The sequence below is a fragment of the Bombyx mori genome, chromosome 8, assembly GCF_030269925.1.
Source record: "Bombyx mori chromosome 8, ASM3026992v2".
In the NCBI taxonomy this organism is placed as follows: Eukaryota; Metazoa; Arthropoda; class Insecta; order Lepidoptera; family Bombycidae; genus Bombyx; species Bombyx mori.
The window spans coordinates 6,437,760-6,508,492 of NC_085114.1; the positions used below are offsets into that span (position 1 = coordinate 6,437,760).

At 38.7% G+C, this 70,733-nt stretch overlaps 7 protein-coding genes across 11 annotated transcripts; 4 read left to right on the forward strand and 3 right to left on the reverse strand.

The window, feature by feature from the left end:
* Positions 1-249: 249 nt before the first annotated feature.
* Positions 250-31,839, forward strand: LOC101742174 (uncharacterized). The gene is made up of 18 exons (XM_062669579.1): positions 250-427; positions 16,972-17,132; positions 17,274-17,405; positions 17,505-17,684; positions 17,962-18,333; positions 18,434-19,442; positions 19,517-19,650; positions 19,937-20,095; positions 20,174-20,352; positions 20,426-20,558; positions 20,634-20,748; positions 23,521-23,592; positions 23,671-23,798; positions 25,310-25,510; positions 26,241-26,445; positions 27,520-27,671; positions 29,027-29,236; positions 31,405-31,839. Exons 1-18 carry the CDS (start codon positions 397-399, stop codon positions 31,582-31,584), a joined length of 3,753 nt encoding a protein of 1,250 aa, XP_062525563.1. The 5' UTR covers positions 250-396; the 3' UTR covers positions 31,585-31,839.
* Positions 20,783-22,419, forward strand: LOC134199245 (arginine kinase). The gene has a single exon (XM_062669698.1). It carries the CDS (start codon positions 20,841-20,843, stop codon positions 22,203-22,205), a length of 1,365 nt encoding a protein of 454 aa, XP_062525682.1. The 5' UTR covers positions 20,783-20,840; the 3' UTR covers positions 22,206-22,419.
* LOC101741596 (uncharacterized) lies at positions 31,827-34,653 on the reverse strand. The gene is made up of 4 exons (XM_004932016.5): positions 33,701-34,653; positions 32,944-33,193; positions 32,252-32,398; positions 31,827-32,071 (listed from the first exon to the last, which is right to left on the reverse strand). The coding sequence occupies exons 1-4, from the start codon at positions 34,235-34,237 to the stop codon at positions 32,010-32,012; spliced, it is 996 nt and encodes a 331-aa protein (XP_004932073.2). The 5' UTR covers positions 34,238-34,653; the 3' UTR covers positions 31,827-32,009.
* Positions 34,654-36,721: 2,068 nt separating this feature from the next.
* Positions 36,722-43,241, reverse strand: LOC101742315 (proteasome activator complex subunit 3). 2 transcript variants are annotated; one of them, XM_038012530.2, is made up of 6 exons: positions 42,890-43,184; positions 42,686-42,722; positions 42,438-42,575; positions 40,365-40,586; positions 39,389-39,604; positions 36,722-37,759 (listed from the first exon to the last, which is right to left on the reverse strand). In XM_038012530.2, exons 2-6 carry the CDS (start codon positions 42,692-42,694, stop codon positions 37,616-37,618), a joined length of 729 nt encoding a protein of 242 aa, XP_037868458.1. In that variant the 5' UTR covers positions 42,695-42,722; positions 42,890-43,184; the 3' UTR covers positions 36,722-37,615. The 2 variants fall into 2 exon arrangements, with proteins under 2 accessions (XP_037868458.1, XP_037868457.1); XM_038012529.2 differs by lacking the exon at positions 42,686-42,722 and having other exon boundaries at positions 42,890-43,241.
* A 2,179-nt stretch (positions 43,242-45,420) lies between these two features.
* On the forward strand, positions 45,421-47,771 carry LOC101741737 (histidine protein methyltransferase 1 homolog). Of its 2 annotated transcripts, none has more exons than XM_062669699.1 (4): positions 45,421-45,641; positions 46,164-46,394; positions 46,689-46,855; positions 47,006-47,771. In XM_062669699.1, exons 1-4 carry the CDS (start codon positions 45,548-45,550, stop codon positions 47,396-47,398), a joined length of 885 nt encoding a protein of 294 aa, XP_062525683.1. In that variant the 5' UTR covers positions 45,421-45,547; the 3' UTR covers positions 47,399-47,771. The 2 variants fall into 2 exon arrangements, with proteins under 2 accessions (XP_062525683.1, XP_004932074.2); XM_004932017.5 differs by lacking the exon at positions 45,421-45,641 and adding an exon at positions 45,855-46,039.
* Pnpo (pyridoxine 5'-phosphate oxidase) lies at positions 47,762-49,620 on the reverse strand. Of its 2 annotated transcripts, none has more exons than XM_038012255.2 (5): positions 49,555-49,620; positions 49,097-49,253; positions 48,707-48,806; positions 48,128-48,387; positions 47,762-48,050 (listed from the first exon to the last, which is right to left on the reverse strand). In XM_038012255.2, exons 2-5 carry the CDS (start codon positions 49,249-49,251, stop codon positions 47,885-47,887), a joined length of 681 nt encoding a protein of 226 aa, XP_037868183.1. In that variant the 5' UTR covers positions 49,252-49,253; positions 49,555-49,620; the 3' UTR covers positions 47,762-47,884. The 2 variants fall into 2 exon arrangements, with proteins under 2 accessions (XP_037868183.1, NP_001037442.1); NM_001043977.1 differs by lacking the exon at positions 49,555-49,620 and adding an exon at positions 49,340-49,457 and having other exon boundaries at positions 47,864-48,050.
* An 8,604-nt stretch (positions 49,621-58,224) lies between these two features.
* LOC778523 (signal recognition particle receptor beta subunit) lies at positions 58,225-62,402 on the forward strand. Of its 2 annotated transcripts, NM_001098347.1 has the most exon segments (8): positions 58,507-58,713; positions 59,371-59,537; positions 60,362-60,501; positions 61,078-61,209; positions 61,584-61,782; positions 61,785-61,806; positions 61,809-61,878; positions 61,881-62,169. In NM_001098347.1, coding segments are annotated over 8 exon segments (834 nt in total). In that variant the 5' UTR covers positions 58,507-58,610; the 3' UTR covers positions 61,882-62,169.
* Positions 62,403-70,733: the final 8,331 nt, after the last annotated feature.

A 70,733-nucleotide genomic window follows, 5' to 3' on the forward strand; every position in this document is an offset into this window, starting at 1 on the left:
GGCTGGTACTTTTCTTGGTTTTTTTAAATTGTAGGTTTTCTTAAATTATAACTATACTATAAATATAAATTGTAACTATACTTGAGACCTTAGAACTTATTCTCAAGGTGGGTGGCGCATTTACGTTGTTTATGTCTATGGACTCCAGTAACCACTGAACACCAGGTGGGCTGTGAGCTCGTCCAACCATCGAAGCAATAAAAAAAAAATTGTAGGTGTTGTTATTAGGAAGGTCGTACACCACTGCACTACGTGGCGGTGTGTCGTGACGAGGCAGGAGCGGCGGCGCTCCTAGAGGGCGCGGGGGCGGCGCGGGGCGCGAGGGACGCGGCTGGTCGCACGCCCGCTGCTTACCGCGGAGCCCGCACTCTACTCACGCTGCCCACCGTGGACGACATGGCGCGGGAAACCGCAAAGAATCCACCAGGTCAGTCCGCATAAGTTTTCGATTTTTAAATATTATTCTATTTTCGTATTTTAAGGTCTCTTTTTTTGAGGTAATCTTTAAAATAATTATATGCAAAAAATAAAGATCTACAAAAATAAATAGAAGATGTAAGTTTAAAAAAAAATCCTCTAATTGATTGCTATAATTGAACTACAATAATACACTTGGCAGAAACACAATTAAGTTTTGTTTTTATTACAATACATACATGAATGCGCTCACGGCAGGTACTCCTGGTAAGTGGTTACCCGAGATATCACAACGATAATGCTTCTCCACACAGTGAGATATGAGTTCGAAATCTCATTTTATTGCACAATGGCTGTCGCTTTTTTCAAACTGGACTTAATGACCGGCATGAAAATAGCCAGGAACATGGTTCACCTGACTACCACTGCAATATTCGAAAACTTATTCAGTGTGGAACCATTGGTCATCAAGTAGCTATGAAGATTTTAAAGGCCATCTTCATCTCTAATCAAAGGATACTTAAGTAATATTAAATTACTACAAAAATAAAGGCACCTCAATATTGAAAAAAAAATCGTTTAAATTATATTTATTGAAATTTCTATTAAGTCGATGATTTTGTTGTTTTACAATAAAGCGAGATTCTGTGAAATCTACATGATAGATTCATTTATATTGATATATGATTTATAGCACGTGTGAGAGGCAGATTATGTGGAAATAATGCATTTTTGCCTTTTTGTTGGTCTATGCTATACCAACAAAAAAATATACATATATATGGATATACCAACAAACCCGTACAACGAGTTCTTCAGACGAGGCTTGTGGAGAGTACTTAACGGTAGGCAGCGGCTTTGCTCTGCCCCTGGCATTGTTGAAGTCCATGAGCGACGGTAACCTCTCACCATCAGATGGGCCGTATGCGCGTCTGCCCACACGGGAAATAATACAAATATTTTAGTTATTACACGAATCGAATAGTTTTGTATGTTGTTTTCTAAAAAGAAAACTTAACTTTAAAGTTAAATTCATGAAGAAATGTAATGTAAAATGAAAGCAAATAATGGTACTTCTATGCATCTTTTCAATGAATAAAATTCAAAAACAAATACCACGTATCATTGATCCCAAAAATATTTGAATAATTTAAATGCTGAAATGGAAAATACGTAATAATCTATCGTGATGATACGTAATGATGTACTTACATCGTTTACTTCAACATAGATAAAGGAAAATTGTAGAAAATGATATGTACTACGAGCTTTATTATTATTTATTCACGAAGTTCAAAGCCGATTCAGTTCGATACTTGCGTACTCGAAATAAAAGATTTTCATAAGTTAGGCATTTTCACAATTCAAGAATGTTCGCGCCACTAAGTATCCATTGTGCAATATTCTCTTGAAAAAAAAACATATCTTAACTCATAGGAGTTAGCGGCTTGGCTCTGCCCCTGGCATTGCTGAAGTCCATGGGCGACGGTAACCACTCACCATCAGGTGGGCCGTATGCTCGTCTGCCTACAAGGGCAATAAAAAATATAATAATTACCAAAGAGGACGATTTCATATCGGAACTTCAATGCACATGAAAGAAAACTTCGTACTGAAAACAGAGAGAGAATAAGGAATACAGTAAGAGAATTAGGATATACCCAAGTATTACTGGTGAACTAATCTCTATTAACCAGTGATATGATGATAAAATAAATGAGAATGTGGCTTCATCTCCATTAGTTCTTCGTCAATTTTAAAGACGGTCTTAATTAATTTCCTTCAATACTTTATTAACGTAGTCCTCAAAGATGATTTTTAACAAATATTTTAAATCTAAATATAATTTAATAATTTGTCGACGCCTGCTTCCATAGTTGAAAAACACCAGTCAGGGTGATTTTCAATACGAAATTTAATCTATACTTTTTTTTATTTTATTTTAAACGGTATATATTTTATTTATTGTATGTATAATTTTTTATTAACAAAAAGTCAAATCAAAATAACTTAACATAACTCAACCCACACAGTAATCTATACTTAATATTATAAAGAGGAAAGATTTGTTTGTTTGTTTGTTTGTTTCGAATAGGCTCCGAAACTACTGGACCGATTTGAAAAATTATTTTTCCATTAGAAGCCGACATTGTCCCTGATGAACATAGGCTACTTTTTTTAATTATTATTTTTTGGTTTCATGTGTGTTTTAATGTTTCCGAAGCGAAGCGAGGGCGGGTCGCTAGTCATTAAATATAGCAATCAGCGATCTTTAGTGGTAGACAGTGGTTTGGCAGAGGTACCCCTTTTTTTTTTTTTTTTTTTTTTTTTTTCCACAGGAGAAAATCGCCGGATCCCCACCCGCACGGCAGGTGGGGTATGTGGGAGTCGAACCTCACTAAAAACTCCTGCCGCTCACAGCCGGCGCCCTACCCCGGACCGGGTGGGAACCCAGTCGGAGTTATTGAGACGGCGGGACAGGGTTTACGCAGAGCACATTACATCCATCCCGCCGTCCCCCAGACGCCGGACCGGCGGCCGCCAGCAACATGACCGCCGGTTCCCTCGGTCGACGGGCCAAGAGCCCGATTGATAGCGCCGCGCTACACCTTCCCCCGGAGCGGTCGGGGGAACGCGACCTACCACGCCGCCCCACGCCTAAGCTCCTCCCCGCACAAAGCGGGTGGAGCCCGAAGCTCTTAGGGGGCCGGGTTACGGACGAGACCCCGGTCCCGACCCCCTGCTCGGCGGCGGCGGGTTTCTGCGTAGTGAGGAGAGCTTTGCCTCACTCGCCCCGCCGCCTCCTTCTGCGAGATGGTGCACTCGCAGAAGTCGAGCATAGCCTTCCAGGACTCGTCACCGCCAAGCATCGACGCCACGACGCCAGGCAGCGACAAGTCCGGTCCTATCTTTGCGACCAGGACACGGCGCTGCACCTCCCAAGCGGGGCAGACAGCGAGCGTATGCTCCGCCGTGTCCAGGTCGTGTCCACAATGGTGGCACCTCGTCGTCGGCTCAGCTCCTATCCGGTGCAGATACTTTCCGAAGCATCCGTGCCCAGTCAGCACCTGCACCAGACGGAAGGTGAGGCGTCCTCGGCCACGATTCACCCAGTCATCAAAGACTGGGTAAACCGCCTCAACGGTCCGTAGACCCCACGTGGGGTTGGCCAACCGCCTCGACCACGATTCGAGCACGGACCGCCGAGAATGGGCCTTCCGCGCCCGCAGCTCACTTTTGGAGGGACGCACCACGCCCAGAGCACGAAGCTCGCTGCGCCACCGATAGTCGGCAGCGAGCGACTCCGCCTCCAGCTCCCATGGCGGCGTCCCCGCCAACACACACGCCGCCTCGAAGGAGACGGTGCGATATCCACGGATGACCCTGATAGCAACGGTGCGCTGCGGCCGGCGCAGGAACCGAGCCATAGCGGCCCGGTTGCGTGGCTCAGCCCATACAGGCGCACCGTACAGGGCCATCGATCGCACCACCCCTGCGTAGAGGCGGCGCACAGCCTGATCCGGCCCCCCGATATTCGGGAGCAGTCGGCTCAAAGAACCGGCTGTCCTCATCAATCGGGGGACCAGCTCCGCAAAGTGAGCACGAAAAGCCCACCGGCTGTCCAACACGAGGCCGAGGTACCTCAACTGCACCCCGACCCCTATTCGGACGCCTCCAACCACGATGTGGGCGTCGACAGGTGGCGCTCTCCGTGGCCCGTGAAACCACAAGGCCTCGGATTTACTGAGCGCCACGTCGAGGCCCAGTCTCCTTATCCTCCCGACAACGAGGGCCACCCCCGCTGTGGCGAGACGGGCAGACTCTCTATAATCATCCCCCCGGGCCACGACCAACGTGTCGTCCGCGTAACAAATAACGCGGAGGCCCGGGAGGAGGGCACCCCTCAGCACCCAGTCGTACCCGATGTTCCACAAGAGGGGTCCGAGAACCGACCCCTGCGGAACACCCCGCACGACCGGAAAACGGTGAAGGGTCCCACCGTACCCGGTACATTCGACCGACCTGGCCTCCAAATAGGAGCCAACCAGCCGGCGGAGGTAGAGGGGCACTCCATGCCTCTCCAGTGCCCCCCCTATCACGGACCAGGGCAGGGTGTTAAATGCGTTGGCGATGTCAAGAGACACCGCCAGCGCCACCCCACCCCGTGAGACAGCCTCGTCCGAGAGGGCCCGCACCCGAAGTATTGCATCCACGGTCGAACGGCCCTCCCGGAAGCCGAACTGCTCCGCCGACAGGTCAGGTCCAACCCCGACCAGGTGCTGAACGATGCGGGCAGCCAGAATACGCTCCAGCAATTTTCCCGCCTCGTCCAGCAGTACGATAGGACGATACCCGGCGGCTGTATCCACCGGGCGCCCCTCCTTCCGCAACAACACAAGTCTGCCCGTCCGCCAGAGCAACGGGAACCGTCCCGACTCCAGGCAACTATTAAATAGCTCCAGGAGCCGGTCCCCTAGGGCATCGAGGGCCAAGGCCAGCACCCGGCCATGGACTCCGTCCGGGCCGGGGGCCGTGTCCTTTGCAGTCATCCTTACAACCGCCACACGGAGCTCTGCCCCAGTAATACGGGGCACCTCAGCAGGGGCTTCACCGTCGATGGCGTCCGACGGCTCACCCATAGCGGGGGGAACAAAACCCTCCCGCTCCTGCGGGAACAACGCCGAAACGATGTCCCGCAGCTGTTGAGGCTGGAGTCGCTCAGTCATAGGGGGGGCCCACGGGCGCAGCTTGCCGCGCACTAACCTGTACGGGCTCCCCCATGGATCCGCTTCGAGCGCCTCCAAGAGTCTCTCCATGTTCTGCTCCTTGGCCCGCCTGATGGCCAGCCGCAGGGCGTCCTTCGCAGCGCGATATTCGCCGTGCAGCCGGGTTTCCTCCTCCGCAAACGCGACGGGGTCGTCGCGCCGCAGGTGGCGGCGACGGCGGTGTCTAGCGCATTGGCGGCTCGCCCGAATGGAGACCGCGCGCAGTCTCGCAATTTCAGGCGACCACCAGGGAGACTGCCGCCGTCCGCAATGCCGAGAGCCGACCCGGGGCATCGAGGCATCGCATATGCGGTGCATCGCGCCGCGGAACCATTCGGCCTCGGCCTCCACGTCGAAAGGGTGTGGGCGCGTGGGCGTCCACGCCGCCACCATAGAGGCCTCCACCAGGAGCTCCTTCTTCAGGAGCTTCAATGCCCACCTAGGGAATGACCGGGATGCACTCCGCGGGGGGTTAACCCCGCGAGCGCCTGCGGCTGGTGTTGGCGTGGGAGCGGAAAGATCGAACCGGATATACCGGTGATCTGACAACGATTCCGCCCCCACCACCACGCCCCAGCCGAGGATGCGCTGTGCGACGGACGAGCTCGCGAACGTCAAGTCCACAATAGACTCTCCTGTCCACCGCACGCATGTCGCGACTGAGCCCCTGTTAACGATACAGAGATCGGCCGCGACCGCCCACTCCTCCAACAGCCTACCACGAGCGTCCGTAGATGGGGAACCCCAAGAGACAGACTTCGCATTGAAGTCCCCCGCCAGTATCACGGAACGGGGAGAGAGGTGACGAGCGATCACCTCTAGCCCGTCCAGGAACCGCTCGAACTCGACGGTAGGCCGATTCGGAGAGAAGTACACCCCGATCACGACGGTATTTTCTAATTGTACCGCGACGATCCCGGGACCCCTGGTCACCATCGCCAGGGGGGGAATCATCGCGGATCTTCTTATATGTATGGCCGCCAAGCCATCAACGTCCCCAAACCAGCAGTCGTCTGCTGGGGGAACGAAGTACGGCTCGGCGACCACAGCCACGTCAATTGACCACTCCGCCATAGTCTGGAGCAGCATGTCCTGAGCTCCGGCGGAGTGGTTCAAGTTTCCTTGGAGGAAGCGATAGGTGTGATCCATTAAGACTGGACCACATCCATCGCCCCCTCCCTTACTCCATTGTCCCCGCTATCGGGCGCGAACGCCTCAGCGGGGGCCAAAGTGCCGGCCGGTGCTCCCCCGGCCGACAGCTTCTTTTGGCGCCGCTTAGCTTGGCGGCGCCAATTTCTGATTGCGTTTTTGCCGGCTGGGGGGCATGCCTTGCCCCCGGTCCGGTGGTCAGCCCTGCGTCCGGCCGCCGCACACAATAAGCAATGCGGCGCAGCCGAGCACACGGCCGCCTTGTGTCCAGGCTGACCACAGCGGAAACACAGTCCGCTGCGGTCAACCGCACTTACGCACCTGGCGAGGCAGTGCCCAGTGCTGAAGCACTTTAGGCACCGCCAGGCGCGTGGTTCTAGCAGGCGCACGTGGGCTGCTATCCAGCCCACGCGCAACCTACCCGGATCCCCCAAAGGTCTCCCGGGCGGAGGAGCAGCCAGGGCGACGGCCGCCTCCACCGGGCAACGTACCCACACGGAGCTGGCCCCGCTATAACCGGGACGCAGCTCGCCTACGGTTATATTCTGCAGGGCACAGTTGCCTTGGGAAGCGACGGCCGCCACCACCTCATCCCTGGTGGTGCATTCGTCCAGGCCGGTCACTTTCAATTCGGCCATCTTGACCGGCCTATGCACCCGCACCTCCTCTTCAGGCAGGACCGCGCGGAGCCTTGCGGCCAGACGCTCTGCGATGCCGGGACTATCGGCACCGGAACACTCTAGCAGTTTGGCCCCATTGGCTGTCTGCCTAGAGCGGAGACCCTCCCCCGCCCCGATCTCATTCAGATCGACTGCCGCGCGCGCCCGAGCAATGACATCTCCGTATGTCATGCCCTTGGCTTTGGCAGCCGGCAGCAGCGTTAGGACCACTGCCGCCGACCGCGGCGCGCGCGGTGGCTTCTTTGTTTTCTTGTTTTTCTTTTTGGCGGCTACAGGCGCTCGACCCTGTTGGGGAGCAGCCTGAGCCGCCGTGGCCGCCGGCGCTTCACCCACTTGTGGAGCTGCCAGTGGGACCTTCTTGGCACCCCGCCGGGCCACCACGTTCCACCCCTCGTCCATGTTGGATGGGGGCGGAGGCAGCGGACGGGGCTGGGGTGCTTGCGATGGGCGTTTCGCGTTGGCGCCGCCCCCCCGCTTTGTTCTATCCCGTCCCGGGCCCAACCTAGTGGCTGGAGTCCGTACGGGGGCGGGGTGGGCGGCTGGAGCACCCAACACTGCTGCATGTGCCGGTCGCCGTGCGTCAGCCGGGGCAATGAGTTGCGCCTCGAGGGCCGCCAGCCTGCCGTCCAGCCTTTCCAATACAACCTGGACGGTGCGAGTGATGACCTCGTCCAGGCTGAAGTTTCCAGCCAGCTCCCGTGGCCCCACGAGTGCCTGCTGCCTCTTGGTAGCGGTCATCTCCCTAGTGCGCGGCGATGGGAGACGTGGACGCTGCTCTGCCGCGCGCGGTGGTGGCAGCACAGGCCAACTGTCGCCAGTCAGCGCTGGGGAACGGCGGCTCCGAGGGGCCCCAGTGATACACGACGTCGCAATCGGTACAGGAGCCGGAGGAGTCCGCAACCCAGTGGCCCGGGGTACCGCAGGTGACGCCGTCGCTGTCGCTGTCCTCTTCGAAGCAGCAGCCTCATCATCAGGCTGCTGTTGGGCTTGAAGTAGTACTCGAAGCCTCGAATTTTCCGCCATCAGCTGTACCACCTGGTCATTGGCGGAAGCAACCGAAGGCAGAACCTTCGAGACCTGCGAGACCACCTCTCGCAGTTTACGGCCAGCGGCTTTGGTCTTAGTGCCGTTGGCCGCATATGATTTGACGGTCCTCATGGCCCTGTCTATGACCAAGGCAGGGTCCTGAAGGCCGCCTTCTTCCTCCTCTGTCGTTCGCCCGTCCAGTGAGGCGACAGACATCGACGCCGATGACTGCGCCGGTGACGGTGCGCCCCTCCTCCGGGCGGGTCTTCCTTTCGGGGGTGGCATCTCCTCCGCAGCAGAGGCCGCATCGGAGACTACCAGTACCTTCTCCGGCGGGGCATCTGCGCCAGAGGATGACGTTGGCTCCCCTCCCCCCTCGCGTGAGGAAACTCGCTGGGTCTTCCTTTTCCGCCTTATCTTTTTGGCGGTTGTCTCTTTCGAGCCAGCCGCCTCGCTGTCACTGACGAGCCCAGAGTGCGTCAAGTCAGCGCTGGCGTGTCTCTGTTCGACGGGTTTTCCGCTGCCCGTCATACAGCCCCCTTCGTCATGGCAAGCTTTGCCCCCCCCAGAATACGCGGGGCTGCATGCTTCCACCAAGGTGGAAGCACGGAGGGATTCTCCACCTAAGGTGGTACCCTCCTGGGGTAAATTTTTTACAAACTTTGCCATCATTAATTTTTTCCTTTGATATTTAACCAGGGGTCGGTCCCCTGGGACGGCCCTCACGACTGGACTCCCTCCAGCCACTCATCCCATCACCGGGCACGTCACAGGCTTAGGATTAGGGCATTTTTTATAGAGGTTCGCATCCTCGCGGCCCCTGCTAGGCAGCGACCCCCGTCCCCTACTCGGTAGGGATTACGGTATGCTTCTTCGAAGCCACGCCGGTAAACCGGTACCCCCCTCTGGAGGGCCTTCCCCTTTAGCTGCCAAGAGGCAGCCGGGGACATGGCAACCAGCGACCGGAAGGGAGTGCCCTCCGGTTCACTTCTCATCCACGTGGGGTCTACCATTACTGACAGACCCACACGTCTGACCACGGCGTGACCACGCCGGCGTGCCGGTACCCTCCTCTGGAGGGCCTTCCCCTTTAACAACCAAAGGGCTGCCGGGGACATGGCCTAGCATCCAAGAGGTCTCCAGAAGGGAGCCCTCTCCCGCTTCACGCACCCTTTGTCCAGCAAAGGTGGGAAAAGGGAACGCTGTGTGCAGTCTTCTTTGTTCACGGCACCCCTGTGCAGACAACGCTGCTCCACGGTATCGGGGTGCACGCTTAAGCCCCACCGCCGCGACAAGGCGAGACCACGTTCGGTGGGGAGAGGTACCCCTGGCATTGTTAAGGTCCATAAGCGCCGACTTACCAGATGGGCCATATGCCTGTCAGCCTCAAATAAAAAAAGGTTATTCTGTATAGGACGCTTTGTAAGGTATAGTATATTTATAAGGGTAAGGGTATATTTGTAAGGGTATGCAAACGTCGAATAACGGCGGCAAAAAAAACGAATATTTGATATTTTAAATACATCCATCAAGCGGGTTTTACACCTTTGTAAGATTCTGCTAGACGAATATGTAACTACTGTACAGCTACTACGTACGTATTTTACAGGTGTATAGTCCCTAAATAATAATTATATAACTTCACCTATCTGGCCAGTCAGTCATCAGTCATGACTGACGTGACCACGAAAATTGTAAGGTATTCGAAATGTCGGAAATAATATAATAACCATAATAAACGCGAGATTAAATCTTAAAAATATGTTAATAAAATACAAATTAATTTAAATCATTGTCTGTAAATCTGATCATGATAACATTCTTATTTTTATGGAATACAAAAATTTTTCATTCAAGTATTCAGTCAAACATTCTGAAGCATGTTAAAATACTTCATTAAATCTTAAAAATATGTTAACTAAAATACAAATTAATTTAAATCATTGTCTGTAAATCTGATTAAGATAAAGTTCTTATTTTTATGGAATACAAAAATTTTTCATTAAAGTATTCAGTCAAACATTCTGAAGCATGTTAAAATACTCCGAGAAATACTTCATTCTAATATATCACAAATTAAATAATGCAAAACTTATACATATTACTAGTTTCATAAACGCCCTCAAAATATAGTTAACGAGATTTGAAACTATAATGACACAATATCGATTCGTTAAAGTATACAAAAAGCTATCGATTTTTCTAGAAGTTACAACCATGACAGTTCACCATTGGTTGACGTGTTTGTGTAATAATCAACGTGTCATACAATAGTTGTACAATTGTGATCCGTGTTGACCGAATGATATCACTTAATGCAGCAATTATATTTTATAGTCTAATGGGTAGCCTCTAAAAAGCTTTTATTTTTAAAGTCGTATGTAACTAGAATGATACAAGTAAAAAGTTCTATCATGTCAAGTATTTTATTATATACCTTTCTTAATTTTGTTTTCTTGCATTACTTACTTCAATATTTCGTAATTATTATCTCTACGAAATAATTTACGTAGTAGTTCGATATTATTAATTACACCTATAAAAAATCTTGAAGTGGATGGCTAGCTATTAATTACACAAACTAATGCCAATACATATATACTTGCTGGCTTAATAGGGTACCTTCCGTTATAAGAATAATAAAACACAAACTCTTTTCCTAAAATCGATTTTCGAATTCATTCAATTTTCCTGGCTTAAACTTCAGAATCTGAACATACAGCTTTATTTACGCTGAGTTTTTAACTGCTTCACTTTTTAAATGCCGGCACTTAAATAAGACTAGCACGTAAGACAATCCAGTATTTTGAGTTAAGTGTTTAATATAAAATTGAACCTTGAAAGACAAATATTCAAATAATGTATAGTTTATTCTAAAATGCAATATAACTGGTGCTTTCTTAATTTTACGAAAATTTTCCGCCGCAGCAAATGACCGAGTACCTTTAATTGAAGGTACTTTTACTGTATCAGGGTGTACTTAACACAACTTTTTCATGAATTTATTCGTTCTAACGCGGAAAATGGGTCGTCACCCCGTAATTAATATCGTAACAACAATCCTTTTATTTAATACAAAAATAAACCATTCGGAAATATTGATATAGATAGAATGGATTTTAGTTTAATGTTAAATTTATTAAATATTAAAAATGATGTTAAGTTAAGATTCCTCTCTAAATAGATTTAGCTTCGACCATACATTATACTTGAACTTTCTCCTGCCGTAGCTGTTAACTGACTTACCCCGCAATTGTCCACTCTGATTAAAAGACCTTGAATTTCATTAGCGTGATGATAAAGGCTTGGCTTTCATTCGACTTCGGTATTGCGTGGTCATGAATATTTATTTCATGGAAGCCTTTCTATTTCTGACGCCCCGCCCTGCCATAACGAACGGTTTATTCTTAACTCGCCGGCGATGACGCTACAGCTTTATAGCCTTCGAGAAAAAAATGCGTAAAATTTTACGACCCGAGCTTTTCTTTAAATAATCAATCTTAGGTAATTAAATAATTAATATCAGCTTAATCGAATTACATAAGTGTCAGACTTTGTAGATCATTGACCAATTCATTTGGGTTGGTTTTTACGGATGTTCCGTTATAACTGCTAAACCATGCATCCGATTGACTTGAAACTTGGTGTCCATATAGAAAATACATGTACTTAATGGATAGGCTAATATTTATATGAGTGTTGGACTCCCTACATCAGTTGCGGGGGCGTTAATGATGAGAATCTTTGTGGAGGAGAAAAACAATAATGTTAATTTTAAATGCCCAGCGAAGCGGACGGGCACAGCTAGTCATTTAATAAACATAAAATTATTGACACGTGAGCTTTATCGAATTGAAGTTATATCTTAGCCTAATTTAACTGTTCATAAGATAACCACTTCGCTGTGAATATCGCTAATTGTCTGAAAAGCATCGCTTCTTTGGAGCTACTGGCGGGCTCTCGTAAGATAGCACTAAATCAGAAACCTTTCTGGAGCAATAATAACAACCGTACTAAGGCTCATCACAACCGTATTGGAAATGAATAGAAGACAAATATAAGCATTCATTTTAATTAATAAAGATAAATTGATACATTTTTGTACATATCGTCTTTTCGCATTAAAAGTGTAGTGTATTAAGTAAAATTCCCAAAAATATTCGAAATTGAGTTAATATGCGGAATCATTTGGTATCACCACTATTCTTCTCTTAAATACTGTCAAAACAGCGTAGTTTTGTTTTAGATTTTTTTTAGTTTACCTATATTTTGACTACTATTAACAAATTTAATACATAATTTTATCTTACTTTAAAAGACATATAATGTAACTGGTAAAAACAAAAAAATAAATGTTGTAAGGATGATTAATATTAAAAATAGCATATTTTAAACCTTTAAAACACTCTCCTGTAAAATTTAGTAAGTTTTGAGATTATACAGTTTTAATGCGAGAAGACGATATGTACGTGTAGAAGAAGCTAGACTAGGTCACTAGGTCTGTAATGAAAATTGTCATTTTACAATTTTCATCAACGACTAAAAAACAGATGGCATAAAATCCTTATCTTCACAGTAACACTTGGAAATTCGGTAATGATACTTATCGCATGGATCGGATTTGTTTTCGGCCTGTTCCATTGGTTATTATTATGCTAATCTCGTTTCAAACTTACCAGTCAACACGCAAACTTGTTGATTTACCCTTTTAGTTCACTGTCTTTATTAAAGATTCCTTATTTTGCGTCTTGAACCCGATAATCGAACATTTCATTTATATTTTAATTGATTTTTTATGTATTGTATTTTTGCATGTGCACTTAAGTTTTATGCATTTTAAAACTTTACGTTCACAAACCAACTTACTTACATAAGAATCTTAATTTGAAAAGCATTTCTTCGTGTCAGAAATAAAATATTATTCTTATGCCAAGAGTGCGTTAAGTTGAAAAATTAAAGTCATAATACCAGACTAAATTATGTACATATATACACCTATGTGTAGACAGATTTTGATTTCATGTATTTGTGAATAAATTTTCTTTTAGACAATTTAGATTTTTTATAAAAAATAATTTGTAATTCTACTTAGAACCATTCATGTAAAATGAATGCGAGCTTACTGCTAACTTCAGGAATTAGAGGTAATTAAGTTAATTAATTTAAAATTAATTTGATTTCTGTTGCATCATCCATTTTATATTTAGAATAAAACAACATTATGGAGGTAATTATTTGTGTCAAAATATTATGTCATATACATTCCACGAGCTTCATCATCTTAGCGATTCCATGATGTTTCTCAAACTTTCTAAGCAGATCTTTATCAAACGAAATATGAGATTTTGAATCTGGAACTTAATTATTTAACGGTCAACAGCTTTCTGGTAGTGGTACTGATAACAAGATTAGCACTTACGTGTTTGATTATATATTCATTGATTGTATATGTTTCTGCAACATCTCTACAGCATGATTCGATATTGGTAGATATCACCATCTATGGGGTGAAATATAGATTAATTCTCTTAACGATAACAATTCTCTAGGTCTCTACCTAAACCGATCTTAGTATATAGATAACATTGAAGGACACGTTATTATAGGTCGAGGATAACCACGAGCAGGTGTACAATATCGATCGACCGCAAAGTAATTAAATATTAAAACATGTCAATACTTAAAGCGTATAGAATGACAAAATTTGAATACACATGTAACTATACATAGTTAACCTTAGCGATGCTCGTTATCTTTAACTTATTTTTAAATTTTATAAGCAATTGTCAAATCGAACGGCAAGGTCTTCGATCATGGTCGAGTGCAAAATTAACATCTCCATTAATCACTATCCAAGCTAAGATTCTTTCCTTTTTTATCGTAGATACCCAAACACTTCCTAGATGGCCAGACTGACAGTCAAGAAGATATAAACGGCCACAAGATAATGTAGGAACATATTTACTCCAACGGCGATTCTAAGCCGAAACAATATGTCTTGTTTGTCACAAGCTATTTTTGAAATCTAGGAAGAAAAGCTGAATAAATAAAAAAAATATGTATAATAATTTAATTATTTTCAGTAGGCAGCAACGTTTCCGGCACATGGTTGTCGTAAATGTAACACCAAATGAAAATGTGAAACTTAATTAAGCCAAACGAAAACTCCGTGTATCTGGAATCGAGGGCATTCGATATTCAATTACCAATCTACTGACAGCCCTTCACCACCCAAATCGATTGATGGAAATCAATGGGGTTGATCGGTAACACGCCAGAACTAAAACTGAACACAATGATATTACCTTCTTTCAAAGTCCCTAATGAGTTTTTTAACTATAATTTATTTTTTACTTTTTAATCAAGTCTTTATAAAGGTAACTACTACGTAAGACTTTTCACATACATAAAGGGCATTAACTTATAGGGGCACAATCTTATGTATTCAAAGAACTGATTAGAAAAAAAATAAATGGAAAATAACACTTTGTTTTCTAACTCTGTTACTGTGTGTAAAATATGGTTACATTTCCCGTATCTGTTAAGTACTGTTAAGAACCCGCATAGAAATTATCCGTAAAAACAGCAGTTCTAAAAGGCATGTAAATTTAGATACATGGATGATATGTTCATGTCTGCGCGATGTTAAAAATCGCCGACAAATAATTAACACAATTTAAATTTTTATTGTATTCACGGTCCAAGCAGTATTGCGTCGCAAGAGACCGCACTTGATCCCAGATTTGAAACGGCTGACGATACATACATACTATTATGTAGGTACATTTAATTTATTTAAAGTAACGTAAACTTTAGTCGTATTTCCGATGGTTGCTCAAGATGTCTGCTCCGCGAATCTGGTGGCAGTGTTGACCGCGGGAACCCACCTACTCTGCCCGGGTTATGACCCCGGGTGGAGATAGGACGTTGGGTGAGAGTGCAAAGGGAGTCGTTTTGGGGTAGGGCCCTAAATCATCCATAAGCACTAGACTCTGCAGATCGTCAAGTCCCACATACCCTGCGAGCTCCCTGGGCAAGGACATCTCGTACGACGTTGGGCCCCTGCCCAATAAAAAAGGGTTGACACTTTGCTAGCATTGCTTATACAACTATATCTGTAACAATCACATGTGTCAATTTAATATACTGAAAACTATAATGAAAACGATGCTATGTCTAACATTTAATTACTTAAATTGGGGTGAATGACGGTTATAGCTTGTTATTATATATTATTTCGATTTAAACACACATTTACGCGTCTAGTCTAGTATTACGTTTATGATATGTAGGTTTGAGTTTTTGATATCATTCTAAAAGAGAAAATCAATCATAAATTTTCTTTTGTTGCAAATCGTGAAAGAGTTTATTAAGTACGGATATAAAATTATGACCCGATATTATATTAATATACTGCACAGCAATAATACAGACCTAATTAATCAGATAATAGGAGTAATTCCTTCTAGTTTCAAGGTATGGACGGTCGATACAAATAATCCTATTGAAATTTCGACCTCATGTCTCAAGACTTTATTCATTTTTTTATTCAACTTAGTGGTTATTGGATTTCCGAAGAACTCCAACCACATTGGTTGATTGACACGATTGTGTGATTTCGGGGACTTTGGGGCGACATTCTTTGCCCGTGCATGACCTACCTAACTAGGCATTGGTTTAACTTTGTTAATTTTACCCGAATTGTTCTGATCTATGCTGTCCAATTGATAAGAAAGCACGTGACGATAGCAGTGTCGCTAAGATGTGAAGCTTTAAGATTCTACCTAGACTCATCTTAAGTGTTTGATGTTTTGCTGCGACATTTACTGGACAGATATAGCTTAGTAAGAGGGATCTTCGGTCTCTATGTTCTGTCTAAATACCGAATTTTGTTGCAAGTTGCAAAAAATATATAAATATAAATATAAAAAAATAAATATCATAAATGATAATAATACAATTACAAAAAATGCTTTCTGAAAAATTAAAATGAAATTATAGTTGTTATATTATGTTAATGGGCACTAGAAATACATAACTGGAAACCATAATCATTAGTAACATAAAAGACGGAAATTAACTATTCAACGATACGTAACTGGCCCTTACAAAACAGTTAATGGATTCAACCCAGGATAATTGTCTTGAACTTTCTCATCGATCCTTATAAGCGGTATTAACATTAAAATATTATAAATCGTGTACTACTACTGCTAAAAACATACTTAGCTCCCACTGTAAATTATTTCAATCAACGACCAAGGATAATCTTGAATAATAAACCATATACATTGAATAATAAACCATTTACTGGTGGTAGGACCTCTTGTGAGTCCGCACGGGTTGGTACCACCGCCCTGCCTATTTCTGCCGTGAAGCAGCAATGCGTTTCTGTTTGAAGGGTGGGGCAGCCGTTGTAACTATACTGAGACCTTAGAACTTATATCTCAAGGTGGGTGGCGCGTTTACGTTGTAGATGTCTATGGGCTCCAGTTACCACTTAACATCAAGTGGGCTTTGAGCTCGTCCACCCATCTAAGCAATAAAAAACAAAAAATATATATAGGTACATTAAAACACACAACTGGCATTAGCGTATTCTAAAGCAGCACGGGTAAGTACCTCCATCCTGCCTATTTCTATTGCGAAGAAGTCACTCGTTTCAGTTACTTTCAAGGGTAGAATATCCGTTCTACAATACGATTAATACTTTTGTTCAATGGGCTTCAGTAACTACTTAACAGATGAGCCATGAGCTTATCTACCCACAATCGTGCATTAAATAAAAAGGAACGATAGAGAACAAAAAAATGCAACATTGCAATGAAACAAGCAATGAAAACAGTTTATTACGAAACTAACTAAAATCTTTGCTTTAATTTTCGTATGTCGCCTTTGGGTTTGTTATTAAAAATCGCTCCTTAATTGTCCAGGATTGGTGATAAAACGCCATAACATTCGAATATGGTGTCACGACTGCGACATGGCGCGGCTACAACGCGTGGTCTGGGAGGGTCATGGCACAAGACTACTCAGTGAGGTCTCCAGTCAACCAATCGTCAAACGTTTTTTGGAGGCAGTCCCATATATCATGGTCTGATTTTAGTTATGGTCACGATAACTGACTTTGCACTCAAACATAATAAATTTAAAAAAAAATATTATGATATGCATTAACAATTTGATTACGGCTTAAGTTTGCACAGTTTATTATTGTTTAGGAAATTCATTTCAGAACACAATACGTGATGTTCACAACGCTGTTGTTAAAAACGATTTAGAAGGGCTAATGAAGCACTCGGGTGACCCAGTACCGCCACAAATCCTTTCCAGTCGCGATGGTAACAATATGACCGTGATGCACAAGGTAAAATAAAGCTACATCATGTTGAAAGTAATACGTTGTTGAAAGTAAAGTGTTACTAATTTAATTACGTCTTTAATTATTACGCATCTACACCATTAGGCTGCAGGCTTGGGCCACAGCAGCATATTAAAATACATAGCGGAAAGGTATCCTCAAGGGATTAACGATGTAGACAGCGATGGTCGAACTCCGTTGCATTATGCTGCGGCCATGAGAGATGAGCAGCACACATACAACACTCTTGTTGGACTGGGTGCAGATGAAGGAGCTTTGGATAATGTAAGACTTTTCTATGAATTTATAGGATTTCAAGTTATTTCTTTTATCTACATATTTCAGCTGCTAGTAGTTCATCGTACTAGTTCGTATCTAGCTGAGAACATGACAAATCACATCGTTATATAGCCTCATTCTCGTAAAATAGGTTTGTTTCCCAAAGTCGATGGTATATTGAATATCTGATTTCACTACGAATTCTGTAAATGAAAGGTTAGTAGAAACTAAAAATAACACATTACATTTACAAAAAATATAATTATATTGGAATGAATTTCAGAAAAATAAAACTCCCGGATATTACATTAATAGACCACAAGAAATAGACAAAAATATACTTAAAACTTTGCCCGATGCCCCAAGAACTGCATCCAGTGCTTATCCGTCATCTTGGGATTGGAAATTGCTTAACAATGACGTCATAGCAGAACTAAATAAAAAGTCAAGGAGGAGAAATTTAAAAGCTTCAACTGAAAACTTATCATCTAAAAACAATTCTAATACTCTATCTGAAACTACAGAAACTCGCGCTGGTATCATGAAAACAAGTAGCACGCATGAATTAATTAAAGATTTACCTGAACTTGATGAGGGTAACAAATTAATCGTTAACGAGACCGATAGCCAGCCAGAGAAGTTAGAAAACAATAATGTGAGCATGTCCTGCGTAATATCTTCTCACAACATGTTGTTAAATTTGATTTGCATTGCTTTTTGGAAACATTTGCATGAATTTAATTTTCTTATTTTAGGAAACAGAAGATCAACAGAACATTGAAGAAAACAATGAACAAAATACTGAGGAAACTCAAGCTGTAACTGACAACGTTGACGATGACCAAACAACAGAGCATCAAGAGAAAGAGAATGATTCGATAGAAAATACTGCAGATCTGAATGAAGAAGAGGTGCTCCAAGCGAAACAAGACATTCATACAATAACAGAAAAAGTTGTTGAAAACATAGAAGAAAACGTTGAACGGACTACAGACGGTGATGCAGAGGATCAGCACAAAGAAGATAATGATGATGCAAATGAACTTAATAAAGATGAAAAAGATGATAGCACTGAACATCCTATAAAGAATATCAATTCTGAAAACAGCACAGAAAATATTAAAGCAGAAGAAGAAATAGATAGTGGCTTATTAAATGAAACTGACAATGCGGATAGTCAAAATGTTTCCTCGACGCCCAGGTCTGCTTCTAAATCAGCCCGTATAAGAAGTGGAAAATTTCAAAATCACGAGAATGAAGACCAGAATGCGACTGAAAATTATATTCCTACTAAATATAATGAAAGTGACTTTGAAGCAGAAACTTTGACACGGGACTCTGATGACCAAAATGGAACAGGTGAGGAAACATCACAGGACACACAAATTCACTTACTATGTGGTTCAGTTGACTCTACCAATGACGACGAGATACACAATAGTAATATTGAAAACTGCGACAGTTCAAATCACAGTGTAGAAAACGGAAGTACTGATGAAAATGAAAAGGTTGATGCCCACGATATAGAAGTTGATAAAAATATCCAAAGTGAGGTTGATCAAAATATCCACATTGCAGATGATGGTAACTTTAAAAATAATTCTGATCATAATGAAGACGATGACGATGTTCAAGTTCAAGGAATTAATCAATCAGATCATAGTGATTCTTATTTAAAACATACTACCGACTTGCTTAAATCGGGAAGTGCTAAAAGAGATAGGACCGAAATCTCTTCAGGCACCATACACGAAACAATAAAAACATAAGCATTTATTTTTAACCATTTAACGGGGGTCCCTGACAAGTTCAATATTCTAGTTATTTTGCTAATTAAGGAAACGAGATCAACGGCCGAAATTCTCAGGAAAGTCTCGTTGAAGGAATTATCAACGGTTTTCCTGAGCAAGACTCGCAAGATGCAAGTGTCACACAGGGAGAAGAATCAGTCCATGGAAACGTACTAACAGGTGTAAGTATTAAGTGAAATACATCATACCAAGAACGAATATTCGAGCGACTTTAAAGGTAAAATCTCAGTTAATACATTGATGTGGCGTTCACTAATCTAGAATCATAGAGGTTTCACTGTGTACTTTTCACAGGCACCCACAAAATACCACTGTCATACAATACTAATTATTTGCGTGCTTCTTAGTTTGCATTCCTTTTAGTCCGCGGTAGACTGACACACTATACTGCGTTTTTAATTGTTGAAAATTACTAGGTATATTAAACTATTATTCTAAACTCAACAGGATAATGAGATAGACCCTGAGGTAACAGATTTAATAAATAGTGCCAATATGGAAATGTTGGCAACACTCGTATTAAACGGAGAAGGCTCGAGACTCATTGGAAGACGATCCGGAAACACTGAGCTCCAAGCATTTCTTGCGAATGTGCCTACATATATGGTATCTTGGCATAAATTACAAAATTCATTTCATTTCCAGCATTTGTGTATACATATTAATTTTGATTTTAATTTTCAGCAAAAAATAAACAAGGTCCACCTTGCAGCGAAAGAAGGAAATTTAAAAGATCTACAGGCCGCCTTAGACAGGCGAAAGTTTGCAATTGCTCGAGATCCAATATCACCGAACGGTTCAACTCCATTACATGTTGCAACAGTATTTGGAAAAACAAATATCATGAAATACTTAGGAGGAAGGTATTTAAATTTTCAAGGCTTACTGATTCCAAGAATTGAACCGTAATTTCGATGAAAATTTTCGATTTTCAAGGTTCCCAGAAACATTATCTGCCGTGGATTTTGAAGGCAGAACAGCACTGCACTATGCTGCCGTTTTACCAGACAATGGCCATTACTACAACTTACTCCAACAGCTTGGTGCAAACTCCAAAGATTTGGATGATGTAAGACAATTACTATGTCCCCAAACTTTCAGATCACAATTTTTATTTTGTATACAATTATATATATTTTTTTAGAATGGAAGATCTGCTGAAGATTATTATAAAAATCCAGGCTTGCTGCCTTTCGATGAGTTGTTGAGAGATTTCGGTTTGACAGAAGAAGCTATTAAAACTTTATTCTCCGACAAAGGTACGTATTAAATTGCATAATCGATAATGAAAGTATGACACCAAGCTTAATTGTTTTATCAATGTAGGATTAACTAATATTTAGAATCCGTAATGTACTTAGTGCCCGAGGACAACGTATCATCGCGGCGTGACTTGGATGCCCCTGATGCATTGGATACTTTAGACCGTTGTTATCGACTACTGGCTTCTGCTAGACCATCTCGAACGCCCCTCTCAGCATCATCAAATAAAGCTACCCCTCCTTTAGTTTTGGGTAGATTTTTAAAGAAACCAGTTTTCGATGCAATCAAGCGAAGAATAACAAAATTAGATCATGATCTTTTCGACGTCATATGGCCGGCAGTGAAAAAAATTCCAGACAACAAAAATATTGTTCAGACAGTCGAAGAAGATTTTCCCGGTGGAATAACTGCACCGGATTATTACGTATATGACGTTTTTCATGAGTTTTTAATCCCTCTCTTAAAAGATCTTCACAACATCAATGTAAATACAGACATTCCTATTCATCCACAATCTGATTTTAAACAATCGCTAAAGATTTCAAGTGAATCAGTCGTTGAAGTTAACATTGATCCAAACGATGAATTTGTACTATCTGGTACTATAGAATGCTCCAGAAATTTAAATGGTTTTGAATTGCCTCTAAATTTAAAAGTCGGAAAACTAGAAACAATTGAGAGAATTTTAACAAAAATATTGATGCACGAAGATTTCGTTAAACTAAGCCAACAAACAAACCCTGAATCAGAACAAAAAGGCGGCTCGTACTATACCCTAAACGAGGTTTTAGAGAAGCCGTCTGAGATAAGTGCTCAGTTAGCATCAAGTGGATTATTGATTGCTCTTTGTGATAGGGATGAGATCGATGATTATATGCGATTACATGGTAAACACTGGCCGTATGGTCGAGGGGTATTTGTCAGTGAAGATAAAACTATCGCAATTTGGATCAATGTACACGATCATATTAGAGTGCTTGTTTCGACATCAGTTGATGCACCTGGCGAGATTGGTTTGCCTTTCACTAAACTTTCATTTATTATGAGATACCTACACGCAAAATTAGATTTCGTATGGCACGAGAAACTTGGACATCTGTCGAGCAGACCAACTTTTTTGGGAGCTGGAATTCGTTTCAGCCTTATTATAAACTTTCCTGGACTCTCGAAAGACCCCGAAAATATGAAACATCTTTGCGCCATGCGAGGTTTGCAATATCGTGAAACGTTGAGCCCTGACATTGCAAGGATTAGCAATTATCAGTGCTTGAGTATTACAGAAACAAACTGTTTTAATGATTTCATCACAGCTTCATCAAATCTCCTACATCTCGAGAACGATTTATCAATGCAAAACTCAGCACATATTGCAACTATGTTGACAAACATTTTTCGAAGAAAACGAAGCAGTCTAGCTGATTTAGATAGTCCGGAAAAACGTGAAAAACAATAGGAAGTCTATAGTCACCATTTTAGCAGCTTAGCAACTAGAGGATACACTTATTATATTTTAATTCACACTTAGTTTTACAATGCGCATATTATTTTACGAATGTTGGAAAGATTATAGGTACTGAGAGGTGCATAGGCGAGGCTGACCAGATGAAAAAAGTAAATAACTTCTAAAATTCTTAGGTTGGTATTGGAAATTTTCAATTTCCTCACTGTGTGACGTGGTGTGTATGCGTGAGTTTTATTAAACTCATTCACGCTTTTGTTTCTAATTGTGTGCATTTATATATTCATGTCGCACGCTCACTATCAGTCGCAGTAGTCTTTCCAACATTTTGTAGCAACCATGTTTTGATATATTCAAGGTAAAATTGGATTTAAAAAAACATTACTTATATAGTGTGTTATATAAATCTAAATAATTCAATTATTACAATGAAAACAAATGCCGAACTAATTACGTTTATTATTAAATTAAGCACTACGGGTGTCACAGATATGGTTTTAAATAAACTTCTCATCTCTGATATGGTTTTGGGAGATGACAATAAAGAGATCTTCCACAGAGCGAGTGTAGTTGCTCAGTAAATCGACGGTCCGAATGTTATTGTTCAGAACTTGTAATGTATAAAATAAATAATAATATATAAAATATAATAAAAATGAACAAATAATCTTGAAAATGTCGTTAGCGAGATTCGGGAATCTTCCAAATAACTTTCTTATGTTCTATGACGGCTGCCGCTAAAAAACTAATAAAGTCGCAGAATATGAAAACTTTACTGATGGTAGGATGTCTTGTCAGTCCGCACGGGTAGGTACAAGTACCCTGCCTTTTTCTGCCGTGAAGCAGTAATGCATTTCGGTTTGAAGGGCGGGGCAGCCGTTGTAATGTTAAAAGTGAGACCTTACAACTTATGTCTCAAGGTTGGCAGTATTTACATTGTAGATATCTATCGGCTCCGGTAACCACTTAACATCAGGTGGGCCGTGAGCTCGTCCAACCATTCAAGCATTAAAAAAAATACAAATAAAAAACTTGAATTAATAAGTTCTAACAATCAAAATCTGTGTACAACATATCACACAGATGGAAACATGTATCAAATCGAATGAATATGTATTTTCAGATCGATATTCCCCTGGGGGTTACATCAATTATTTCCGCTATTGTATTCTAATAAAGCTTTCAAAGTTCGATTTCTTCTATGGCAGTTAATAGCTACCCCTCCCCCCCCCCAGCCACGTGCGCAATTCCGAACAGCGTGTTTTCTTCACACAAATGAAGGTCGTCTTGAATAATTAAACTTTTTCAGGTCCGACCAACGGCAACGGTTATACAGACATTCCTGCCTTTAAGACCGAAGAAGGCAGATATCTTGCAAAGTGTAAGCAATTAATTTTTCGATTTTGTTGAAACTCGCTAATCAAAATGGAGGAAGCTTACGAAGATAATGTGTTTACAGCTCTCGGGGATCCTTTGATCAAAGGTCTGACCGAGGTGGCTAATGTGAAACCCAAGGATCCGGTAGCTTTCCTCGCCAGTTTTCTGCAAAACTTTCCGGAAAGTGAGAAGCCTCTGTTGATGACACAAGTAAAAATTCTTCAGAATTTTTTATTTTATTTTATTGCCCTTGTAGGCAGACGAGCGTACGGCCCACCTGATGGTGAGTGGTTACCATCGCCTATGGACTTTAGCAATTCAAGGGTTAGAGCCAAGGCGCTGCCTACCGCTAATTAATTCCCATTTTTTACAATTTACTGCATTTATTTTTTATTTCTTATTGCTTTTGTGGGTAGATGAGCATACGGCGCAGTTAATGTTATGTGGTTACCGTTGCTCTTAAACGGCAGCAATGGCAAGAACAAAGCCAAGCCGCTGCCCCTTGAAAAACTATTTAACGTTCAACCGTGTATCTAATCGCGTAATTTATCTGATGTCGTGGGTTAAAACCGTGGTATCTTCATTGAATAGAACGGACCGACTCAGTCTTTTTTGATAATTTGATACTTTCATCAGATTTGATTTTATGTATTGGTATTTTACCAGTGTTCCTCCTTTTACTTACCTACTCAATGTACCATAGTTTTAATTTGCAGAAATTGTTTTCTTATCCTCTTTGTACCAAGTACAACCAACCATCGTTTAGCTTTTATTTTTGTTATTATATGGTCAACGAGCTCACGGATCCCCCGGTCCTAAGTGGTTACCGGAGCCCATAGACATCGGCATGAATTCCGCCTACCTAGAGAAATCAGTTTGATGTGTTAATTGAATTGTACCATGGCTGTCCCACTTTATAAGCCGTATGACTGCCTCGCAACAGAGGTAAGATGAATAATGGTTACCTGTGCCCACTGAGTTTCTCGCCGGATCTTCTCAGTGGGTCGCGTTTCCGATCCGGTGGTAGATTCTGCGAAGCACGACTCTTGCTAGGGTTCGTGTTAGCAACATCGTCAGGTTTGAGCCCCGTGAGCTCACCTACTAAAGTTAGGGTTACGCTGAAATAGCCCCTAGGGCTATCAGTTTAGGTAGGAAAAAAAAAAAAAAAAAAGGTTACCTGCTCGTGCTGGCTTACCCAAGTAATTACTAAATTTTATAACTATTGTAATGTTTCTCTCCTACGTCATGAGCTCTTCGTAAGTGTAATCCAAGTAGATATTCCTTTAAAAAAATTGTACTTATCTACAAGATTAAAAAACCAGAATAGCTGCATCACTTGACATAATTACCGGGCATTTTTGGACGGTTAAATTTGAGGGGATTGGGTTCTGTAGGTAAGGGGCTATTTAAAAACACCCTGCTTCATGGTTAATATAATTATATTGCAAATACTTTGTACACTATTACATCATTATATATTTTATTTTTATAAAACTCTAAGATGTTGCTCTGACCGTGTCTAGATGAGAAGTCATTGTTTTCACTGACGAGAAGACAATCATCTGTTTTAATCATTTAAATAAGCATTCCAATATTTGAAATCTGTAACCTTACATGTGTCAAGTGTTGCCTGCCATTATTTCATATTCAAACTCCAACAGGCATCTTATCATTTAGGCAACGACGACTTTTTAACTAAAACGTACTGTATGTACCATCAGGAATCCAACATGCTAGTGACACATGAATCGGCGGAAGTTGAAAATGAACAAAACCCAGAACCGTTGGAAACGATGGATCAGCCTCGAAGTGAAACGCGCACCGAGACTCGAGCACACCGACCTATAGACGTCATTACAGTCGACCCGCAACCGATCATCAGTCCTGATGCTCCGGAAACAGCATTTAGCAGCGCAAACAGGGTAAACCAGTCTCTTGGAAATACACATAAACATACGCAGTGGATTCCAACTACTCATTTCTTTCGATTTGTATCTAAAGACGTACTTTTCGATTATGTAAAATGGTGTTCGTTTTACTTCGTTTACTGTTTGGGAAATTCTAATAAATCTAAAGCCATATTTCTTGAACAGTAATAGTCTCTCCGGTTATACGTCATAGGATATGGATTTGGATCCTTTCTTCCTCGAGTTACAATTACTACTTATCCGTAATCTGTCTATGGAATAGAATAAACGTAGAATTCTACCTAATCCTCGACAAATCCTGTGGATATTAGTAATAGCGCGTTTTATGTTCGCACTGGCAAATATGTACATATATTACAGTACAGTTCCATAGAAATTAGCACATATTCCAGAATCGATTTATAATTTAACAGCTTTAGCATATGTTTTGTTAATTTTAAACACCTCCACTATTCTGATATCAGGATAGATTAGCACACAAGCCCATAGCTCGATACGTGATTGCGCTGTGGCAGAAATAGGTAGGATATTTGTACTTACTTATGTGGGAAATACCATAATATGAACATAGTAATGAATAGAAAAAAGTGATTGATAATAGAAAAGTAGTTGGAGGAAGTTGGAGTAGCATTCTCTAAATTTTTCTAAATTTATCGTTAATTAAAGCTATTAAAATCTTCTGCCCTCGAGCTAATACTCAACTAAGGGATCTTTAAACTTTTAGGATGAGCATGGCCAATCGATGCTACATTTCGCAGCTGCGCGGACTCACGCGCGTAACGCTCTATTCCAATTACTCCAAGAGTCGGAAATTAGTCTTGGTTACAGAGATGAACTCTATAGAACTGCTCGTGATGTTTCCATTCAAGCCAACGTACCTGAAAATACTGCCGAGATTGACAAATGGGTTCTTCATTTGGCGGCTAGAGGTGAAAATATAAAGTCATTTACTAACCGAAAAGAAATTACAGATTAAACATCCATTGAGCTAACACTAGGCAAGCCTGTAATCTTCAGCACGTATAAATTATGAAAAATTAAATTTATTTCAATTACAAAGCAAAACGTATTTAATGGGAGATGATTTGCACTCAATATATTAACTATTGGCTTTGAAGTGTATTTAAAAACTTGTATTAAGAACATATCAAAATCACTATATTTATATGAACTCCCTGGCCACATGAACAATTTGGTACACTTCCAAATAATAGGATAAAATTGGCACAGAATAATACGAAAAGAAAAAAAAGGTTTATATAAATTGTATTAAATCTAAATCAACACAAACACAACAAAAATGAAAACAAATTAATCAGTGTAAAAAATTAATAATTGGTATTAAAATCAATTCATATCTACACATGCAATGATTTATGTACCGTACATATTTATGAAATTGATAAATTTTTTAAAGAAAAGTTTTTTTGGATACACAAAAAGGTGGTACTTGAAAATTTTTTACATAAATTAAATGGCTCCGCAACTGTAGACTTACTTAATAAAAATAATAGGAAAATTCGTACACCAATGGTGATAGGGTGAGCCCTAGTAGTAGTAGCAGTACTATTCATAGTAGTACTTACTATTCGTAGTACGCCCGCCTTCTTACTCCGGCTGCGAAGCAATCATGCTTGCCGGTTTGAAGGGTGGGTAAGCCGATATACAGTACAATTGAGAAGTTGACTTCATGTCGCAAAAGTGGTTGCGATATTCACGTTGTCAAGTCTATGGTCTGTGATAACCACTTAACCCCAAACAAGCCTTTTGCGGTAGGCAGCGGCTTGGCTCTGCCCTTGGCATTGCTGAAGTCCATGGGCGACGGTAACCACTCACCATCAGGTGGGCCGTATGCTCGTCTGCCTACAAAGGCAATAAAAAAATAAAAAAAAAAAAAAAAAAAAAAGCCGTAAGTTCATTCATCACTACGAACTACGAATACATTAATCGCCTTGATTAGCCGCATAATTTCAATTGTCTAACATAGACAATCGTTGTAACAGGTAATAAAGATAAAATAACGGAGCTTCTTCTCGAAGGCTACGACCATATATTGGATGTTATTGACGAAGAAGGTGTCGCCATAACAGATGTCGTGGCGCAGCGTGACGACCCCGAAATGTCTCGTCTGCTGGCGTCGATACCAAGTTTTGAGGTATACTACATTTAAATGTATATTGGTGGAGGTAAGCCGCTATTCAGAGAATCTACATCAAGGGATCCAGAAGAAATGGATACTTATATAACACCATTCTGCCTATATCTGTCGCGAAACATTTTTGCGTTTCGTTTTGAAGGGTTAGACAGCCCGTGCACCAAAAATGCGGTCACAAAAATTTCACTAAAGTTATTGAAACGACCTCGTGTTTGAAGGTGACCGGCATACATCTTATTTTTGGATGGGCCCCGGCAAGCATCTGATCACAAGGTGGGTCTAGAAGATTGCACAAAGTGGGAATGAGTTGCTTGCTCCGAGCATTTCAATATTGTAATAATTGTTACGTTATAATACTCATTGTAAAAATAAATATTTAAAAAAAATCTAATATTAAAAAAAAACTAATATTAAAAAAAAAAAGACATGCCCGCTGAGTTTCTTGCCAATTCTTCTCAGGACGGAGCCTAGTTTTTGTGAATTGGCGGTAGTTCTTTTGACGTTCAAGAAGTATGTAGGTACTTTCATTTATATTAAATATTTTTTTTTTTGATTTGATTTGATTGACTTAAATTTTACTTAAACAAATCAAAAAGAATTACATCGTTGAAACCACAATATACATAATATATTCTAGCGGTGGTAGAGCGTCTGGTGAACCCGCATAGATTGGTACTGCCACCATGCCTATTTCTGCCGTGCAGCAGTAGATAATGCATTTCATTCAACCTTGATTTTTTGTTAAAGAAGATATTAAAACAAAATCGCTGTGTGGTATATGTGGCGGTAGTCATCGTAAAACACAAGATATTTGACAAATGCCTGAATCTCGCTTACGACATTTTCAAGATAAGCTTGCAAATATACAAGTTCCGAACAACAACATTGGGAACCGTTCGTTTCGATATCGAGTAGAGGGAACTCGCTCTCGTCCCCGTTGTCTGACTGCCGGAGTCCCGCAAGGCTCCGCGTTCTTCCCGTTATTATTTAGTTTGTATATCAATGATATACTATGTCATTACGGATCCTCCTGATCCATTAAAAGTGCTTTTAGGTACCACACGCACCGGTCACCGTCCTCGTCGAACCCGCCGCTTGCGACGAAGGGCTCGAAGAGGGAATTAACCCATAGACACAGCCCACTGAGTTTTTCGTCGGATCATTTTTTTAATTTTTTTTATTGCCTTCATTGCCTTCTCAACCGAGCAATACCACCCGCTTGATGGGAAATCTTCCCTCCGTCGTTAAACATCCCACAGTATAAACTGATAAATGCACAAGAATAATTACCTATTAAAATCACAATTTAAAAACATACACAAAGTTGTGCTTATTGTAGTTTTCATTTATCCAAGGAATCTCGTGAGTCCCTCCACGGTGCGGTGAGGCGAGGGGACATGACCACGATGCAACGGATCCTTTCTACTGGAGACGGAAGGAACTTAGCTCGGAGCCAGAACTCATTCGGTAGAACCGCATTACACGTCGCCGTACTAGCTCAACATGAAGACATAGTTGAACAACTAGCTCAGAATTACCCAGAGTTGTTACGTATTGGTGATAATGTGAGTTTTATAATCAATCACTAATTTAAATATAACTAATTTAATTTAACTAATTTAAATAATAACTATCTAAGGTTTTAGAAGCTTGTGCGCACAAACAACTGTCCAACTTTATTCATTCATAACATTTGTTGAGTACATTGCAGTCCGGTTTCAGACCTTGCCACAGCACTACTACCGCACTCCTTAAAGTGATTGGCGATATTAGAGCAGGTATGGAGGACACAAAAGTTACGGTATTGGTTCTGATAGACTTCTCAAACGCTTTTAATAACGTCAATCACGACATCCTCTTATCCATTCTCTCCCATCTTAGGATGTCATCTGGAGCATTGGATTGGTTCTCGTCCTATCTTCGAGGTCGTCAGCAGTCGATACACATGGACGAGTCTTCGTCTAGTTGGTGTGATCTGCACTCTGGCGTTCCTCAAGGCGGCATTCTTTCTCCTCTACTATTTTCAATTTTTATTAATCTCATTACCGATAATCTTCAATGTGCATACCATCTATATGCCGATGATTTGCAGCTTTATGCTCAGACTGGAGTCGATAGTGTGTCTTCGGCAGTTGGTAAAATAAATAACGACCTGTCCTACATTAAATCCTGGTCTGACAGTTTCGGCATAAGCGTGAATCCCGCCAAATGTCAGGCTATTATTGTTGGAAGTTAACGCTTGTTGTATCGGTTGGATATGGCATATGTCCCATCGGTTATATATGATGGCTCAACCATCAACTGGTGTTCAGTTGTAAAGGACCTAGGCCTACTTATTGACTCCAGCCTGAGTTGGCGAGCCCAGGTCATTTCCGTGTGTCAGCGAGTTACACTTACACTCCGTATGCTTTACCGCCTGAAGAATTTCCTTCCGCCCGAGACCAAGACAATGCTCGTTCAAACTTTAGTCTTCCCCATGATCGACTATGGTGATGTGTGCTACTTTGACCTGAATGCAGATCTACTCAATAAACTTAACCGGCTTCTCAATAACTGCATTCGATTTATTTATAATCTTCGGAAATACGATCACGTATCTTCTTATCGCTCCCAACTCAAATGGCTCCCCATTCGTCAACGCCGTAGCTTGCGTGCTCTCAGTACTCTTTACTCTTTGTTGCACTCCCCAAATCCACCTGCTTATTTAACTAATTCCTTTCAATACTTAGGGTCTGACCACAGCCGAAATCTTCGTTCATCTCACAATCTTCTTCTTCGCTGTCCTCCACATAGTTCTGACTTTTTACATTCTTCATTCACAATTCAGTCTATTCTTCTATGGAATGCGCTCCCACTCAAAATAAGGTCGGCCACTACACGTGAAGCGTTTAAGACGAAGGTTCGAGAACTGTTTCTCAGAGAGTTAGCAGAGTCATCTAATTGGTAATATTTGTTTATATATGTTTTTATATGTATATATTTATATATATCTACATATTTATGTATATGTATTTATTTAAGTACTGTGTATTATGTATGTTATATATACACATAATATATGTTTAAGTAATATCCCCTTCACACTACACCTACCAAGCTTCATCTCTGCACTCCCCTAAGGTAGACTGTTAGAGAATGCCTATGGCATTAAGTCCGCCTTTATACTTTCTAGTATAAGAAGTTATAAATAAATAAATAAATAAATAATACTTTTCACAATTCAGAAATTCTATTCCAATTATATATATACCCTTCAAATTATAGATAGGATAGTTAGTATCTACATACTTACTACCTATATCTTTAAATATTTTTTTTATTAGGCAAATCGTCATTATATCATATAATAATAAGAAATTAAATGACTCTTGCATCGCTGCTCTACATAGTTTCCCCAGGATTACCTATTGTGACAGGCTGATAGGATTCTACAGTAAAGTATGTACCCCCCCCCCCCTTTCTAATAACAATGCAAATCAATATAAAATGTACGGAACACCTCCAAAAAATATGCTACTTCATTACTTGTTTTATATTGAAACTAATTTAACGATACAAAATAGGTTTATATTTAAAGCGCAGTTTAAAAAAAGGAATTCATCTTGTACATTTTGACGCGTAAATCTATATGGGATTTTAGTTATTATTTTGTGTACATGGCTTTAAACACATCAGTTCAAAATTGACTAAATTCGCTCTTCAAAAAGGCTTTATTGCCATATGTACTTTTCAGTTGGAACGAACTCCCCTACACTACGCGATGGGAGTAGAAAAGATCGAGTCCCTAAGTAGAGTTCTAATAAAAGCTGGAGCAAAACGCGTCCTCAAGGATCTCAAGGGTCGACAGCCATCTTATTACTTCATGAACAAATCAGACATACTGCGGCTCAAAGAGGAAGAAGATGTATTTTGATCAGCCTCTCGATGAAAAGTAATGTACCTACCGAGTAGTTAAATAGTTTGGATCTCAAGTGTTAGAAAGTTAAAAACAAGAAATCGTATAGGTAAATAGAACGGTACACGTTGATTTAAGGAATGCTTTTTAATGCTTTTTAAAGTGCACTTATTTCTTTCTGCAATGTTTAAAATAAAATTTTCTATATAATAGTTATGTAATGAACTTGAAGGGACCCTGAATTTTAATAAATGTTTAAGTATATCAGATAAATGTGTTTTATTTTCGAACAACAAACAACACTTATTTTAAACTCTGAACATTATGTAACTACATGAAATGTTTTACAAAATTCCAAAATGTGTTCTAAATAAATATAATCTAGAAATTTTTTTTAAAGTAAAATATTCCATCTACAAATGAAGAAAAAACTTCTTGGATGATCACGTCGTGGATTGCCAAGGCACAGGGTTTATGTACATCTGTGATACGGATCCACGCATACCTTAAAACATGCAAAGTTCATAATTAATAAGTTTAATAAATTCAACTATTTATTTCAAATTATTTTAAAACTATCGTTTGACTTGGTCTAAAGATAAATGTTCTCAGACAGTAAAAGATGAGTGCGTCTAAGCTAGGTGCGTTGACCTTTCATTGGATGAAACTTTATACAAACACTCACTTAGTTCTCCTTGATTAAGTGGTACAGGTAAAGGTTTATTTTTGCTGGTACGTAGCCAGTCACGATAGGCACGTTCACCTTTTGCGCGTCTTCGTTCCTCTTCAATAGCAGCACGTGCTGCTTTACGTTCCTCCCGAGTCTTCATCACTGTTAATAATTACATTTTAAAATATGATATATTTTTTTCTACCCAACCTGATAGCCTTGAAAGGGTATTTCAGCGTAACCTTAACTATGTAGTAGGTGAGCTCGCGGGACTCAAATCTGACGACGTTGCTAACGCGAACACAGGCGTGCTTCGCAGAATCTACCGCCGGATCAGGAACGCGACCCATTGAGAAGATCCGGCGAGAAATTCAGTGGGCCGTGTCTGTGGGTCAATTTACTCGTCGAGGCCTTTGTCGCAAGCGACGGGTTCGACGAGAACGATAACCGGTGCTTGAGGTACCTAAAAGCCCCGTTAGTGGATCGGGAGGATCCGAAATGACGTGTTTTAGGCGACGTCGACTGCTTTCCATTCTGTCCGCGGGATCGGAAATGTAGTTACCGGCGGCCACGATGAGAGGGTTCTCGTGTCGTGCCGCTTTATCAAAGTGATAAAGTATAAAATGAATGCTATACTCCAAAAAAGGGTTTTTTTGGAGTATAGCATAGCAGGGGCGCAGATTAAATTTATAAAATTGCTAGCTCGCCTTTCATTTCTTCTTCTTTTTTCTTTATCCAGTCGGCTAACTTTTCTTCCTTTTCCCTTTCACGCTTTAGTCTCTCTTGTTCTACATTCTCATGTTCCCTGTAGCGGTGCATGATCTCCTCTGCTTTTCGCCTTTCGTTCTGCATTCGTTTGCGCTCCAGCCATTTTCGGTAAGATGCCTCACGTTGTTCGGGTGTGGTTGCAGGGATAGTGTGTTGTTTTTGTTTTTCCAAACGCGCCTTTTCGCGTTTCTGAAAAACGAATCAAAAAAGGTATGATAGACTTTAAACTTTGTCCTTTTTTTCCTACCTAAGCTGATAGCCTTGAGAGGCTAATTTTTAGCTTAACCTTAACTAGTAGGTGAGCTCAGGGGGCTCAAACTGGAGTGATGCTAACACTGGCCCTAGCAAGAGCAGTGCTTCGCAGAATCTACCACCGGATCGGGAACGCGACCCACTGAGAAGATCCGGCGAGAAACTCAGTGGGCTGTGTCTATGGGTTAATTTGCTCGTCGAGCCCTTCGTCGCGAGCGACGGGTTCGACGAGGACGGTGACCGGTGCTTGTGGTACCTGAAAGCACCGTTAATGGATCGGGAGGATCTGTAATGACGTCTTTTGGGCGACGTCGACTGTTTACCATTCGGTCTACAGGATCGGGTATGTAGTTTCCAGTGGCCACGACAAGAGGGTTCTCATGTCGTGCCGCCTTCTCAAAGTGAACTCTGTCCGTTGAACAATGAATTAATCGCAAGCCTCACTTCTTGCTCCTTGCGCGCCAACCACTGACGAAAAGCTTCCTGTTTCTTTTTCTCGTTACGTTCTCGCTCTTCTTTTGCAGTTGTGGTCGTAGAAATAGATGCCACGGATAGTCGAAAAGTGTCAGGCCCATCTTCACGATAAGTACGATCGTTACGAGGTGTGTCTTCATCTATATAAACTTGAATGTGACCTCCCAGTAATGTACAAGATTTTCTTTTCAGACTTGTTGAAGATACACTCGAATCCCGTCCACTTAAGAATGGGGTCGAATTACTCCTGTAATCGCTGTGTGGGTGCGGAGTGACGTCATCAACACAAGAACCCGTCTGCAGTGACGTCACTGAATGCGTTGCTTCAATCTTTTCAACGTAAATGGCTGGGTTAATGTATCTAGTTTTGCTTTTTCTGGATGCAACTGAATCGGAGTCGCTATGGTAATGAGTATTTTCGCCAGCTTCGTCAAAAACATGGTTGTATCGTTTCAATTCACAATCTGATCTATTGCGAGCGCTATCCCCGAAATGACCTCGGTCCATATTTGCAATTATTATTAGTAAATCATAAGTACAAGGTTTTGTAAAATTTTCGAAAAATACTTTGTAAGAAAACCCAATTAAACTGCGCAGTAGTGACAGACTAACTTTTTAAAAAAATGCAATGACATTCACATGGCCAGGATTACATTATAACTTTTTCAAAAAGTATTATTGAGTTAGCTTTTATTCCAATCGATTTAATGGTTCCGTAGTCAAATGATAAAACTTTCAAATATTTTTTATAAGACGTGATGTCTGACTGTCCGTATTCGAACTTCACAGCCACTGTTAATGGGAATTAATGCGACTGCGTGAAGCCAAATGATCAGGCAGGTATTTTATGTACCTACATACATACATACATACATATATTATACACACGCAGTGGTGGATTTACACTAGGGGCAGTCGGGGCAAGTGCCCAGGGCGGCAAAATTTTGAAAGTGAAAAATATTTTTTTTTTAGTCTCATCAAGATTGCTCAATATAATTCATTAATTCTATTAATTAATAATTTTCTGTTTAATTGATAATGCAACAAATTCAATTCACCCATTATTTGTGATGTACCTACATATTTGTATAATATTGATACTTTTGGTAAAAAATTATAATCAAAATGATTTAATCAATTTATTTCCTTGGACATTTAAAATAATAATGGATTTTTCTATTTTCTGGAATTAAAGAAATTTAATTCGTTTTTTTTTGTTGTAATATAATTATGAGTCACCCTTAGTGCAAAATTTATTATTGGTAGAAAAAAAACAAATATTTATGTTTTTGGAATATTGGGGCAGATTTTTTTCCAGTGCCCAGGAGCGGCATTAAGTTTAAATCTGGCCCCGTATACACGTAACATTAAACGGTTGCTAGTTCAAGTTCTATAACGTAAACGGTTGCTAGTTCAAGTTCTATAGGTTCAAGTTTCTATAGATCATCGACACCCGTTGTTAAATTTACTTACATGTGCTCGTGCAACATTCTGCGGTGAGTCGAGTACAAGTATGTACCTACGTATTTTTAATAATATTAGGTATTTGATACTTTTTAGTAGGTAGTCGATTTTTTTTTCTTGAATTGATTGATCAATAATGATTGGATTAATCAATACTGGTAGAGTCAGATAACATATGGAATTGTTTATAAGTACCTTAATTACTGTCTCAAGTGGGTAGCTGTAAGATTCTCATATAAAGATATCAGTTAGAAATAGGTTTAGATATACCTATTATTCAAATGCTTGCCCTGGCACAAGAGCAACCAATTAAAATTTACGAAAATCTAATGCCGGCCACTGACATGCGCGCAAATATTCGTACATTGTACGAATGTTTGCGCGCATGTGAAGGGCCGTCAAACATTCATTTGCAAACCTAGCGGCTGTGCAAATGGGTTCACATACTCAATTTGCGAACCCGTTTGCGCTTCCTCCTACACTTGTTTACGAATGTCTCACGAATTTCTCCTCCTTTTTAATTCGTCAAGAACATTGAAGAGAAAAAGAGTTTTTAATTCTTTCCCAGACATCATTAACAGCCATGCTGTTTTTATGGGATTTCTTTTGATGAAGATACGCTACACAGTAGACGTAACGAACTATGAAAATGGCGTATATTATACGTCCGTTACATTCGCAATCGTCGGCGCAACTGGGCAAGCGAATGTGTGGGAGACTACGCGAAGGTTCGAGGTTCGCGCGCTTTGATGTCTGTTAAAAAATCGACACAGCTTGGAAAACCACGAATGCAGCGAAAACTTTGGATAATCATTCGCAAATGTCGTCCTACACTTGTGGGTTTGCGTATTCGTGCGCATGTGAGTGACCGATGTAAAGCTTAATAATATTCGTGTATATCTTCCATATCCGTTACCACACGGAAAATTTACTTTTCGACAACATACCGGTTCTACTAAAAAAAATTTTTTTTAAATACGTCCATTGTATCCTGTGGCCCGAGTAATCGGCGTTTAACATTTGGTGTAGTACTGAGCTTTAAATCTATTATTAGATTTTTACATAATTATGTAAACATTTTAAATTCTATAAATATAAAAACTAATCCGCAAGTAGTTGTTCCACAAAAAAATCGAATAGTAAATATATTAAATAAAAACATATCAATGCATAAGATCAAGTATTACTAAAAATTGTGGGCAGCGGCTTGACTGTGCCCGAGATTACTGTGTGCTTAGTGCGAGTTTTTTAACGTTCTCGATAGCGTGAAAGTTAGTTCATATTTGTACGGAATGGGAGTTTTGCCTACGTTTGCCGCTAGGGGCGCTGTTCCAACTGCATACAAAATTGGGTAACTTTTACGCTATCGAGAAAGTTAAAAAACTCGCACTAAGCACACTGATGTCTATGAGCAACGGTGTCTTACTATTAGGTGTGATGTATGCTAGCCTCCTTACCATAGCAATAAAAAAGTGGCCCATTGGACCTTAGTTGGGATTTTTTAAATGTTTTTGAAATTAAAACAAGTTATTTTCATAAAAATGTAGTTTATCGATATTCAGTAGGTATACATTAAATAATTATTATTTAATGACAAAGAGCTAATCATATCACGTTTTGTAAATTTTCCGGGATGTTTTTGAAATTTCGCTAGGAAACATCTAGTTCGTAAGAATTAAATAACAATGAGGTTCAAAACAATTTAATCAATCAGTTTTGCGCGTAACAAAAAATATCAGTATGAATGAGCGGAGTCACTCAAGTATTTTCAAACTTTGATTTTACCACAGCATAGAAACAATTTAATTTTGCTCAGTCGATTGACACAATAAATCATCCAGTTACTATATTTGATTAACATTATAAGAGATGCAATAAACTGTATTTTGAAATATATACTGTTTCAATGGACAGTTCATTTTTAAGCTTGAAAAGATATAAGAGTGTTTCGTTTTGCTATGATATTACAAAGAGGGAATTAATTATTTTGATATAATATCCAGTATGTATGAAGATAAAGGTCGAATGAAAATTCTTTCAAATTAGATTATTTGAGATTTAAATTGTGTTGTAGAAATAACCGAAAATGTATCATGTTACTACACTAAGTTTAAAAATAAGAATTATTTATTACATATATTTCTATTTAATACTGTTGATGTAATGAATAGAGGATCCTAATACAAAGTAACAGTTTTAGTGAAACAATAAAATCTGTGTTAATATGAAGATTATTTGGTCAATGTTTAATGATGATAATATCAAAAGAAGCCTAAGAGAGGATTTTATTACTTAAAATATTTACAGTAACAATGTCATTCAACCTTTACCTGTCATAGTGTTCAAAAAATGTTTCCGCGTTATTCAAATTCTCACATTATCCTTACAAACATGTGTATGGTTACTAATTGAGATTATGGCCTAATATAATGACTCAGCATTCGATGAACGTGGTTTTTTAATCTTCTCTAAGTTTTTGATGACAATGTCGTGGAGTGAGCAGTAACGATTGCGGATCTCGCACATTACCAACCAGAGTGACAAATATTCTTTTTCATCCAATTCCTGGAATCATACATATTATACATCAATTTTCTAAAAACGTTATTTAATGTACATATAATTGTAAACAGAAACAAAACAAGTGTCTTATAGTAGAATTATTTTGTCTGTGCAGTTTGGATCATAAAACATAGCCCGGCTACGGCGGTGAGCATGTTGCGTGGGCGCAACGCCATTATCGATAAAAACAAAAATCGATCGACATTATCGATAAAAACGGGGTGGTATACGAAGGGTGGTGAGACATTGTTATGTTATGAGTCATTTGTTGTACCTACCTGCAAATTATAGTACATATGTCGAAGAGAAATGTGATTTTGTGCATTCGCACTCCTAATATCTTTAGAGACACAATTGCTACTCCTTTGTTTTGTATCAAAATTTGCTTGTTGGCAAAAACATACCAGCACAAGCACGTGTTATTATCAACAATGTGTTAAAAATTTTCACTGAAATGAGAATAGATCCCGAAAAGTTACAAATTGTTAATTTCTGCCGTTCTCGTTAACTTGCTGCGGCGATATGTGGTGTAAGTGTTCGATTAGTGATTTTTCTTTTATTTTTATCACTAACCCACAAAATGACAAAACTAAATACACTACCGATAACGCTTATCGACAACAATAATGCGCATCACTATGCCCGTCCATAAGGCTGGTGAGCGGAAGAGAGAGCGAAATACTCACTGCACCGCTCCAGTTTTTTATGACCCAAACTGCACGGACAAAATAATTTTACTATAGTATACCAATTGTATCAAAAGTGTTGTCATAGCTATAGTTTGGCAGTACCCTGCCATAAAACAATCTATGAGCAAACGTAGGTAGGCAGTGGGTGGACCCTTTACTCAATTACCAAATAATTGAAAGCAATATACTGTCTTTCTTTGTGAGCAGTTAATAAAAATCAATGCAGAGTTGGATATTTAATTATTGTGTTGAATTAAACACCCTAATAATGTTCTCGAGCTCAGATATTCAACAGAACATAATACATTGAGTCAATTATCTGACTTCCTTAATAATACTTTTTGATAAATGCTGCATATGCAAAAGTCGTCGTGGCCTAAAGGATAAGACGTCCGGTGCATTCGTATATAGCGATGCACTGGTGTTCGAATCTCGCTGGCGGGTACCAATTTTTCTAATGAAATACGTACTCAACAAATGTTCACGATTGACTTCCACGGTGAAGGAATAACATCGTGCAATAAAAATCAAACCCGCAAAATTATAATTTGCGTAATTACTGGTGGTAGGACCTCTTGTGAGTCCGCACGGGTAGGTACCACCGCCCCGCCTATTTCTGCCGTGAAGCAGTAATGCGTTTCGGTTTGAAGGGTGGGGCAGCCGTTGTGACTATACTGAGACCTTAGAACTATATCTCAAGGTGTGTGGCGCATTTACGTTGTAGATGTCTATGGGCTCCAGTAACCACTTAACACCAGGTGGGCTGTGAGCTCGTCCACACATCTAAGCAATAAAAAAAAAAAAAAAAAAAAAAAAAAAAAAAAAAAAAAAAAAAAAAAAAAAAAAAAAAAAAAAAAAAAAAAAAAAATATGTGAGCATCTTTAAAAAAACACGAGTAAAGCCATTTATAACACGAAACTAACATTTAAAAAAAATTACTCACCCTAACAGCTCTTCTGTAGTCATCAATGTGGGGGTATTTGGCAACTTTGGATACTATTTTAGCCCTGGATATGAAATATCGTGAGATTTGATCAAAAAAAGCAGCTGCCTCTGATTCTACTGATTGTATCTCTGCCAGTGTATCCTCTTGTATTGAAACACCGAAATTGTTCCCATCCTCAATTTTCGGAATCATAAATGAAATCCACATTTTGAGCTGAAACAATTTAAAAAACACCTGTTATTTCTTCCTTTTTTGTTACTCGAGGTTAATAAATTTATACTATATATAATAAATAGTTTTTTTTTGTGTATCTCAGGAATGTGGACAAGATAGGACTATCATAACAAATTACATTATTATTTTAGCAACGTTTCGGTCTTTTATTAGACCTACCATATTATGGTAAATATGGTAGTTTCGACAATTGTTGTTTTTTGTATTGTAGGTTATCAATTATGTGTAATTTTCAGATGCCTGATGAAGGTCTAATAAAAGACCGAAACGTTGCTAAAATAATAATGTAATTTGTTATGATAGTCCTATCTTGTCCACATTCCTGAGATACACAAAAAATATTTTATAATAATTATGGATGACAATATTGATAATAATAATAAATAGTATTCAGAAAAATATGTTTTAATTAATTCCTTCTATTCAAAATTTATTAAGCTAAGCTAATTCGAAAATATAAAGTAATATAGATTACACATAAGATGAAATGGACACAAAATTACTACTCACTTAACAAATTATAGAAAAAAATTCATGTACATAAAATTTATTATTTTATGGACTATAAAAGAAAGTTTATATATTATATTTATAGGGGTTACATAAATATAGGTATAGAATAAAAGTAGTACTCTATTAGCCTTCATATGTATCTGATTGCAAAATTCTTATATGTTTAAGAGCTTCATACATAAGAATTTGGTACTTGTTTTCAAAACTCTCAAAAAAGTACACTTACTAAGTTTGAATCTTCAACAAGTTCCCTAATGTGTGGCTTAACAAGATGTATAAGATCACTGAGTGGCTTGTTGCAGGGTACTGAACCATTCGGCAGTACATAAACCCGTGTTCCTTCTATGGTTGAGTTGCTGGATAACTCCGATGAGTCCAGTCTTTGACGTTTAGCATTTGGCTCATTGTTTGACGTCGCAGGTGGTGTTGGTATTGGAATGTTTAAATCCTGAAATTAAATCATTATCAAACATCCAAAATGTAAAAATACTTGATTTCATCAGAATATTGTAAGTTATTCTATTTAAGAATAAAGGTAAAAGTACTTTATTATTGCCATTGTGGCAGATGAGCATATGGCTAACCTGATGTTAAGTAGTCACTGTAGCTCAAGGATATCAACAATGCTAGATAATGAGGCAAAGGCTGCCAACTATTCAGGACTCTCAAGTGATGCAATAATGCTAGATTTGAAATCAGTAATGGTTATTATTTATTTTTTTGTTTAACTTTCAAGGGCTTGGTGCCCACCTAGTGTTAAGTGGTTGCCCACCTTCAATCACTAGTTCTAAGGTCTCAATTTCAACAGTACAATGGCTGCTCCACCCTTCAAACTGAAACGCATTACTGCTTCACAACAGAAATAGGCAGGGTGGTGGTGCACACTCACAAGACATCCTAGCATAATCTTTGGCCTATATGTTATCAAGATTTAATGATCAAGCATGTTGCTGTGAGAATAGTTAAATTATTTAACTGTTAAGTTGATTTCTAAATCAGTAGACAAATATTTGTTATACATAATTATTACTATATACACACAGAATTAATCAACTACCTTTTAATGGCATTTCAACATTACTACTGTAATGTATAAGTTTAAATATGTTCACTCCACAATGGGCACAGTACATTTGGGTGTACATGACAGAAATGTTTCTTGAATGTTGTAAAGGGAAAAACTGCTACGGGTTAATAAATTTGATTTTCTAATGAGTGACTAGAGAGAGACTTTGATGATGAATCTAGTGACAGTTTTTAAGAAGAAAAAAACAGGGCATTGATACACAGTCACTTTATAACTCTTTGACCTTATGAAAAGCATCCAGTTCATAAAACAGTTTGAATTTGTTGTTTCATTTATTTATTTCAGTGACAAAAAAAAATATCTTCACCCTCTTTATCATAATCGATGTTAACTGAATTTTGACTAGCCATTTCCAACTGAACACGGAAATTCTCAATTAAAAGAGTAAAAGCGTATACATTGGCCAAAATGCAATGTGCAAAATGCTTTTTCCAAATAAAAATCTGAAGCATAACATTTGCCTTGTTTTTCAAGTATTTGAATTAAAACAGAAGTTGGCATAAGGCATAAATAAGACAGAAAGATAAGACCTGTTTAGTAAAAACATGTTTATAATTCCATTTTAAGCCATTTATAATTCTGAATGTTAAACCCAAAAAGAGAATAAGCTGTTATCCAGCCTTATACCCTTATATACTTATGATGATGAGTGATTATTGCCACTCATAGACATCAGTAATCCCAGGGGTAGAGCCACACCACTGCCTACTGTTAACAATTACAAGATACTAGCTACACATATGTATATTGATGTTGTGAGAAATCTCAGAAGAGATAAAAAGGCTAGCATTAATAGTTTTATAAAATGTATTTTAAACAATTCATTCATATCACATAAGTTTAAAAAGTTGTTTTTTTATATATTAATTAGGTTATATGGATTTACATATTATGACCAATAGTCAAAAAAATTGAGAATATAAAAGGGAAATTTAAGATTTTATGTAACATTTTATGTATATATGTTTAAGTGGAGAGCGTTTATGAGTTTAAAAGACAGTTTATAACAATGTAACTTTTTTGTTTAAAGTTGAATACATATTTTGTTCCTTTAAAAAGATTTTAGAAATAAGGCGACTCTAGGAAAAATAATAGGAAAATCAATTTGACTTTTGAGCCTTAGGAAACTTCTAGAAATACACTATGCGAAATAGAAAGTACTAAATACGAAACTTCTGTACGAAATAGTAATAAGATTGTCGCGATATTCACCTGATGTACGTCCGATAAATTCCGATTTTGAAAGTTTGATGTCTCTAGTAATTCATTTAATTTCACTATCTTTTCTGGGAAACCTTTAATTATCAAATGCTCCGCCTTTAGTTTCAAAGAATCTTTGTAGTCTTGGACCTGAAATACACACGAGCCAATTATGTCGCCACCTGATAATCAAATTCATTGGACGATACAGCAGAACACCATGGCGTGTTGAGGTTATGTTGATTTTGCTCGAAACTTACAGCTCCCATTATGACGACTTGTAACAGATTATTCCCTCTGTAAAATTCAGTGATCAGAAGTGTTATATTCAGAATGTAAAGTGAATGATTTTTCAATTAACAAACGGTAAATTAAAATTATGGTCGCACGCACTGATCAACAGACTACAGACGATACTCGTGTCAAACAAAGCGATATTGTTAAAGCTATTTTATTTAATTTACCTTTTTTGCAACGTCTGTCATTATGAGATGAATTACTTTATAGGGATTTAATAAAGATTAATCCCTTTTTTACTGTTTTTAAACAAAAACCGCACTTTTGCAAAGTTATCAATTACTCGTGTATTATGAATGTATGAATTTTGGTTTTTGTAAGTCTTAAGGTGCGTTCATATTCAAAGACTGACAGTTCAAAACATATTTTACACTAATGTATTTTACGTTTACTTTCTAGATCCTGCATGTGTTTAGTGTTTTTAATTTCTATTTTCCATTTCCTATTTTTTCCTTTCTGCATTCATTTTTATTTTATAAGTCGATAGCATTAGTTTTTTTAATTTCATAGGTACCTACCTACTTAATTGAAAAAGTCCTGATTTATAGAGGTAGTAACGTAAATCAATTATTAAAATTGTGAGAAATATATTATTTGTTTCTAGCTTTCTCAGCTTTATTAATTAACTCTGTGTAGTATATGTATAAATTTAACTGGGAATTACGACAGGAACGAATTTGCGTTTTAAATCCCGCAAATAAGTATCGAATTTTCTAATGAAATACGTACATACCCAATAACTGGCCGTTTTCCAATTACAGCACAAGAGCGCATTATGCGGCATAATGCTCCTAAGCTTCAGCATAATTCGGCATTGTGCGTCACTGAGTCGCATTATGCTCTGTAATTAACCATTACTTAATGGTAGTTTTCCAATTTCAATTTCCAGTAATTGGAAAATGGCCACTAATTACATTTAATTCAGTTCATAAAATATATTTGTTATTAAAAATTTTTTTCACTAAACATACATTTAAAGAGTGATTCTTTTTCTACCTATAGTTATAGCCTATTTCAGCTTCTCCTTGACGTGTAGGTGAGCTCACGGGGCTCAAACCGGGAGTGCTGCTAACATTGGCCTTGGCAAGAGCAGTGCTTCGCAGAATCTACCACCGGATCGGAAAAGGGGCGGGTTCGACGAGAACGGTGACCGGTGCTTGAGGTCTCTAAAATCACTGTTAGTAGATCGGGAGGATCCGAATTGACGTGCTTAGGGCGACGTCGACTGTTTATCATTCGGCCGGCAGAATCGGGTCTTGTGCGACAAAAGTAACTTATTTATAATAGAACAGTAGCAGTAGTTTGTTTATTAATTTTCGTGAATACCGCCATAAACAATTGTTGACATGCGTTGGAGCTAACTAACAATTTTAACATTGAGGAAACAGTTAACTCTAACCAATCTTAGTTAATTAAGTAGTAGCAGGGTTCCACCAATATATTATACGATGTAATACTTGTTCCTAAAAGTATTAACACATGCTCCAATTTGGTCTGGTAGACCAAATTAGCCGCAAATGGAGCAAACCAAATCAGAAGTGTTAACCAGCAGACTGAGGCAGACTTAACTAATAATTACTATGTTCGCAGGACCACGCCACAGACGATCAGATTTGGTTTAGTAGCAAAACAAATTGGTGGTAAGTTCGAACCAAATTGGAGCGTGTGTAAATGCTTTATATTAACGGTATTGTTTATGCCATACTGTTTTAGGTTACATATAGATAATAAATACACTTAATTGGTTACATAAGTGGTTTTTAAAAATGTACAAAATCCTTCATTAGAAATACAACATATGGATAATATGTTACTGCCATCTACAGGAGTAACTAGAAACTAAACGAAGAGAAGCCATCTAGTGGCCGACGCCCATAAACATTTTTGTTGAGTGCTTGAATTGCTTAACTAAATAATACGGGTTAAAGTATGAAATTGCCGATTTATTGTAATAGGTACGGTACGAATTGACTTAGAAGTTTCATAGCATGAGATTTTTAAGTGAAATCTTTTTCAAGTGGTACCTATGATGTTCTTCTTTTAAAAAATATGCAACATTTAATTATCGACTTTCGGTTGTTTTTTTATTCAGCTTAGGCAAGAAAGATGGATACTTCGAAAATTCGATTAATTGTTGAATACGAGCTCCGACGCCGCGACGTGGAACTACCGCTGCAGAAACAGCTGACAATATCAATGTTGCGCAAACGCAAAGAGAGAGAACTGCTAATGAACGCACCTTGTGATTTGGTTTAAACGCTTTCGTGATGGAAATTTTGATTTGAAGATCGAACCATAAGGAAGACCGCCCAGACATGTGAATAACAATGAATTGAAAGAAATAGTGGAAGCCGATCCGAGTCCAACTATCCAGGAATTAGCGGCATGGTTTGACGTATCAACAATATTGACTTATTTGCGCCAAATTAATTAAAAAAAAATGAATCAGTCAGATCTTGCTGCAACGGACTAGGAACCTTTTTTTTCGTGATTTGGACAATTTTCTACGTGATAAAAAGATTTTCAATTTTTCAGTACCTACAAATCAGCAATTTCATACTTTAACCCCTAATATTAAGTGTTATTACCTATCTATGATTGATATCATATTTAAGATTCAAATATTCCAAATAAGATATGACCTAAGGGTCTATGTTACCAGGTCACAAAAAAAAATTGATTCAAATACAATTGAGACTTTTTGGCGGGAACGCAAGGTGTCAAGTTGTGCGATTTGTTTTATTTTGTCTATTTAGTGTTTCTTCAGTTTTAAATGTGTAATATCGGTGTTTTATTAACTGTTTAGTATCTGAGAAAGTGCACAAATGTGGGAAAATGAAACAAAGCCGTTGGACGTAACTTCTCGGGATCCTCCAAAAAAGTCCACTGAAAAAATCTCAGTAAACGATCACCATTCTAGTGAGATTATATTTCATCTCATATTATGTCATCTCATTTCATTTCACTCCATATTATCATTTTTCATAAAAATATGCCATATCATATCATCTCATCTCATTTCAATTCATTTCCTGCCATGCCATGTTTCACATTAAATTAATAAGCTTCATTTCATTTCATAATATCATATTTCATAAAAAATATATATGTAAAAGATTAGGTTGTATGGTGCGATACCCTTGCCTTTCCATTTGGAAAAATAAAACGACTACTACTATTAGATATTGCAATTGAACAAAAATACAATTTTTGTATGTAAATGTATGCATGTATGTTCGATTAAATTAATATTTCTTCGTAAATGACTGATTTTAGATTCAATTTTTCTGGAGCGGAGTCTGAAGTAGAACACAAAGGTTAATTAGGTTTTAAGTTTGAGTGAAAATTGCGCGTCAATCCATTCGCTTTAAACAATTGCTTAATATTGTGTCCCAATTTTATTTTAATAAAACTTAGTATAAGTTCCTAAGTTTTTTCTAGACGATGAAGAAATTAGCTGGCTAGCCAGTGAAGAGGTTAAACCGGATAAACAAATAAAAGAAGTAGATGAAATAAATTTACTTTACCTTGCCTTACTGCCATGCCATGAAACGGTAATAAGACATATTATGCCAACTAAAATTATTGCAGAACTAAAAAATAAAGAATTACAAAATGTTTTGAATACAGCTGAAAAAGAACATAGCGATCTAGTCACAGGAAAATACGAAGGTATGAAAGTGTTTTTTTTTGCTTTTATAGCTTGTTAAACAAGCATAAGGTTCACCTGATGTTGCTTGGTTATCATCGCCCATGTATACATAATACAAGCAATACCAGGGCAATCTCGAGCCGCTGACTACTGCTTAAAAAAATTGAAGTGATTGAATAATGTTAGATTTTAAATTAGCCTTGACTATTTTTGTTTGGTTTACAAGCACTCATTTAGGTATAGAAAAAATTTCACAGCTTCGTTTTGATAAAAATTGTTTTTTTTTTTAAATTTCTCTTCTCTGCACTTTTCAGGTGGACTAAAAATATGGGAATGCACTTACGATTTGTTACAATACCTGATGCATAACAAGGATATAATAGAATTTCAGGATAAAAATGTTTTAGACCTGGGATGTGGAGCAGGAATATTAGGAATATATGCACTGCAAAATGGAGCTAATGTTACATTTCAAGATTATGTAAGTAGTACCACATGTAAAAACTGATCTTTTATGTAATAATTATTGAAAGTGATTTGACAAATGTAAAATAAAATAAAATAAATGTTATAAAAATATCATGAATTATTAGTGATTTTTACAATTTATTTATATATATTTTTCTTTCAGAATAAAGAAGTCTTGGAGAATGTTACTATTCCCAATGTATTAGTAAATATAGAAGAAAAATTCAGAGAAAAAGAGATAAAAAGATGTAAATTTTACTCTGGAGATTGGACTCATTTCAATAATTTTCTACCAAACAATGAACAATTTGATATAATTCTTTCATCTGAGACTATTTATAATGAGTCCAATTATGTTAAAATTATCACATTATTTAAAAACAGATTGAACAATAATGGTAGTGTGTTTTTAGCTGCAAAATCTGTTTATTTTGGTGTTGGTGGTGGCACAAAACAATTTGAAAATACTCTAGAAAAATATGGATCATTAAAATCAAATGTATGTTGGAAAACAGAAACTCCAATATTAAGACAAATTTTGAAAATAACAAAGTAAATACATAAATAAAGGTTGATTATTTTTATCTTTGGATAGTAACATACATTCAGAAATAGGCATTTTTTTTCTATAATAAGTGGGTGAGCTGACTCCCCACCTTGTGTTAAGTAGTCACCAGAGCCAATAGACAACAATGTAAATGCCACCAATCTTGAGACATGAGTTTTAAGCCTCAGTTTTTACAGTAGGATATCTGCCCCAACCGAATCATATTTTGATTCGATTCAAAAACATTTCTGCTGCACAACAGAAGGTACAAACTCGAGTGAATTCATAAGCTACCACCAGTAATATAATTATCCTTATGTTCCACAGAGACCATACTATACTAATTCATTTATAATTGGAATAAAATAAATCTTGAATGAAATATATTGATTTATTACCAATCTTATTATCTAACCATTTTAACCATTCTAACCATTTTAAGAAACACCTCAGTCATCTTGGTTTTCAAAATATGTCCCACTTATGTTTCAGAATCTATGGTGAAAGTCGCTCAAAAACCCACCCATCTTCACCTTCATGTAATAATCTTTCATCAGACACTTCTCCTTTATTGGGTCTTCTGAATTTGATGCGATCATGAAGCCGGTCCCTCTGACCTTGCCAGAATTCGACAGACCTTGGAATTAAGAGATATCCTCCCCTGAAAAGTTTAAATTATTTTGAATTGTTCCAAGCTATGTAGTACATTTGTTAATGATCATATTAAAATTAAAGTACCAGTAGCTTGGTTTCGGAACTTCTTTACCAGGTATCATATATTGCTGTTCAAGAAGCTTTTCTCTTTCACACAGAACATCTCTGGACTCTATTGGAGTACTTTGGTAGCTTGCACATGCAGCAATCTGGCTGACTACTGGTCGTGTATGAAAATATTTTGTAGAATCATCTTCTGAAAGTTTTTCTACTCTGCCCTCAATTCTCACTGATCTATTCAGTATTTCCCAATAAAATGTGGCAGCAACGTTAGGATTCCCTTCCTTTATTACAAAAAATACATTAGTTGCATTGTTACAGTAACTATTTTGTGAATATGTTGTCACTAGTTTTTAAATTTCCAGAAAGATATTTAAGAACATGGAATATAGTGTGATTTTTCCAATTTTAAGTCTCTTCAGCTAATGTTTATTAAAATTTTATGAATTTGTTAAACTTTTTAAAGCTTTTACCACATCTTTTCTTCAGTCTCGTATGACTATTTTTTATTTTTTATGCATTTTTATATAATTTCGGATGAATCTAACTGGATAATTTACTGCTTTATCAATGTAAAACATGTTAAATGCTAAAATGACTTACTATATCTTTAGCCTTTTTACTTCCATAGTTTGTGTAAAATTTGAATCCTTCTTTACCATAACCCTTGCACAAAACAAACCGAGCTGATGGAAAACCTTCCCTAAAACAAAACATTAAACTATCACATTGCTATCAATGAAAGAAGGTAAGGAATATTTATATTATTTTTAACTTAGTTTTTCAACCAGAATAACCAAGATTTGCAATCTTAAATCATCAAATTATAACTAAATACCTGAATATCAGCAATTACTAAAAAAAAAAAAAAAATATTGTAACATAAATTCACTCAAGGTAGATAATTATTTGGAGTATGTATCATCTGAAAATACTCTGTATTTTGAGCCTGTGTGTATTCTGGATAATAATAATTATTACTTATTCACTTACTGTGAAACTGTAGCTAGACACATTGCATTGGGCTCCAGAATTTCTTTCCTAGCACAAGCTTCTTCAAACCAAGATTTGAATTGTCCAAAAGGTTCTTTAGATACAAGGTGTTTCTCTAAAAAGGTTTCATCTTTTTCTTTATACTTAATTCTCATACCTGTAAAAACAACAGAACAAAGAAAACATTCTAATACAAATACAGAGAGCATTCCTATTCAAAATGTTACTTAATAAAAAACTTACCACCAATATCAATACTCATGTTGCGGATGTATTTCAAGTTAGGGCTTAGTAAAACTGATTTTCTGATCAAAACAACACAGTTATTCAGCATTTAGTGAAATCTAGTTACCGTTCAAGGTTAATTATTATTAGGTTAGTAATAAAATTATGTAACTTGTATAATTAACGTAAAGTGAAATTCTAATAAATTATTATGATTTTATATTGTACCGTACCTAACGTCGTGACTTGTACGGAATCAGGTAGTTTGGTCTTTTTAAACCTAGTATTTATATCAGTTTTGTTTGTATAATTAGTTTTTTATTACAATTGTTTGTAAAAAAAATTTTTCCTATTTGTCATTTTGATTATTTATATATTTATTTATATGTGATATAGGTTTAAATTTTTTTAATTTTTATTAACGTTGTGTATTTAGTGTGGAATGATCATTTATATAGTTTATGTTCGATAGATACTATACATAATTAAGTCTGATTCTCTAGACAACACGGGTAAAAATTATGCTGGCTGTGGCATATTCGAGTCAATACCTTTAACAAACATAAAAAAATACCAACTTAGCACATCACTAACTGCGCCTTTTTGGCGGGAACGCGAAGAGCGAAGCTGCGTGAATTGTTTTACTTTGTCTATTTAGTGTTAATTCAGGTTTAAATAATAATAATAATATTTATTCATTCAAGCCTCTTAAAATACAAACACGTACAAAAATACTTAACACTAGTATAATAATATACATGTGTAGCAAACCGACCGGTACGTCACTCTCGCGGCCGTATGCCCGCTCGCTATACATAGTTAGCATCTATGTCAATCTTTTCAACAGTGTATAATCTATGTTCCGGGCGCTTCCGTTTTGAGTGTGAATAGCGTGCGCCCGCGTCTAAATGTAATTATTGTTTAAAATTGAAATTGTTTGTGATAAAGGAAGATTAAAATTCGAAATTCGATATTGGTGACTAACCCATAGTTTTAAATACCCCTGAGATCTACCCCTCACTATATCTGGCTGCCCAACGTTTCCTAATTTTTTTCTTGCTTGGACTAACAAAATGGCGCGCACGCTTTTGTGAAAAATTTGCTAACTATTGTATGCTGTTGGTGCTTAATTGTAAAGAATGCCTTTAACTAGAAATCAAGATCGCCAGCAACGTCGCGAAGACGACGCTATTCCTGCTGCAGATGCAAATGCCAACGAAAATCACGAGGAGCATGATAGCCCCCATGATCGCCCCCACGCCGAATCACGTAGCAACAATTCTACGTTCAACCTGGATGATGTTTCAGCGTTGATGGCCTCGCTGCAACGTTCGCAGGCCGAAACATTTAAGAACATTATGTCGTACGTGATGGAACAAAGATCGTCGACTCCGGCACCTCCGCCGATGCCCCCAGTGAACGTAGATGGTACCTTGGCGCGTTGCAGAGCTTCTTTCAGCGGTGCACCTGGTGAATCTGTTGAGGCCTTCATAGATGCAATTGAAAGCTATACAGAATGCGTTCAAGTATCTGACGCTAACATCATACGAGGCCTAGCCATGCTTTTGTCTGCTGACGCAGCTACGTGGTGGCTAGGATTAAAGCATCACATCTCCACTTGGAACGAAGCCAAAGAAAATTTAATATATGCATATGGCACCCGCCTTCCACCACATAGAATATATTTGGAAATATTTGCTTCCCCGCAGGATAACGAAAACACAGACAAGTTTGTTGCTCGTATTCGTGCGCTTATGGCAAAGCTACCGCGGGATGATATTACTGAAAAAGTACAACTTGATATGATATACGGGTTGCTTCATAATAGAATACGCACAAGATTGCGCCGTGAACAAATCACATCTTTCAATTCATTATTAAACCATGCTCGGAATATAGAAGATTCGATAGAGGAGACTCAATCGAGACCAGTGTCGTCCACTAGTGGTGTGCGTTCGATCCGTGCCCAGCCGGCCCAGGCTGCGAGTCGGCCTGAACCGTGCGCCGCTCGTGCGAGTGCCCCGGCGCCGCGCGCGCGCTTTCCAAACTCCGCCGCGGCCGTCCTGCCCGCCACCGCTGTGCCTGTCGCTGTCGCCCAGCCTACCGTTGCCACGCCTGCCGCTGCTGTGCCAGGTTCTGCAGAGCAATTCGTGACCACGAAGAAACAGCGTCCAGTGTGCTCCTACTGCAAACGGTTTGGACATGCACGGGAACAGTGCCGTAAGTTAAACAACCGAGGTGAGCAAAGTCAATCTAACTTTTCCGAGGGTGTGCAAAATGACAATAATGCGTTTTATAGTGTTCAGTGTAATGTTAATAATACTAACACAATTAGTTCTAATTTACCTGTTCAGAATGCAATGTATGATGTTAAGCAGCATGACAAAAATAATTTTCTGAGTAATTTTGAATGTCAAAATTTTTGTAACCGGGATGCAAATATTAATTATGCTACCATTAACAGAGGCCCTACTTCCAGAAAATCTTATTTTCATGCCTGTAATGATTCTGTGTCAAAGAATATTAACTGTAATTGCACTAGTAATAATGAGATGCCAACCTTTTGTGATTCTCATGTTTTATATAATCAAGATGTTCGGACAAAGTGTAAAAATTTAAATATTTGTTATAACCAGGGAATTAGACCTAAATGTAAGAACTCATTTTTACCTTATAATCAAATAATTGAACCAAATTGTAATAATTTAAAATTTTCAACTAACCATGACTGTGACACAAAAGGCAGTAAGTGTAATTTTGGAAAAATTAACGAATGTGTGGAAATTGATAATTGTTTAAATTTTAATTATTGTACATGTGAGGGAAGTGTTCTAGCGTCCTTGTACGACCGTGAGAGTGATGATAGGTATTTGCATTTACGGCCTATTTTCAAAATTCAAGTTCTCGGTAAACATGGTACTGCACTTATAGATACAGCAGCTAAGCATTGTATTGCTGGTCACACGCTGTATGCTCTCCTTCTGCATAAGGGTCACCCTCTTACTCCCTCCACTAGGCGAGTCAAACTTGCTGATGGGCATGTTCGGAATATGGATGTATTGACAACCATATTACCAGTGAGGTTAGAACACATAGTGATTAATATTCCATTTATAATCTTCCCTGATTCTAATGATAATGAAACTTTACTGGGTATTGATTTTATTAATGCTGCCAAAGTTATTATTGATTTTCATCGTCATGAATGGTATTTTAGTACTGATGCTAAGGTGCATTATAAATTACTTTTTGAACCTATGTCTCGTGGTGTGTGCATAGCTTCTGCTAACATGCTTCGGGATGATGAAGGCATGCACTTGCAATCAGCTGAGCGCCAAGCATTATCTGAGTTCCTTATTCGGCATGAAAGTATTTTTACAGCAGGGGGAGGTCCGACACCATTCATAGAACATTGCATAGACACCGGAGATCACCCCCCGATAGCTGTGCCGCCCTATCGCCTTAACCCTTCCAAGAAGGAGACGATGAAGAATGAAATAGAGAAGATGCTGGCAGATGACATCATTGAAGAGTGCGAATCCGCCTGGTGCTCTCCTGCATTGATGATACCGAAGTCCAATGGTAATGTAAGATTCTGCGTGGATTACAGGCGCTTAAATGAAGTAACCAAATCGGATACTTACCCACTCCCACGCATTGATGATCTTCTCCAGAGTACGAAGAAGAATTGTTACATGACCACAATAGACCTTCGTTCTTCATATTGGCAAGTTATGGTCCGAGAAGCAGACAGAGACAAAACAGCTTTTGTCTGCCCCCTAGGCACTTACCGTTTTAAAAGAATGCCGTTCGGCTTGAAGAATGCGCCGGCGACTTTCCAAAGGCTTATTGATCGTCTACGCTCCTGTGCTGCTTTGAAGGATGTTACAGTACTTGCTTATCTAGACGATTTGTTAATTATTTCAGAAGGATTCCAGCAACACCTACAAGATCTGGAAGCTGTTTTTGGACGTTTGTCTGAATTTAAACTTCACGTAAACAGAGAGAAGTGCACTTTTGCCAAAGAAAGGGTCCGTTATCTGGGCCACGTCATCACTCCAGACGGTGTGTCTCCTGACCCTGAGAAGGTCAGTGCTGTCCTTAATATGCTGGAACCATCTAACCTAAAACATTTAAGAACTTTTCTCCAAACATGCTCTTGGTTCAGGAAGTTTATTCCAAACTTTTCAAAGATAGCAGAACCGCTTACTCGACTGACCAAGAAGAATTACACATGGAGCTGGGGACCTGAACAAACACAGGCATTCAAAGAATTGAAGCGTCTGCTGACCACGGCGCCCGTACTTGTTCAAGCGAATTTTAAACAACCCTTAGTACTGCGTACTGACGCGAGCAACTATGCACTTGGCGCAGTTTTAGCTCAAGGGGAAGGCAAGGACGAAAGGCCTATCGAGTATGCTAGCCGCCTACTCACCGCAGCGGAGCGCAACTACTCTACTACAGAACGGGAAGCGCTTGCTGTAGTCTGGGCCGTGGAGCGTTTCAGGCCATACCTCGACGGCCAACCAATTATTATAGGCAGTGACCACCAACCCTTGCGTTGGTTGCTTTCTTTAAAGTCTCCTGCTGGTAGGTTGGTCCGTTGGGCGCTTAAACTCCAAAAATTTGACATCAGATTCGAGTACACCCCAGGAAAAGCTAACGTTGTCGCTGACACGTTAAGTAGACCGATCTGTTCCAACGAAACACAAAATAACTGCGGCATCTGTTCTGTCATTTGCGACCTGCCCACCAAGTCACCTACCCAGTTACGTCAAGACCAGTTGACTGATCCGGAAATACAGAAGATCGTCACAGAACTGGAAGGAGTGGATGAACTTGCTGCTAAAAGATGGTCAGAAAGAGGATTTCTAATGGAACAAGGTGTTTTATATCGACTTAATCCGGATTCTGATGCCGAGGCCCCACAATTAGTCATTCCTGCCCATCAAGTGACCGACGTTCTCAAAGAGCTTCACGATGCCCCTACCGCTGGACATGCAGGAATTGACCGGACTTACCAACAAGTCTCACGTCTGTTCTACTTCACAGGAATGAGAAGAATCATAACCGACTATGTAAAGGCATGTATCCATTGTCAACGCTATAAGGCTGCTAATACCAAGCCTCCAGGTCTATTGCAGACGCCGGTGATGAACCAGCGCAACGAGGTCTTGGCAGTTGATCTTTTCGGCCCGTTACCACCTGGAAAACAGGGGGAGCGTTGGATCTTGCTAATAGAAGATACTGCTACGAGGTGGACAGAACTTTTCCCATTGAAGGAAGCTACTGCTGAGGCGTGTGCACATGTCCTCATAGAGGAGTATTTTATGAGGTTCGGTCTTCCACGCCGACTAGTTTCTGATAATGGCGTACAATTTATTTCGGCAGTCATGCGTCAATGCATGTCCATCCTGGAGATAAAGCAAAACCTTATCCCTCTCTATCACCCAGAAGCAAACCCCGCCGAACGCAAAAACAGAGATCTTAAGACTTTATTAGCACAACTCGTGGAATATGACCACACTTCCTGGCCAAACATGTTACCAGTGATTCGGTTCGCTCTTAATAACGCTAAATGTCGCACCACAGGTATGTCACCTGCTTACTTGTCATTTGGCAGAGAGATGAGGTCCCCCACAGAAGTCACCCATGACCTTCGTGCTGTTCTAGACAAAGATAACTTTGTTCCCCAAATAACTCCCTATCTCAGGAAATTTGTTAACTCCTTTTCAGCGGTGCGCGAACGTGTAGAGACGCTTCAAGATAAAGCTAAAGGGTATGCTGATCGTTCGAGACGGCCCATTGAAACATTCAACGAAGGTGACATGGTTCTCATCAAATCACACGTCCTCAGTAAGAGCGCTAAGAGCCTTACTTCTAAGTTTGTTCCAAAACGCGATGGTCCGTATCGCATCGTTAAAAAGGTCAGCCCTACTACTTACCACGTCGCGCATGTTGACAAACCTGATGAAGTTTTAGGGAAATATCATGTGAACGATCTCACTCTATACCGTGAGAATCAGAGTGATGCTCTTCCGCGGCCGGAGATGCCTAAAAAGAAACGTGGTCGTCCCCCAAAGAATGTTAAAACAGATTCTCGAGTTCCAGGGCATATGACGACACGGCATGCTGAACCATGTGCTGAAGCTCCACGTCTTTCTCCCGCAGCTGGTGGTATGGTTGGTCTTGCGCCTGTCCCTCAGCCCAGTAGTAATGAGATGCTAGTCCAGGAGCGAGGGCGTCCTCCAGGACTAGAGGGGGAGTATGTAGCAAACCGACCGGTACGTCACTCTCGCGGCCGTATGCCCGCTCGCTATACATAGTTAGCATCTATGTCAATCTTTTCAACAGTGTATAATCTATGTTCCGGGCGCTTCCGTTTTGAGTGTGAATAGCGTGCGCCCGCGTCTAAATGTAATTATTGTTTAAAATTGAAATTGTTTGTGATAAAGGAAGATTAAAATTCGAAATTCGATATTGGTGACTAACCCATAGTTTTAAATACCCCTGAGATCTACCCCTCACTATACATGGCTTTTTTTATGAGGTATACAATAACAATATTCCCTGACTTTTATGCTAGGAAAACCTGTGTTACAAAAGTCAGTGGTTCAGTGCTAGGTCACCAGGTAAAGAAAGTTAACCAGGAAGAACGATCTGTAAGAATATAGTACGTACGTGTGTGTGTGTGTGTGAGTGTATGTGTGTTAGTGTGTTTGTGTGTGTATGTGTGTCATACAATAAAGTATAAAAATATTATTATATATTATATTATATATTATTATATAAAATATTAATTTAAAATTAGCTACAATGAATCAACAGTATATCATACTATATATACATCATTATACATTTTTACAACACGACTTGTTCTGTTTCAAAATAGTCTAAGTTTAAGAGCCAAGACTTCAGATTATTTTTAACGTCATACCTATTTAAGCCATCTATCTGCTGAGATATATTTACTTTATTATAAATTCTGCTACCTGACGAATAAATCTGTCGTCTGGCAAATTCCGTCCTACAAGCAATAGTGTCAAAGGCCGGTTTTCGTCTCGTGGAAAGTGAAGTTTCTTTAGGTATTGATGGGAGGCAGGAGTGCTGTCGCAGAACGGACCTGTGGACAAACAGTTGTCTAACCGTCAGCACTCCTGCGTCACGATACAGTTGTCTAGTAGAGTACCCAAAAGGCTTCCCAAGCATCACCTTAAGCACTGCCCTTTGCGCTCGTTCGATATTAATAAACTTTGTCTTGCAGGCACATCCCCAAATAGGGATGCAATAAGTTATAAGCGACTCTCAAAGGGAAGTGTATACGGTAAACAATATTTGCTTATCTGCCGAGCCTCTTAGCTTTTTAAAAATAAAAATTAAGCTTCGAATGCGCGTCGTCACAAGTTCCAGTTGATCATACCAATTGAAACAGCTGTCCACCAACACCCCCAAGTATCTGATATTATCAGTCCTAGCAATCTCCGAGCAATTACATGCGGAATATCGTCCATTACATACATGGGCCTTGAGAGTAATAGAATCACGCGGGGGTTGGACAGATTTTCTGCTTGCAAATGTTAAAAATTTGGTTTTGTCAATGTTTAGAGTTAATAGGTTGCGGTTCAGCCTAACAGGGTAATAACTGTGATTTATTAACTGTTTAATATCTGTGAAAGTGCACAAATGTGGGAAAATGAAAGCCGCTGGACGTAACTTTCCGGTATCCTCCAAAAAGTCCACTGAAAAAGTCTCAGTACCTACATAAATGACCACCATTTTACTGAGATTATATTTCATCTTTGGAGGTTATACGTAAGGAGAACCATCTCAGTATATTAAAAAGTGTCCATAAGCCGTTACACTAGCTGTTACACTTAAGCGCCATAACCTGTTACACTTCTGGTATATCCCCCGACCGCTCTGGGGGAAGGTGTAACGCGGCGCCATCAAAGCGGGCTCTCGGCCCGCTGAACGAGGGAACCGGTGGTCGTGTCGCTGGCGGCCGCCGGTCCGGCGTCCGTGGGACGGTGGGATGGATGTAATGTGCTCTGCGTCAACCCTGTCCCGCCGTTTCAATAGCCCCGACTGGGCTCCGGCCCGGTCCGAGGTAGGGCGCCGGTTGTGAGTGGCAGGAGTTTTTAGTGAGGTTCAACTCCCACATACCCCACCTGCCACGCGGGTGGGGATCCGGCGATTTTCTCCTGTGAAAAAAAAAAAAAAAAGACTGGTATATTTATTCCGATTTGCACTGCGAGCATTGTAAAGTGTGACGTCAAATTAGTATACAGCCAAGCCGTTCCTGTACAGTTACAGCTTCGATCAACAATAGTAACTGTTGATCGAAGAGTTACAGCATACTGTCATCGACGTTGTCATAGCGGTGTTTTCACTTCAGCAAAAAAATCTTGTTTAAATTTATTTATATTTGAAAATAGAATATTCAAGTTATTGTCAGTTTAATTAATCGCTTAAAGTAAGTATATTTTTAGTAAAAGAAAATATTGATTTTCCAGCAATTTCATCTATAATAACTTAATAACCGTATTATAGAAATGAGGTTATGCACAGTAAAAGTGCTGAAGTGAAGATTTATGAAATCATGTATCATTTCTCCGTTCCATTCACCATCATGTATCATCAATCATTCCTTAAGTTACTACGACTATATACTGTCAGTCCTTAACGTAGGTAACGAATAGCAGTGAGAGCACTGAAGAGTGCTCGCAGTGTAAATCGAAACATAGCCTTCACTGCAATCCAGCACACTACACTCAGTTTAAAACTTCTATATTCATACTATTTCCCCTTGCGACACTAGCGCTAATTCGGTGATTTTCGAACTATAATTTGCTGTTTACAGATGCGACACTTTTTCAACTTGTCCCCTATACAAGATGGCGCCTCCTTACCTCTACCCTCCATAATTTCATCCCATCTCATTTCACATGATTTCATTTCATTTTAATTAATTTCAGTTCATTTCATTTCATGCCATGTTTCATATTATCAACTTCATTTCATAAAATCATTTTTCATATAAAGAAATATATAAAAGATTAGGCTATATGGTATGATACCTTTGCCTTTCCAATTGGAAAATAAAACTACTACTAATCTATGGTATACAGTTTAAGTGTATAATCTATGGTAGTATACACGAAATCACGAAACACTAGACCATAGACTATACTTAACTTTAGACCCTAGAGCAGTACATTCACTTTGTTTAATTTTTTAAAGTACATATTAATTTAGTGACTTAGTGAGTGTGAAGCGAAAGAACTCTACAATGGAATCTGAAGTGGTTAAAGAAAAGATTCATACAGAACCGATCCTGAACGATCCACGATACATAACCTTACTTAGCCTTATTGTTCTAGCAGTAACCCTCAGTAAGTTGATATTTTGAATTTATTAACTACACAGATCGTTTCTGCTTGTGTATTTTTAAACTCAAGTTATTGTGCCATAGGTAATTTGGTGCTAAGGGGTTTGTTAAATGTTTAAAGCCATAAAGTGATTTTGGAGGGTAATCTATTTATCTACAAACATTCTAAGGCACTGCCAAGTAATTAGTGACTTTACAGGAAGGTCTTGTTAATTTGCAGCATGGCTAACTCAGTTCAGAATGTCAACATTGGGCAGCTCTAGAATCTAGTTTGCTGGTAAACAGATGTGATGATTTTTCCAATATGCTAACTTCACATTTTTTCTGATATGTGGCTCGAGTAACCTCACAGATAATAGTGATAAGTAGGGTTACTAAGTTGTCTACGTAGTTTATGGGTGCATTATTAAAACTTTTTATTCGATTGCTTAGAAAACAACAGAAAAACAGGCTTGTTTGCTTAATATTTATTTCATATTGAATTTTCACTTGACAAATTTTGAAAGTAGAATTGTTGTAATCAGCTTAAAAATGATGCTTTACAGTCATAAAGCTATTGGGGTCAAATGTTCAACACCATGTTTACAACAGAACTTGTTGGCTAAATATAAATGCTGTAGTTTATAAATAATCATATTTTTAATAAAAAAATTTATTTCAGTATTTTGGTGGATTTTCTCTCGAAGGTATACTCTTCGCAACTCAGTATTGTTAATGGGCCTATCAGACTCTGGCAAGACTTTGCTGTTTGTAAGACTCGCTTACTCTCAATACAGACAGACTTTTACTTCTATGAAAGAAAATATTGAAGAGTATATAACTTCTAATGTTAGTATTTGTATAAGTATTTTAAAGTTTTAGGTTACTAAACTATAAATGAACGACGAGATAACCATGAATATATAAACTAACGCATGATGTCATGTGTTGCAATTTTGACTGTGGTTTAATTGGAAAATCGTTAGAAATATATATTGGAAATTATTTTATTTAGTGATTTAGCATATTAATCATTATAATTTAACAAAAATAGTAATTGATTAATTATTTTGACTCATTATTGAAGATCCATCACTTCGATAAAGCGGCACGACACGAGAACCCTCTCATCGTGGCCGCTGGTAACTACATTCCCGATCCTGTGGACAGAATGGAAAGCAGTCGACGTCGCCCAAAACACGTCATCTCGGATCCTCCCGATCCACTAATGGTGCTTTTAGGTACTTCAAGCACCGGTCACCGTTCTCGTCGAACCCGTCGCTCTCGACGAAGGGCTCGACGAGTAAATTAACTCTCAGACACAGCCCACTGAGTTTCTCGCCGGATCTTCTCAGTGGGTCGTGTTTCCGATCCGGTGGTAGATTCTGCGAAGCACGGCTCTTGCTAGGGTTCGTGTTAGCAACGTCATCAGGTTTGAGCCCCGTGAGCTCACCTACTAGCCACGGTTACGCTGAAATAGCCTCTAAGGCTATCAGCTAAGGTAGGAAAAAAAAAAAAGATCCATAATAACTAAGTTTGTTTTGTTTTGGTTGCCTATTGAAAGTGGTCTGGTCTTATGATTGGCAATGGGTTTCCCATTGTTGGTGTCCATGATTTCAAGGAGTAAAAGAAATATTTTATTAACTTACCTAACTGGATTTTTATTATTACAGAAAACATTGAAAATAGTTGATCTGCCTGGACAAGAGAGACTGAGAAATAAATTCTTTGAACAGCACAAGAGTAGTGCTAAGGGAATTGTGTTTGTGATTGATTCTATCAATATACAGAAAGAAATCAGAGATGTAGCAGAGTAAGTAAAGGCAGTAGACACTCAATGAAAGTCACTACATATGGAGATTCGCCTGGGCGAATGCATCTTTTTATAATTACTTTTATTCGTTGTTTGTTCTGAATTAAATTCTAATCACGAGTATAGCAGCATATTATCACTATAATCCTCACCCCCACCTCCGTCTTGGGGGAGGCTTATGTACAGCAGTGAATGTCAGAGGGCTAATTTTTTTTATTGTTTGTTCCAAACCACATTAATAAAGCAACATTAATCATCACTGAACTACTACTTACTGGAAATCAACATCTAATAGTTTCGTTCTTACCTCTGAAGAAGTTAAGGTATTGTTTTGAGAAACCGGTCTTATGTGACCACAGTTTCTTGATTGTATCTCAATTAATAAAAATAAATGAATAAATGTTTTTAGTAGGATTTATTAAGTTTTGTGGCCAGTATTTAATAATTTCAACAACAGAAATTAAATTGTCTGCATTGCTCCAAATTTGCCTGTGAGTGAGATTAATCATGTCTATGTGTTTACAACCAATTCAAAGATACTCATATAAATACTAAAAATATACACATTATTTACAGATACCTATACACAATCTTGTGTGATCCGATCATTCAGGGAAACACAACTCCCCTTCTAATATTGTGCAACAAACAGGACCAGCCATTAGCAAAAGGAAGCCAAGTTATCAAAGGATTACTCGAAAAAGAAATGTAAGTTATCCGCGCTTTCTATTTTTACAAGTAATTAAGTAATTAGCGGTAGGCAGCGGCTTGGCTCTGCCCCTGGCATTGCTGAAGTCCATGGGCGACGGTAACCACTCACCTTCAGGTGGGCCGTGTGCTCGTCCGCCTATAAGGACAATAAAAGATTAACAAAAAAATGCGAAGTTTTAAGATTTACAAGGGCAATAAAAAAAAAGTGGGTATCTCTTCTGTCATCCTTGGCCTTTACTAATGTAATTAACACTAGATATCATTAGTCACGGGCGTTATTCATGAGCTTTAACATGTCTTTAAAGAAACCGATTCTGCAGGCAATTTAATTTTCCTTTAATTTGTTATTAATTGAGATACGATATTCGCAGAAATTTAGTTCGTGTGACCAAATCGAATCAACTGCAGTCCGTCGATCCGTCTGAAGGCAACATCGGGTCGTTCCTAGGTAAAGAGGGTAAAGATTTCGAATTCTCTCACATTAGAAATAAAGTCGAATTCGCAGAGTGCTCGGCCAACACGAATGACGATGAAAATCCGACTGACATCAAGCCTCTGCAGGATTGGATCTCGAAGCTGTAGACTGAAATTATCATATATTTTTTTTGCACTACCTACTATACTCAGCATTTTTAGCCACAGTAGGTACACTAATGTGTCGTTTTGTTATTTTAAAAATGTTTAATTAGACATATTCAGAAAATAATTTTGCTTTTTATGTTTATTTGAGATATCGTCGCTGTCAAACCAAAATCTGCTATGTGCAAAAACTCTATTTTGGATTAAGGAGTAAAAACATTTTCGTATAAAATTTTATATGAAGGTGTATTTTTAAGCACTATATCAAATGAAAGCTATAAATAAATATTAAAGCTATAGATAGACGCATAACAGTTTTTTTTATACGGTAGATAGGGCTGTGAACTATACGAAAAGGTCAAAAAGTAAAAATCTCAAACAAAAATTTGCGCATAGCAGATTTTGGTTTGACAACGACGCAATGTTAATTAAGTTGTTTTTTTTTTTGCTTTTTTTATGCTTTCTTCATCAATATTCCATTGTAAATGAGCGTTACCATTATGTATCAACGCTAGACTGATGATGTATGTATAGGCAGATACTTATTGAATATTGTATTTAACTGTATTTTGATATGCAAATTAAATAAACTACCTATTATATTTTTTAAATGTGTTTGTTTATTGACCTAAAAGTAACTCAGGACATGCTGCCCTGCTACATCCTCTGCTAAATATGTATTTTTTTCTAAAACAATAGTTTTCTATGTATTCCTGTTGGAATTCAAAATTCGCCATTCCCATACGATCAATCGTAATACTAAGTAAAATGTTAACGTAATATACACATTTGAACATACGTAATAAAAAGTTTACATAAATTAATTTATGTATGAAATCCTTTGCCAAGACAACCACCATCGTAGTTTTAAACTAAAATTTCAAATTCCATGAAGTTTTTTATTTATAAACTAGCGACCCGCCCTCGCTTCGCTTCGGAAACATTAAAACACACATGAAACCAAAAAAATTAAATTAAAAAAAAATTTAAAAAAGTAGCCTATGTTCATCAGGGACAATGTCGGCTTCTAATGGAAAAAGATTTTTTCAAATCGGTCCAGTAGTTTCGGAGCCTATTCGAAACCAACAAACAAACAAATCTTTCCTCTTTATAATATTAGTATAGATATCATATTAAGTTCCATTTTCAAATTCAGTAATTATTTATTGATTACTGTTTTGTTTTCACTACATCTTTTTCATCAATATAATGAATGATACGATAAAAAACTGAGTAATTATGGAATACGAGTTCGTCGCTTTGACAATCCCGCACAAAAGGCTTAATGACGTGTACGGAGTGAATACTGCAAACGAACTCACAACTTATTGGCTTGAAAACTTCTGACATAAAAAGAAATCTAAAAGAACCCCGTTATCACCCGAAAAGTAAAGGCAACAACGACAAATTAAAGGCGACCGTGGAAGTTGACGATACTCAACATATCAACTATAACTATACTTGTATCAATTGTAACTATACTTGAGACCTTAGAACTGATATCTCAAGGTGGGTGGCGCATTTACGTCGTAGATGTCTATGGGCTCCAGTAACAACTTAACACCAGATGGGCTGTGAGATCGTCCACCTACATAAGCAATAAAAAAAAAAACTATGAAAACTATATTGATTCATTTGCGTCAAATTGGCTATGTAAAAAAGTTGATAAATGGGTGCCGCACGAACTGAAAGATCGCCAGCGCGACGGACGCGCGTTAAGGAATGCCTTGCGTTGCTCAACAGACACAGCAACGAAGGAATTTTGAAACACATTGTGACTTGCGATGACGAAAAAAGTTTTTGATAATCTTATGCTATCATGTTGGTTAGACCCTGATGCAGCACCTAGGCAATACCCCAAAAGAAAACTTACAATAAAAGGTCATTGTATCTTTTTGGTTGTATAGACCGGTCATCGTTCCCGTCGAACCCGTCGCTTGCGACGAAGGGCTCGACGAGTAAATTAACCCTCAGACACAGACCACTGAGTTTCTCGCCGGATCTTCTCAATGGCTCGCGTTTCCGATCCGGTGGTAGATTCTGCGAAGCACGGCTCTCGCTAGGGTTCGTGTTAGCAACGTCATCAGGTTTGAGCCCCGTGAGCTCACCTTCTAGTTAAGGCTACGCTGATATAGCCTCTCAAGGCTCTCAGCTTAGGTAGGAAAAAAAAGGTGGTCTAGTGCTGATATAACTATTCGTAGTTTCTTACCAAATGGCACCAGCATCACTGCGAATATTTTGACTGTGAGGAACTGGACACAATGATGGAGAGGTACGTCAATCGCTTGTCCTGCTCCTACACAACAACGCTCGACTTCATACGCACAATAAACGGTCTCTAAGCTGCAAGAGCTCGGATTGGAAGTTTTGCGTCATCACAGTATTCACTAAACCTTGCGCCGACAGATACTTATGTACTATTTCCAAAGTTTGGACAATATCTTGGCAGAGAAAAACCTCAATATCCGAGAGGCAGTACTATATTATATGCCTTTGAAGAATTTGTTGGTTTCGGTATACTTGAAGTTCATCAAGAAGGGCATTGAAAAATTACCACTGCGCTGCCATAGATGCATAGATACCACAAGAACATATTTTGATAGAAAAAAAAATAAAAAAAAAAGATTAACTTTCTGTAAACTAAACGGCAATTTTGTACATAGGTTCGACCTTTTATTAAAAAAATGGAAGCTATTCTTTAATTGAAATACGATTTAAAAATGCATATTTTCACAGATTACCAAAATAGCTATGACGTATTTATAATAAAACAATGTTTTCAAGACATAGCATAAAATATAATAATGATAGATGGTAAAAATGACAATGTGTTCGAAGTATATTTCAAATAATGGAATATGTAAAAGAAGGTTACAACATTCCTCCCCATCTACATCTCGTTGATCAGACGGCGGGGTGCCTGTTTAGGTCGATTACTTCGACGCGGAGCAAATGGCACAGGAGTGGAGACCGGAGCAGGTGAGGAGTATAACTTCGAATGCTGTGAAGGTGAATTTGGAGAAATTTGTACATTTGTAGGCGACTGCGGTGAAGGTAATGGTACTGCTGCCGAATTCTTATTGTTAGTTAGCCTTTCGCTAATTGATGTTTCCATTCCAATGTCTGGAGAAGCAGTCGTCGGCAGCATAGAAGAATGCGCCCTTTCATTCCTCGGGGTTTCTGAGGTGGAAGACTCGCGTGGCCTGATGTGATCAGCGTGTCTTCGTTTTTCTAGTCCTCCTGGTGTTGAAACAATATATGAATATTTATGTTTTCGGGATGTAATTACCGCTGGTTCCCATATTTTATCATTGCGTGTTTTAATATATACTTGGTCACTTGGTCGGTAACTCGGTGATGTGGTACGAATATTTTCTTTTACTTGTAAATACTGCATTAACCTTCTTTTGTCTGGCCGAATGTTGGAAAGTATGCAATTCAATTGTCTTCCAAACATCATCTCAGCTGGAGATTTACCAGTGGATGAGTGCGGAGTGTTTCTGTATGTAAACAGAAATTCTAATAGTCGGCGCTCGAGATTTGTGTTGTCTACCGATGCCATTCTATTTTTGAATGTTCTGACTAAACGTTCTGCCAGCCCATTTGTCCGAGGATGATATGGAGATGATGTGACATGTAAAATAGACTGTTTTGTGCAATATTCTTTAAATTCATAAGATGTAAATTGGGGTCCATTATCGGATATAATCATTTTTGGTAAGCCAAATGTACAAAATATGTTATCTAATGTAAGACAAAGTGATCTGGTGTTGATGTGTTTCATCGGTCGTATTTCCACCCATTTGGAGAGAGCGTCGCACAATACCAACCAATACGATCCTTCGAACGGTCCAGCAAAGTCGATATGGATTCTCTCCCATACTTCTTCTGGTATGGACCAGGAAAATACAGGAAGTTCAGGATTACAAGGGCGGTTCTGTTGGCATCTGGTACATTTCTTGACAAATAATTCTATGTCTTCGTCAAGGTTAGGCCACCAAACATAGTAACGTGAAAGTGCTTTCATAGCAGAAATGCCAGGGTGTCCTCGATGAAGGTATGTAAGAATGGCTTTTCGGAGTGCTGTAGGTATAACGATGCGTCCTTGCCTCATAAGTATCTTATTCTCAACAGATAATTCAGTCCGGTTTCTGTAGAATGGTTTCATCTCTGGATTGTATTCTGATTCTCTCCAGCCGGTTTTTAAATTTTGACAAACTTTTGTGAGTATATGATCCTTTGCAGTTGTTTTCATAAGTAACTGTTCTGAAAGGTTAAGGTCAGTCATTCGAGTGCTCAAAAGACGTAGATCTATTTTATGTACAAGCCCTTCTGTCTCGGAGGGTTCAGTTTCAGGGTTTGGTAATCTGGAAAGGCAATCAGCTAATGTGTTATTTTCACCTTTCCTGTAGTAAATGTCATATTGATAACTTCCCACTACTAGGGCCCATCTTACCAATCGGTTATTGGCTAGTTTAGGAAGGTTGCGGCGTGCACCCATAATATGTATAAGAGGCTTATGGTCCGTAACTAGATTAAATTTCGTTCCTCTCAAGTACTGATCAAATTTTTTTATACCAAATACTATTGCTAAAGCTTCACGATCAATAACGGAATATTTCATTTCCGCTGGTCGTAGTTTCCTTGAAGCAAAAGCAATTGGCTGTTCTATGTTCGAGTCCTTGTGGAATAATACTGCACCCAATCCCTTTTCGGAAGCGTCACATGCTAAATAAAGGGGACGTTTCTCGTCAAATGCAATTAATGGTTGTGAAGAAGCTATGCATTTCTTTGTATCTTCAAATATTCTGTTTTCATGATCAGTCCAACGCCATCTATTTTTTTTACTAGTTAGATCATGAAGATCCGAACAAATTCCGTGAAGATGTGGTACAAACCGTTCGTAAAAGTTAACTAGTCCTAAAAATGATCGTAGTTCTTTTGCATTACTAGGTGCTGGGGCCTTAGTTATGGCATCAATTTTAGATTTGGTTGGGTGGATGCCATGTTTATCTATTATGTGACCTAGGTATTCAATCTGATTCTGTAAGAAATTACATTTCTTTAAATTAACTTTTAGGCCAGCGTTTTGTAAGCGATCGAATACAATAGATAAAGTTTGTAAATGTTCTGAAAGATCTTTCCCTGCTATAGCTATGTCGTCAAAATATACAGCTACATTGGTGATATCGCCTAGCAGTTGATCCAGAAAATGTTGAAAAATTGAAGGAGCAGTCGATATTCCAAAAGGCATTCTATTGTATTGGAAATACCCTTTATGGGTTGACAACGTCAAGTACTTTTTCGAATCTGGTGCTATTTCAAATTGTAAGTATGCGTCTTTAAGGTCTATTTTTGAAAATAATTTACCGTTTGCGAGATTTTGGCGTAGTTGATCGAAAATCGGAACTGGGTGTAGATGTTTAATAAGTACTGGATTAAGTGTAGTTCTGTAGTCTCCACATATCCTAATTTCCCCTGTAGATTTCAGAATGTTAACTGTGGGTGTAGCCCATTCAATAGGTGTAATATTAGGATCTACTTTTTCCACTATCCCTTCTGAGATCAGACGATCTAACTCCCTTTCTATATTCTTTTTCATGCTGAATTTTATAGGCCGTGCAGGAAGGTGGATCGGTTCAGCTTCTGGTTTGACATGTATGTTTACGTAATAATTGTTAACTTTTCCTAGTTTTCCATCAAAGAGTTGTACATGTTTATCCAATATTTGTTTAAGAGTCATCGGTGTTGATGTTTTGATGGAGTATACTGGTTTTGGAAATTCCATTTCAAAAACTTCACTCCAATGTAAACCAAATAACATTGGTTTGGCATTTTTCATTACGACCACAGGTAGAAGTTTTTGCAGTCCGTCGACTTCGACTGTTACTTTTGTAATTCCCTTTGTTTTTAAGTTTGTGTTACCGTAGGCCTTAAGTTTCGGGGCGGGTTGTAAAGATGGTGATCCTAATTTTTTCCATAATGTCGTGTTTATTATTGAATACGCAGAGCCGGGGTCCCAATCCATAGTGCAAGGTATGTCATTGATGCGTACATCGATTTGTTTGCATTCTCTCTTACGTGTACCCAAGACGCTGCAGATAACTTCATCATCGCTTTCTTCCTTGTTATTACTGATAGATGATGATGATGATGTTGAGGACTTATGAGGTCTTGTTATTTTTTTAATTGATTTTCGGCTCCCTTCTGAATAGCTGATGTATGCCCGTCCAGACTTAATGCAACAACTCTCAAAGTGTGCTTTCGTGTTACATTCTTTACACATATGGTCCTTGGCTGAGCACTGTGATAGGCTGTGCCGTTCTTTCTTTCCACAGCGTAAACAATGCATTGGATTTAATTTTCGTGTTGTATTTTGATGTAATGGTACAGTTTTGGTTTTGCTCCTATTTATTTTTTTAATACTTGTTCGTGGTGTGTCTTGTTCTGCCTGTTCTCTTGATTGAGAGATTGTAAAAATTTGTTGGAAGGTTACTTCTCGTGGTATTCCGTCTACCATTTGAACTAAATCAGGCCATTTTTGTTTCAAGTCGGTTTCTAAATCTGGATGATTCAATCCAGTGGCAAAGCGGTCACGTAATTGTCGTTCCAGGAAGTCATTAGTGTAGCCACAATCCCGACTAAGACCTTTTAATCTGTTTGCATAGTGTTCCATCGTTTCATTTTGTTCTCTAGTGCAATTCCAAAATTCTGTTAAGGCTCTATACCTCGTCGTTTTTATGCGATAGAGGTCTAATAATTTGTTACAAATTTCACTGTATGTAGCTATATCGAAATCAGGCGTTAAAGCTACTTTTAATTCGTGGAATATCTCTGGTGTTAGTAAATTCAGAAGCAAATCTTTCTGTAAGTCGCTGTTATCGATATCAAGAATTTTGCATTTGTTTTCGAAAAAATCAATGTAATCGTCAATTCTGAATGTATCTGGATTGTATTTATCCATATTGAAATGTTTGATTATACTTATCTTGTTATCCGTATCATGTTTTGTAAAAGAGTCGTTCGTCACGCTCTTGGCTGTTGTATTGCAAGCTGCTGGTACCAACAATTTCAAGATTTGTAAAATCTGCTCTTGCTGGTTTTGTTGTGCATGTAAAAATAATGCGAATTGTTCATCGTTCATCTTAATTTCTTTTAACTCGTCGCCAATATAATAAAACAATGTTTTCAAGACATAGCATAAAATATAATAATGATAGATGGTAAAAATGACAATGTGTTCGAAGTATATTTCAAATAATGGAATATGTAAAAGAAGGTTACAACAGTATTAAATCGCATAAAACTAAATCTTGCATTAAAAAAGTTATATTTTACCCATATTAAATTCATGGTCATGGTCGAGATAATTTAAACATCTGCCACATTTTTTTGCAACCCTCTGAATAAAAAAACAAATGTGAATAAAGAGATTGGTCCATGACTTTGCATTAATTGAACATCAAAATTTATATTGATTATTTTAATTCTTATTCATGCATATTCATAAAAAAGGAATCTAGTGGTATCGATGACAGGTAATTATTGTTCATAACAGTGAAGGGTTAATGTAAAGGGATCTTTGCAAAGTGTAATGATGCATTGATTTTGGTGCATTGAATATTATCAATAAAGGTAGTGCATATTCATGACTTTATCATAAATTATGGGTAACATTCGAATACGTAATACAATGAGCTTTGGGTTAAAAGTTTAACAATTTTATAGAGAGGTCGATTTTAGCACGAAAAAGTTAAACACGTTGAACGCCATGATAAATACCACGTGTTCGAGAGTATACTATCCCCGCGTTTAATGTGTTAAAATACTTTATATTGGTCTAACAGTCCCTATGCTTACACGTACCCACTTAGTAATAGGCCTTGATTCTAAGTAAGTCTTCACGTAAATGGTCAACTAATTATCATTCATTTTGACTATGTTGCTGCTGCAAGGACGTTCTGACCTTAGTCTGCAGTCAATTGCTCTTTGGGGATAAACAAGACGTTCTAAAAATGAAAAAAGTTAACAAACAATATTTTCTTGATGTTTGGACATTTATGATCGGATTGGTCCGATCATAATATGGTGAAGATAAAAGAGAGGCGACCGCTGCCCAGGGATAATGCTAATATCAACAGCCCGTTCCGACTTGTGAGACAAATCATATAAACTACTATGAATAGTTCTGTTTTCAAGCCCGTCTAACTGGATCGAAATTCACATCGTGTATTTTGTTTGATTGGTATTATAATCTGAGTTCTGAGGCAACAACGCGACGGTGGCCAAATGCAAGAAAGGTATTAAGTTTTATTTTTATTTTTTTATTGCTTAGATGGGTGGACGAGCTCACAGCCCACCTGGTGTTAATTGGTTACTTAAAAGATTTAGCTCCCAAAGAAACCAATACTTGGGGGCTGGAAGCTTTACCTATGTGCCAATGGGCAGTAGCGGGTGTTGTCAAACCGCTTTAAGCATACATATTACCATCCTATCTATTAATGCCGCGAAGCAGTCATCGTGCGTTCCGATTTATAGGGTTATATATCAGTACCGTATGTGTATGGGATTCGGCACTCAAAAACATAAGAATTAAATAGAGCCAAAAATATAAATCAAATTTCATCTAATGCATTTCATTTGGTACTAACAAGTCAGTTTTTTTTACAGTTTCAAACGTGCGGATGCAGCCTTTTTTTATTTAGTGCATTGAATTTAACAAGTGTAAAGCGGTTTTAAGTTAACCCAATATTTAATTCACCGAACCCATTTTTTTAGCATGAATGTTCGTGAGATCGAAACTTATTCCCACGACATATAACACATTACCGCAGTAACAGACGAGTAAGTAACAGGTAGGTACGTCTTCATTTTTATTGTATTGTTGTGCACACAATATAAATCGCCGCGTCGCATTCGTTGGGTAAAAGGCAGCTATTGTT

Excerpts from the sequence above, each read along its gene's own strand:
- LOC101742174 (XM_062669579.1), top strand. The coding sequence starts at position 397 with ATGGCGCGGGAAACCGCAAAGAATCCACCAG. Across the intron at positions 17,685-17,961 it reads ATGAAGGAGCTTTGGATAAT|AAAAATAAAACTCCCGGATA; the intron begins GTAAGACTTTTC and ends AATGAATTTCAG. Across the intron at positions 19,443-19,516 it reads CATACACGAAACAATAAAAA|GAAACGAGATCAACGGCCGA; the intron begins CATAAGCATTTA and ends TTGCTAATTAAG.
- LOC134199245 (XM_062669698.1), top strand. The coding sequence starts at position 20,841 with ATGTACTTAGTGCCCGAGGACAACGTATCATCGCGGCGTGACTTGGAT.
- LOC101741596 (XM_004932016.5), bottom strand. The coding sequence starts at position 34,237 with ATGGACCGAGGTCATTTCGGGGATAGCGCTCGCAATAGATCAGATTGT. Across the intron at positions 33,194-33,700 it reads TGGCGCGCAAGGAGCAAGAA|AAACGCGAAAAGGCGCGTTT; the intron begins GTGAGGCTTGCG and ends TTCGTTTTTCAG. Across the intron at positions 32,072-32,251 it reads ACTTAATCAAGGAGAACTAA|GTATGCGTGGATCCGTATCA; the intron begins GTGAGTGTTTGT and ends GCATGTTTTAAG.
- LOC101742315 (XM_038012529.2), bottom strand. The coding sequence starts at position 42,910 with ATGACAGACGTTGCAAAAAAG. Across the intron at positions 39,605-40,364 it reads TTGTTGAAGATTCAAACTTA|CTCAAAATGTGGATTTCATT; the intron begins GTAAGTGTACTT and ends AAATTGTTTCAG. Across the intron at positions 37,760-39,388 it reads ACTACAGAAGAGCTGTTAGG|GAATTGGATGAAAAAGAATA; the intron begins GTGAGTAATTTT and ends GTATGATTCCAG.
- LOC101741737 (XM_062669699.1), top strand. The coding sequence starts at position 45,548 with ATGTGGGAAAATGAAACAAAGCCGTTGGACGTAACTTCTCGGGATCCT. Across the intron at positions 45,642-46,163 it reads AGTAAACGATCACCATTCTA|ACGATGAAGAAATTAGCTGG; the intron begins GTGAGATTATAT and ends AGTTTTTTCTAG. Across the intron at positions 46,395-46,688 it reads AGTCACAGGAAAATACGAAG|GTGGACTAAAAATATGGGAA; the intron begins GTATGAAAGTGT and ends TGCACTTTTCAG.
- Pnpo (NM_001043977.1), bottom strand. The coding sequence starts at position 49,430 with ATGCTGAATAACTGTGTTGTTTTGATCAGAAAATCAGTTTTACTAAGC. Across the intron at positions 48,388-48,706 it reads GTAAAAAGGCTAAAGATATA|GAAGGGAATCCTAACGTTGC; the intron begins GTAAGTCATTTT and ends TTTGTAATAAAG. Across the intron at positions 48,051-48,127 it reads GTTCCGAAACCAAGCTACTG|GGGAGGATATCTCTTAATTC; the intron begins GTACTTTAATTT and ends TAAACTTTTCAG.
- LOC778523 (XM_062669572.1), top strand. The coding sequence starts at position 58,611 with ATGGAATCTGAAGTGGTTAAAGAAAAGATTCATACAGAACCGATCCTG. Across the intron at positions 60,502-61,077 it reads GAAATCAGAGATGTAGCAGA|ATACCTATACACAATCTTGT; the intron begins GTAAGTAAAGGC and ends CATTATTTACAG. Across the intron at positions 61,210-61,583 it reads GGATTACTCGAAAAAGAAAT|AAATTTAGTTCGTGTGACCA; the intron begins GTAAGTTATCCG and ends CGATATTCGCAG.